This window comes from Triticum urartu, chromosome 1A (genome assembly GCF_056163025.1).
Source record: "Triticum urartu cultivar PI428250 chromosome 1A, HENAU_Tu73, whole genome shotgun sequence".
In the NCBI taxonomy this organism is placed as follows: domain Eukaryota; kingdom Viridiplantae; phylum Streptophyta; class Magnoliopsida; order Poales; family Poaceae; genus Triticum; species Triticum urartu.
Genome location: NC_141873.1, coordinates 109,607,558 through 109,679,070, shown reverse-complemented (window position 1 = coordinate 109,679,070; position 71,513 = coordinate 109,607,558). Strand labels below are relative to the sequence as shown.

General features: G+C 45.1%; 3 protein-coding genes and 1 non-coding gene across 13 annotated transcripts; 2 read left to right on the top strand and 2 right to left on the bottom strand.

The window, feature by feature from the left end:
* The first annotated feature begins 26,015 nt into the window (after window positions 1-26,015).
* On the top strand, window positions 26,016-31,496 carry LOC125550735 (uncharacterized). 9 transcript variants are annotated; one of them, XM_087514878.1, is made up of 9 exons: window positions 26,016-26,400; window positions 26,517-26,921; window positions 27,536-27,602; window positions 28,214-28,372; window positions 29,063-29,266; window positions 29,770-29,969; window positions 30,054-30,214; window positions 30,999-31,075; window positions 31,160-31,496. In XM_087514878.1, the coding sequence occupies exons 2-6, from the start codon at window positions 26,887-26,889 to the stop codon at window positions 29,782-29,784; spliced, it is 480 nt and encodes a 159-aa protein (XP_087371004.1). In that variant the 5' UTR covers window positions 26,016-26,400; window positions 26,517-26,886; the 3' UTR covers window positions 29,785-29,969; window positions 30,054-30,214; window positions 30,999-31,075; window positions 31,160-31,496. The 9 variants fall into 9 exon arrangements, 6 of the variants coding, with proteins under 6 accessions (XP_087371004.1, XP_087371007.1, XP_087371019.1 ...); XM_087514881.1 differs by having other exon boundaries at window positions 26,016-26,429; XM_087514893.1 differs by adding an exon at window positions 30,374-30,408 and having other exon boundaries at window positions 26,016-26,921; window positions 30,999-31,068.
* Window positions 31,497-33,774: 2,278 nt separating this feature from the next.
* LOC125550728 (pollen-specific LRR extensin-like protein) lies at window positions 33,775-38,002 on the bottom strand. The gene is made up of 3 exons (XM_048713800.2): window positions 37,720-38,002; window positions 37,194-37,291; window positions 33,775-34,620 (listed from the first exon to the last, which is right to left on the bottom strand). The coding sequence occupies exons 1-3, from the start codon at window positions 37,867-37,869 to the stop codon at window positions 33,975-33,977; spliced, it is 894 nt and encodes a 297-aa protein (XP_048569757.1). The 5' UTR covers window positions 37,870-38,002; the 3' UTR covers window positions 33,775-33,974.
* A 3,405-nt stretch (window positions 38,003-41,407) lies between these two features.
* Window positions 41,408-46,540, bottom strand: LOC125550716 (uncharacterized). 2 transcript variants are annotated; one of them, XM_048713789.2, is made up of 13 exons: window positions 46,273-46,539; window positions 46,041-46,178; window positions 44,949-45,030; window positions 44,745-44,821; window positions 44,539-44,645; window positions 43,964-44,096; window positions 43,042-43,158; window positions 42,821-42,912; window positions 42,591-42,657; window positions 42,376-42,454; window positions 42,192-42,283; window positions 41,879-42,022; window positions 41,408-41,687 (listed from the first exon to the last, which is right to left on the bottom strand). In XM_048713789.2, the coding sequence occupies exons 1-13, from the start codon at window positions 46,471-46,473 to the stop codon at window positions 41,547-41,549; spliced, it is 1,470 nt and encodes a 489-aa protein (XP_048569746.1). In that variant the 5' UTR covers window positions 46,474-46,539; the 3' UTR covers window positions 41,408-41,546. The 2 variants fall into 2 exon arrangements, with proteins under 2 accessions (XP_048569746.1, XP_048569750.1); XM_048713793.2 differs by lacking the exons at window positions 42,591-42,657; window positions 42,821-42,912; window positions 43,042-43,158 and having other exon boundaries at window positions 46,273-46,540.
* Window positions 46,541-46,584: 44 nt separating this feature from the next.
* Window positions 46,585-46,658, top strand: TRNAT-AGU (transfer RNA threonine (anticodon AGU)). Its single transcript has one exon. It is a non-coding gene; the product is annotated as a tRNA-Thr (tRNA).
* Window positions 46,659-71,513: the final 24,855 nt, after the last annotated feature.

Below are 71,513 nucleotides of genomic sequence, written 5' to 3'. Positions count from 1 at the left end.
GGCGGTGGCGTGGGGATCGCTAGAGAAAAAGCTTGGCGTGGGGGGCTAGAGGGCTGGCCAGGGCGGCGGCAGACCGACGGTTGGGAGTTGTTTTGAGGCAGCGAGGCGGCGGTGGGGAGTTGTTTCGGGGTGGCGAGGCAACGGTGGGGAGTTGTTTCGGGGCGGCGAGGCGGCGGTCGGGAGTTTTTTCGGGGAGGTGAGGCGGCATAGGGTTCGGTCGGTGGTGGCTGGCGGCTTAGGGGGGGTGCAGGTTGAAGATGAACTGCATGCCCTCCCTAAACTATCCCATGTGAAGTGCCTCTCTGCTACCATTGCGTTCAGTTTCGACAGTAACATTCAGATTCCACAGTAAATTTCAGTTTTGATAGTTAAGTTCAGAGTCAACATTTTTTACCACATCTGTTGTAGTCAGGTGGTTTTTGGTGATGTAAATTTTACATCTATCACTTTTTGGTAATGCATTTTACATCATCTATTGGAGATGCTATTAGAATCCCACTTGAGATTAACGATGTCTGTCTTGTGCTGCTTCAGCCTTGACGTCTTATGACTCACTGGAGCTGCTCCAAGGATGGAACGATCCATCACAACAGAGTAGTGCCCTGGGCGTCGTCTACAGATTCCTCAGATCTTCCTCCACACCTCCGACAGCCACCTCTGCCTCAACTTCTTCAGCGACCAACCCAATGATGCTGAGGTCGACACGGCTACGGCAAAGAGGTTGTACACTTGTCGCATCACTTATTACTCTACATTCATGTCGACCCATTAGGGCTATTGTGGTTCAACGGAAAAACATAACAATAAGAAATTTTCCTATGGCACTCTACTGTTCAATTATTCATGCATTTTGTTGAAAGGAATAGAGCAAAACATCCACCTGGACCTACTTTTCAAAATCATGTGCATGAAAACAAGACCAAGTGCATTAGTGGCAGAATAACATTCTAACTGTACACGCTTTCATATGGTTTCACTTTATTTTGGCCATGTTTCTTTGCATTCCTATGCTCCTCCTTTTCCTGTGAACCAAACACCCAAGTTGACAGAAATCTTGTGTTCACAAATGCTCTATTTCCCATGTGCATTCCTCTCCTATTCCGGTGTTTTTCCTCCTATCCCTGCGTTTTTAGAATCATGCAAGCCAAATGAGCCCTTATAGAATTACTTCAGTTACAGGTAGGTGTCGAAGAAAACTTTGTGTGGTTTGTCCTGCTCCTGCTGCGATGTCGTCCACCTCACCTGAGCTGCTCCATCGACAGAAGCATCCACCAAACCAGACATCACGACTCTTGACCGTCTTTCGCCGCCTCAGATCTCCTTCCCTGCTGCCGGCACCCACCGCAACGGCATCACCATCATCGACTCAGCAGATGAACCTGAGGAGTACACGGGCCCACAAGAGAGGTCGCACTCTTTTGTTTCTGCTTATGTTATGCATTGCTTAATATTACCTACTACTTTATTGTCCTGTTCACCTCTTAGACTCCAAGTCAGGTCCAAATTGATGTTCAAACTTGAGTTCTAAATTAGTTGTGGGGCACATATAGAGGCATCAATGAATAGTATTTCTGTCTAATATCTGGTTCACCTAGGGTATGCCTGTGTTGTTCATCTTGGGTGGGAAACAAATAGTAAAGCAATTATCATCTTTTTTTTATTAAATTGAAGCAATCATCAGCCTGCTATCATTATTTTTGGATCCATCCACTGGTTGTTACCATTACTCTAGATTTCTGCATGCTCTCCTTACATAATCTCACTATATTTTTTTGTATGCATGTCAGATATTGTACACAGTCATGCTGAACATGTAGAGAAAAAGAGAAGAGTTTTGCGCGGCAATACAATGTCATGCAGACATCGCTCCATGATGGGTTCAATGGCAAACCCTCCCCCCCCCTCTCCAGATTGTAATCTAGAGGAAGATATTTGTTCTGAGGCGGATTCAGACGCAGCTGACCACTCCTATTTACCCCCAAGGTGTTTGCTCTAACTTGGCATGATGATGTTAGTCATATCATGCATATGTTGCCTTGCAGCGCCTACTTTCGACATCATATATGTCATCTGCTTAGTTTAGACATATTCGGTAATGCCACTTGTTTAGTTTCAATATCATATATGGGAATTGTGCAGTCTCATGTCTTTTAGCCAGCCATAATATATGTGAAATGTGCAATGCCATCCTGTTTAACCAGGCATCATATATTTGAATGATATCTAGCCCATCCTTTTCTTCATTAAATTTCCATTTGTCGACAGTGTTTGTACATTAAACTACTCTTCCTATGAATCGGCCATTTGAGTGGGTGATGGAAAAATCTGGAGTGAAAACAAGGCCTTCAGAGCAGACAGTGCTACCTGTTGAAGCAGATCTCTTGATGGGTCCCGATAGCTCCTCGGAGATGGATTCAGAGACAGATAACCAGTCTTATTCCCCCACCGAGGTGTATTCTCTAACTTGGCATAGTTCTACTGCTCATATCATGCATATGGTGTCTTGCATTGCATAGTTTAGACATCATATACACAATATTCAACACCATGTTCTTAGTTCAGACATCATATATGTGAATGCCCTCCGCTTAGCATATAAATCACATATGTGAATTAAATCATGCGATCCTGGTTACTTAGGTAACATGTATGTGAATTATGTCATGCGATCCTGTTTAGTTAGTCATCATATCTTTGAATTATGTTATGCTATGCTATCCAGTTTAGATAGACATCATATATGTGAAATTATGTTATGCTATCTGTTTTAATTAAACAATATACATGTCAATTATTTAATGCCCTATTTTTCCACACTATCTATTGCATCTGTCTCTCATACAATGTCTGTACATTCAATTATGTTTCCTGTTTATCAGCCATTTGAATTGGAGCGGGTGATGGCAGTATCTAGCGGAGTAAAAACACAGTCTTCAAATAAACAGTGCTACCTCTTGGTGGAGATAGCACCCCGTTTGTACATGCACGAGAACCAGCCCTACCGCACATAACCCATACTTTCGCACATTTTACCCCTACTGCGATGGACAGAGAACCAGCTTCACCCAATCTAACCCCAACCCCAGCAGATAGTAACCTAGTTCCTGTTGACACAGCACCATCTCCACCACAGAGCTCCCAAACAAGAGCAATTAGTAAGGCAGCTCCAGTGCCCAAAGCGCCAGTACTACCACGGCAAACCCCAACTCCACTAGTTAGTACACCTATTCCTGTGGAGGAAGCACAACCAGCCATTCATAGTTTAGCATCTATCGCATTTGATGTTGTCAAATCCTATGTGTGTATCTTCCCATCATGGAAATATTATACTGAAGATGAAGGAAAATGCCAGTTGCAGGTGTTTGTCCAGGAGTTATGTGTAAGTAATGTTATTCATGGCAATTACTTTGCTTTGTCCCATACATTCTACCTCCATGATGGTTATAATACAACAAATTTTCCCATTTTTCTCTATAGAGAAGGACCGATTTGGAAACTCGGGATGAGGTAACCTATGCTATCTTCAAGAATTCTTGGTGGCGGTATCAGAATTACCTGAAGAAAACGTACTTCACTGGCAAAGAAACTCATCAAATTCCCTTACGTTCTCCCGAGACACATTTACTGGACGATGACTGAGAACGCCTTGTTCTTTATTGGTCCCAAACCAAGAATGTGGTAAGGTCTATGAGCTCATTTTATTTTAAGTACTATATGCTTGCGTCTTACTGTACTCTGTTCATGTAGAACAAGTGCTTAAACCTGAAGAACAAATGTTCTCATTTAAGATTCCATTGCTATCGTGCATACTGCTTTGCTCTTGTATCACTGTATTTACTCATACAAACTTATTTTTAAATTGAACTATCCAATGGAAACTCCAATGGCACAACAGGTATGTTTACGCATGTTTCTTTAACAGGTTTGCTCTTATAAATAGCTCTGTTGATTACAATTTCAATTGTGTATACAGTTGACTTCTCATATCATGCACATTACTAGCATCATAACAGGGCCAATAGAGTTGTTGTACATGTAGACCCGTGGTACCCATCTGAAATCTTGTTGTGCCGTTTAGTTACCCACGCTTTGTATTCTTTCAGTGTTGCTTTCTCTTGAACTGATATGATTTGAACCGTGTCTCTATTTTGATTTGGCAAGACAATGCAGTGACCATAGGACATAGATATATGTTTGTTTGATGCTTTTATAATGTACTACTTGGCAATAGAAGACTTGGTAGTTTAATCTTGTCCACCTTACTAATGAACTGGTTCACCGAAATGAGTTTCATATACTAGTACATGCTAAACCTGTTATGTGTCTGCTTGTTTCTTCTTTTAGAATGCTAACAGAATATTGGGGAAGAGTGCCTTATTAAGCAATGATAAAGGAAGTAATGCAGATAAGGTTCAGGATCGTGAGACATCCTTGTTGGTATCCAACAAAGCTGATAAAACAGCTAAGGTAAACTATCTTGAAGACAGTGAGGCAACCCCAAAGTCCTGTCTTGGTTTACTGTTCGAGTTACTGGCCACTACCGCTTGCACAAGCTATTCAAACTCACTGTCTGAACCAGTTCGGTTTCTTGAGTCTCAACTACAAGCTGAAATACATCGATCAGCTGTGCTGCGACAAGAAGCGGAAGGACTGCGGAAGTCCCTGGAGCATTCAGATGCATACTTTCTGGTGCAATAGCAAGCGTTGGAGGATTTTAGTGCCAAACAGGACAAAGCTAATAAGCTTGCTAAGCTTATTGCCAACATGGTGGATACCCAGGATAACGTTTCTTGAGCTCTTCTGAAGTTGTTTCAGTTATGGACTTGTTTTGCTACTGCGTTTATTTGCACTAGCGGCCAATTTTGACGGCCAGTGTATGTAATATGCTGCTTTGTTCCCTATATTTGCACTGGTGGCGAACTTTGATGCCCAGTGAATGTAATATGTGTAATAGCTGTAATAGGCTAGCGTTAGTTGCTTGCTTATTTATTTCCTTATTGTCTTGTTTAGTTGTTTGCTTGTAGTAACTGCAGTTCTTTTTCCGTGTTTTTTTAGTGGCCACAGTAACCTAGTTTTGGTAACTAGGCCACAATAATCATGGCCACACACGGACTGTTGTAACCATGGGCCTCCCGCGGGCCGTAGGATCCGTGGGCCTTCTACGGGTCGTAGGATCCATGGGCCTTTTACGGGTCGTAGGATCCATGGACTTTCTACGGGCCGTATGATCTATGGGCCTTCTACAGGCCGTAGGATCCATTGGTCTTCTACGGGCTGTAGGATCCATGGGACTTCTACGGGGCGTATAATCATTCCGCCAAACATGGGCCACACTATTATATTCGTGGACCATAACGGGTCGTTAATAGGCCGTATTTGATAACGCCATGAAAACAGCCCAACGGGTTAACGGGCCACAAACGGGCCTGCTACCTCTTGAGCACTGTGTTGGATTTCCCCGAAGAGGAAGGGATGATGCAGCAAAGTAGCATAAGTATTTCCCTCAGTTTTTGAGAACCAAGGTATCAATCCAGTAGGAGGCCACGCACAAGTCCCTTGTACCTACACAAAAACAATAGCTCAACGCAACCAACGCGCTTAGGGGTTGTCAATCCCTTCACGGTCACTTATGAAAGTGAGATCTGATAGAGATGATAAATAATATTTTTGGTATTTTTGGTATAGAGATGCAAAGTAAAAAGTAAAAGCAAAGTAAAAGCAAAGAAATAATAAAGTGATGGAGATTAATATAATGAGAAAGAGACCCGGGGGCTATAGGTTTCACTAGTGGCTTCTCTCAAGAGCATAAGTATTCTACGGTGGGTGAACAAATTACTGTTGAGCAATTGACAGAATTGAGCATAGTTATGAGAATATCTAGGTATGATCATGTATATAGGCATCACGTCCGAGACAAGTAGACCGAAACGATTCTGCATCTACTACTATTACTCCACTCATCGACCGCTATCCAGCATGCATCTAGAGTATTAAGTTAAAAACAGAGTAACGCCTTAAGCAAGATGACATGATGTAGAGGGATAGTTTCATGCAATATGATAAAAACCCCATCTTGTTATCCTCAATGGCAACGATACAATACGTGCCTTGCTGCCCCTTCTGTCATTGGGAAAGGACACCGCAAGATCGAACCCAAAGCTAAGCACTTCTCCCATGGCAAGAACAACCAATCTAGTAGGCCAAACCAAACTGATAATTCGAAGAGACTTGCAAAGATAACCAATCATACATAAAATAATTCAAAGAAGATTCAAATATTATTCATAGATAGACTTGATCATAAACCCACAATTCCTCGATCTCAACAAACACACCGCAAAAAGAAGATTACATCGAATAGATCTCCACGAGAGAGGGGGAGAACATTGTATTGAGATCCAAAAAGAGAGAAGAAGCCATCTAGCTACTAGCTATGGACCCGTAGGTCTGAAGTAAACTACTCACACTTCATCGGAGAGGCTTGGGTGATGATGTAGAAGCCCTCGGTGATCGATGCCCCCTCCGGTGGAGCTCCGGAACAGGCCCCAAGATGGGATCTCGTGGATACAGAAAGTTGCGGCCGTGGAATTAGGTTTTTGGCTCCGTATCTGATTGTTTGGGGGTACGTGGATATATATAGGAGGAAGAAGTACGTCGGTGGAGCTTCGAGGGGCCCACGAGGCAGGGGGCGCGCCCTCCACCCTCGTGACCACCTCGTGGCTTTCTTGATGGAGGGTCCAAGTCTCCTGGATCTTATCTAGTGAGAAAATCACGTTTCCGAAGGTTTCATTCCGTTTGGACTCCGTTTGATATTCCTTTTCTTCGAAACCCTAAAACGGGCAAAAAACAGCAATTCTGGTTTGGGCCTCCGGTTAATAGGTTAGTCCCAAAAATAATATAAAAGTGGATAATAAAGCCCAATAATGTCCAAAACAGTAGATAGTATAGCATGGAGCAATCAAAAATTATAGATACGTTGGAGACGTATCAGGGCCGAATGTGACCACGAGTTGTATTTGGCCCGCAAATGGAACAGGCCAGTAACGGGCCGTATGTAACTGAATTCTAGAAATGAGCCCAAGAATAAATGGGCCCTTAGAAGGCCGAAAGTTAACACGAGCTAGAAACGGTCGACGGAATAATGGGCCATTAATGGGTATAAAGCGATACACTGTTCATTATGGGCCAGTTTCATCTCGGGCTTGTAATGGGTCGAGAGTTACAAAGGGGCTCATATGGGCCGAAACACATCATGGGCCAGAAGTTACAACGGGCTGGAATCATATTGGATGGACCAGATGAAGCTACTGGGCTTAATTCTGATAGGCCGTAATGGGCCGGTACTAAGCGGGCCATAAATGGGCTATATATGTGTGACGCCCTTGATTCAATCATACATTAATCATACATGCAAACGTGTACGATCAAGATCAGGGACTCACGGAAAGATATCACAACACAACTCTATAGATAAAATAAGTCATATAAGCATCATATTACAAGCCAGGGGCCTCAAGGGCTCGAATACAAGAGCTCGATCATAGACAAGTCAGCGGAAGCAACAATATCTGAGTACAGACATAAGTAAACAAGTTGCCATAAGATGACTAGCACAAACTGGGATACATATCGAAAGAGGCGCAGGCCTCCTGCCTGGGATCCTCCTAAACTACTCCTGGACGTCGTCAGCGGCCTGCACACAGTAGTAGGCACCTCCAATGCAGTAGGAGTCGTTGTCGATGGTGGCGTCTGGCTCCTGGACTCCAACGTCTGGTAGCAACAACCGTGTATAGAAAGGGGAAAAGGGGGAGCAAAGCAACCGTGAGTACTCATCCAAAGTACTCGCAAGCAAGGAGCTACACTACATATGCATTGCTATCAATGAAAGGGGTAGTATATGTGGACTGAACTGCAAAATGCTGGAATAAGAGGGGATAGCTAGTCCTATCGAAGACTACGCTTCTAGCAACCTCCATCTTGCAGCAGAAGAAGAGAGTAGATGGTAAGTTAACCAAGTATCATCGCATAGCATAATCCTACCCAGTGATCCTCCCCTCGTCGCCCTGTGAGAGAGCGATCACCGGGTTGTATCTGGCACTTGGAAGGGTGTATTTTATTAAGTATCCGGTTCTTGTTGTCATAAGGTCAAGGTACAACTCCGGGTCGTCCTTTTACCGACGGACACGACTATTCGAATAGATAAACTTCCCTGCAGGGGTGCACCACATAACCCAACACGCTCGATCCCTCTGGCCGGGCACACTCTTCTGGGTCATGTCCAGCCTCGGAAGATCAACATGTCTCAGCCCTACCTAGGCACAACAGAGAGGTCAGCATGTCGGTCTAAATCCTATGCACGCAGAGGTCTGGGCCCATCGCCCATTGCACACTTGCACGTTGCGTACGCGGCCGGTGAGCAGACCTAGCAACCTCCATTACAAAGGAAGTTGCGTTACGCGGTCCAACCCGGTGCGTGCCGCTCAGTCGCTGATACCACGATGTCGAGTGCCCATAACTGTTCCCGCATAGTTGGTTAGTGCATATAGGCCAGTGGCCAGACTCAGATCAAATACCAAGATCTCGTTAAGCATTTATCTTGAAGTAACCGCGAACATCGACCAGGGCCAGGCCCACCTCTCTCCTGGGTGGTCTCAACCTGCCTTGTCGCTCCGCCACAAAGATCCACCCAGAGGGCCGTTGGGACAAAGGTCCTTTCAGCCCCCAATCTGTGAATCACTCGCGGTACTCTACGAGCCGACCCGTCTTTAGTCATCACATGTATCATGTATATGTATATGTATATAAGTATATACCCATGATCACCTCCCTAGTGATCATGGCCCGATAGTATAGCACGGCAGACGGACAAGAATGTAGGGCCACTGATGATAAACTAGCATCCTATACTAAGCATTTAGGATTGCAGGTAAGGTATCAACAACTGTAGCAACAATGACAGGCTATGCAACAGAAAAGGATTAATGAAAAGTAGTAACATGCAACACTACTGTAATGCAAGCAGTAGAGAGAAGATCAAGGGGGGGCTTGCCTAGTTGCTCTGGCAAGTAGGGGTCGTCAACAACGTAATTGACCGGGGCACCAGCAGCGGTGTCGGTCTCGTAGTCTACCGGAGAGAAGAGGGGGAAGAAACAATGAATACAATGCAAACAGATGCATATCGATGCATGCATGACAATGAGCGTTGCTAGGTGTGCCCTAACGTGGTAGGAGGTGATACCGGCGAAGCGGGGAAACATCCGGGAAAGTATTCCCGGTGTTTCGGGTTTTCGGACAGATGAACCGGAGGGGGGAAGTTAAATATTTGCTATGCTAGGGATCTGTGGCGGATGAACGGGCTGCGTATTCGGATTTGTCTCGTCATTCTAAGCAACTTTCATGTAGAAAATATTTTCATCTGAGTTACAGTTTATTTTCTATGTTTTTCTAAAGTTTTAATCATTTTCTGAATTTATCTAAATTAACAGAAATGGAATTATGACATCAGCATTGCGTGGGGATGACGTCAGCAGTCAACACACTGGTTGACTGGTCAAAATGACCAGTGGGGCCCACTTGTCATAGACAGTGGGGCTAACAGGGTTTATTTTAATTATACAGAGTTAATTAGCAGTAGGGCCCCACATGTCAGTGACAGTTTAGGTTAACTAATTAATTATATTTATAAAAATGTTTTAATTAGTTTAATTATGCGGTGGGGCCCACATGTCAGTGTCTAACTAATTAATCATTTTAACTAACAGTTTAATTAACTTTCTAATTAACCATTTTATTTATTTTTATAATGTTTTAAACTACGGGGCCCGCATGTCAGCGACACACGCATGCCACGTCAGTGGTTGACCGGGTCAACTGGGCCCATTGGGTCCCAGTGGCAGTGACACAAAGGTGGGTCCCGCAGCGCCAGGTTGTAGCCACGTACGACGCCGGCCACTGGAGCTCTCCGGCGAGTCCGAACGACGGCGACAACTCTGGCGAGCTCGGGTTTCTCGTACGGTGCACCAAATCAGGCGTTCTTTGGCTCCATCGAACGTGCACGCGAGGCCGCGTCCGATGGTGCGGTCCACGGCAGCTGGGAGAGGCTGGAATGGGCGCCGGCGACGACGTCGGGCGGCGGGGCGATGCGGTTCGGCAGTAGTGAGGCGCAGGCAGGCGACGACGCGGCCATGGCGGAGCAGGGGAACGGAGGGGGGGTGCAGGGGACGGCGCCATTAGCAATGGCGCCATGAGGCGGGCACGGGCAGCCGGCAGGTGGGCGAGCGGTCGGGCGCGACGAACGGGGACGAGCGAGAGAGAGGGGAGGTAGAGGTCGGGCCTCACTTGCGGCGCAGGGGAACGGGGCGGCGAGGATCGAGGACGACGGCCCGGGGAAGAGGACGGAGACGGCGAGGCGGCGGGAAGGACGCGTGACGGCGACGCCGACCGGGTCGGTGCGGGAGTGGTCGTGGAGGAGGCGACGGCGGCGGGCGTCGAACGGCGCGGTCGGGGGAGAGGGGACGGGGGCGCGAGGACGAGGACGAGGGCGGGGGCGGCATCCCTTGGGCGCGGGCGTGCTCGCTGGCGCCGCTGGGAGCAACGGCGGACCCGGTCGGGACGGCGGGGCGCCGGCGGGGGAGGGCGTCGCCGCAACAGTGGTGGCGGAGGCGGGCGCAGCACCCCGATCCAGATCAGGTCGGGGGAGGAGACGTGGGAGCGAGAGGGAAGTGGGGGAACGTGGGGCGGTAGCGGTGCTAGGGTTCCTAGGCATGGGGTTAAGGGAGTGAGGGGGTCGGCTGGGTCGGCCTGGTCGGCTGAGCCGACTAGGCCAAGAGGCCCAGTGGGGAAGGGGGCCTTTTGTCCTTTTTTTAGTTACTATTTTCTATTTTCTTTTATTTCTTCTTTTCTGCTTTATTAAATTTTTATTTTTATGAAATACCCGTCGTACCTAAAATATTATTATTACTTATGCCGCTACCACAATTAACTTGGCACCTAATATAAAATAGTTTGTAATTGGTTATTATTTTATAATCATTTAACTAATTGTTTTTGCTACTATGTTATTCATTTTTGAGTATTTACACATTTTATACAAGTGTGGTTTCTCCACCATTATTACTTAGGATTTATTTGTCCCAGTTTGAACATTTTAGTTTTAATATTTGAAAACTTTTATTGTTTGCTTGATTTTGAATTTTGAATTTGAATTGGTTTCGAACTAACGCGAGAATAGCAACAATAACCGAGGTGACGTGGCATCGTTAACGTGGGATCACTGTAGCTTAATTATATGGGCGTCACAATACGAACAGGCCATTAACATGCTTTCCGTGGGCCGGCCCGTTACCTTTTGACCAAGTCAAACGGGCCGACTTTTTCATCGGAATGGGCCTCTGTTGGGTTGTGCCACGTGTCGACGTATCATAGGCGCCTCCTGTCCAATGAATGGATGACATCTGTCCGAACGTTGAGCCGGCACGTGTTTCCTCCGGCCAATGAGAATTTTACACGTGGAAAATTCCCATTGGTCCGGACTGTTAATGGGTTATCGGATCCAAAATCGGACCCGATAGCTTAACGGCGTCCCGTTACGATGGATGCCACGTGTCGGTCACCCTTAGCGAAAGCACTTCTATGACATGTGATTTATCGTCATGGAAGTGGACACTTCTGTGATGATAATTTTGGTAATGTCATGGAACACTTCTACGACAGCACAAGTATGACTATCTTGATTCTGTCATAAATTTGTCATGGATGTACATGCATGACAGAAAACGTGACCTACTGTGACAAACACATATCATCACAGAAGTGTCTTTTTTTTGTAGTGATGGACACACTCTCCCCCTCTCATTGCTATGCATCTCCTAGGTAGATCTTGCGTGAACGTAGGATTTTTTTTGAAATTGCATGCTACGTTTCCCAACAGTATTTCCCTCGGTGATGAGACCAAGGTTATCGAACCATTAGGATAACCACACAACACTACGTAAACGGTACCTACACACAAAGAACAAATACTTGTAACCCCACGTAAAAGAGGGGTTGTCAATCCCTCCCGGCTAAAAAGATAGATAAAATTGTAGTAGATTGGATAAATAGATCTCACGGGAACGCGGGATAAAAATAAATAACAATAAATTGCAGCAAGATATTTTTGGGTTTTTGGGTTAACAGATCTGGAAATAAAAGCAAATGAAAATAGATCTCGAAGGCAAATATGATAAAGAAGAGACCCGGGGGGCGTAGATTTCACTAGTGGCTTCTCTCAAGAGAAATAGCATACAGCGGGTAAACAAATTACTGTTGGGCAATTGATAGAACTTCAAATAATTATGACGATATCCAGGCAATGATCATTACATAGGCATCAGGTCCAAGATTAGTAGACCGACTTCTGCCTGCATCTACTACTATTACTCCACACATCGACCGCTATCCAGCATGCATCTAGTGTATTAAGTTCATGGAGAAACAGAGTAATGAATAAGAGCGATGACATGATGTAGACAAGATCTATTCATGTAGGAATAGACCCCATCTTTTTATCCTTAATAGTAACGATACGTATGTGTCATTTCCCCTTCTGTCACTGGGATTGAGCACTGTAAGATCGAACCCATCACAAAGCACCTCTTCCCATGGTAAGAAAAATCGATCTAGTCGGCCTAACTAAACAAAAGATTCGAAGAAGAAATACGAGGCTATAAGAAATCATGCATATAAGAGATCAAAACTTAAATAACTTCCACGGATAAAATAGATCTGATCATAAACTCAAAGTTCATCGGATCCCAACAAACACACCACAAAAAAGTTACATCAAATAGATCTCCAAGAGACCATTGTATTGAGAATCAAAAGAGAGAGAGAGGAAGCCATCTAGCTACTAACTACGGATCCGTAGGTCTACAATGAACTACTCACGCATCATCGGAGAGGCACCAATGAGGATGATGAACCCCTCCGTGATGGTGTCTAGATTGGATCGATGGTTTCTGGAACTTGCTGCGGCTGGAATTGTGTTTCGTCGACTCCCTTAGGGTTTTTGGAATATTGGGGTATTTATAGAGCAAAGAGGCGGTGCGGGAGGCGGCCAGGTGGGCATAACCCACCAGGGCGCGCCTGGGCCCCCAAGCGCATCCAGGTGGGTTGTGCTCCCCTCGGAGCCCCCCTCCGGTACTTCCTTGGCCCAATGTGTGTATTCTAGTCCAGAAAAATTCACCAAAAAGTTTCACTGCATTTGGACTCGGTTTGGTATTGATTTTCTACGAAGTAAAAAAAAGCAAAAAACAACAACTGGCACTAGGCACTATGCCAATAGGTTAGTCCCAAAAATGATATAAAGTTGCTATAAAATGATTGTAAAACATCCAGGAATGATAATATAACAGCATGGAACAATCGCTCCATGTCTCTACGATCTCTCTCATAAGAAAAACTCCTCGGTTCAGCAAGCTATGGCCAACAACCAGTGGATTGCGAATATTGACATCTCAAATGGCCTCTCCCTTGAACACATCCAATAGTTTGCTAACCTTTGGGACAAACTAACAATGGTGACTCTTTATGACGACATTGAAGACTCTATTATATGGAAGTTCACCAAAGATGGGGCATATTCTACATCCTCGGCCTACAAGGCTCAATTTTAAGGCCTCGCCACCTCAGACCTTGTCCATTCTGTGTGGACGGCGCGAGCGTCCCCTCGGTGCAAGTTTTTTGCTTGGCTTGTTCTTCAAGATAGGATTTGGACATCAGACCTCTTGAGCCGCCACGGTTGGCCTAATTGCGGTCTATGCCCTCTTTGCAAGCAAACCCAAGAAACGACAGCTCATCTTCTCTTCCAGTGCCGCTACACCATATGCATTTGGAATGATGTCCTCCCATGGCTCGGCATGCATCACATCACTACGTCTACTTGGATGACGAGGGCTTCAGTCAGAGAATGGTGGAATGGTAACCTTCAGATGCTCATCTCTTGGGAGGTTTGGTTGGAGCGCAATGCTAGAGTCTTCTGTAGACAGATAATTTGCAATGCGATGTATTGATGGGGTGCTAGTGCACGCATATATATTACAAGGGAAGGCCACTACCTCAACTATACAAGACTAGGAGGTGGGCCACAACTCCAGTACACGTCAATACAAAATACATACTCAACACCCCCCCCCCCGCAGTCGAAGCGTCGCTGGAGACACAGAGACTGGACCGAAACTCCTCGAAGACGGGAGTAGGCAATCCCTTAGTCATCACATCAGCAAACTGTTGCGTCATCGGCACGTGAATAACTCGAACACGTCCAAGGGCAACCTGCTCGCGCACGAAGTGAATATCAAGCTCAATATGCTTTGTCCGTCGATGGTGCACCGGGTTGGCGGAGAGGTAGACCGCGCGGACATTATCACGGTAGACAAGAGTGGCCTTGTGAACGTCACAAATCAACTCCTGGAGCAGCTGACGTATCCAAGAGCATTCGGCCACGGCACGATACTCTGCCTCGGTGCTGGAGCGGGAGACCGTGGGCTGCCGCTTCAATGACCAGGAGATCAACGAGGGCCCAAGGTAGACGCAGTAGCCTGACATAGAGCGACGCGTATCGGGGCAGCCAGCCCAGTCAGCATCCGAGTAGGCCACGAGGTCGGTGGAGGCGGAGGCCGTCAGGGTGAGTCCCAAGGACATGGTGCCGCGTATATAACAGAGAATATGCTTCACCAAGGTCCCGTGAGAGTCACGCGGGGCGTGCATATGGAGGCACACCTGCTGAACAGCATACTGCAGGTCGGGTCGAGTCAGTGTCAAGTACTGTAAAGCACCGACAATAGAGCGATAAAACGCTCCATCAGACGCGAGAGACCCCTCCATGGCAGAGACCTTCGCCTTCGTGTCGACGGGGGTGGGTGCCGGCTTGCAGTTAAGCATACCGGCATGCTCCAAGAGCTCGTGGGCGTACTTCTGTTGATGCAGAAAGAAACCGTCAGCCCGGCGGATCACCTCGATGCCGAGAAAGTAGTGCAAGGGCCCCAAGTCCTTGAGGGCGAACTCATCACGAAGACGAGCAGTCAACCGCTGAAGGACATCGAGGGCGGATGCCGTGAGGATGATGTTGTCGATGTAGAGCAGCAGATAGGCAGTGTCAGCGCCCTGATGATACACGAAGAGTGATGCATCGGAGCGAGTGGACCGAAATCCCAGAGACTGCAGGAAGGCTGCAATACGCTGGTACCAAGTCCGAGGCGCCTGCTTCAACCCATAAAGAGAACGGGAGAGCAAGCACACAAAGTCGGGGTGCTCGGCGTCGACGCAGCCAGTAGGCTGCTCACAGAACACCTGCTCGGCGAGATGGCCGTGCAAGAAGGCATTGGAAATGTCCAACTGATGCATAGGCCAGGCACGCGACACCGCCAGCTGGAGGACGGCGCGGATCGTGCCCGGTTTCACAACCGGGGCGAAGGTATCGGTGAAGTCCACGCCCGCGTGCTGCTGAAAGCCACGAACACCCATCGAGCCTTGTAGCGCTCGAGAGAACCGTCCGGGCGAGTCTTGTGGCGAAACACCCACTTGCCAGAGATGGTGTTGGCTCGAGGGGGTCGCGGAACAAGCTGCCACGTGCGGTTGCGCTGTAGGGCGTCGAACTCCTCCTGCATCGTAGCCAGCCAATGGGGATCCCGAAGGGCGGCACGAGCGGAGGTGGGGATGGGTGATGGCGTCGGTGTCGAGGCAGTGCACACATACTCGTAGGAGGAGTAGCGCGTGCTCGGCCGATGCACTCATGGACGGGCACGGGTAGTCACGCCGAGCGGCGGAGCAACCGGGCCGGCGATGGCGGCGGGTGCCGCGGCGATAGGGGCCACAACGGCGGTGGGGTCCGCGGCCACGAGGGTGCACCCGCGGCGTCACGGGCCACGGCAGCGAGGACCGCGGCGGTGGCATGGCCAGCCGAGCCAGCGGTGGAGGAGGCGACGGGCGAAGTCAAGGTCGAGCCCGTCGCAGGGGTGGCGGTGCCAGCCGGGGTGGCGGGCGGTGTGCCCACCGGCTCGACCTCGTAGGAGGGAGCCGGGGACCCGAGGGCCCGGTCGGACTCAACCTCGGGGGAGGGAGTCGAGAACCCGGGAGGGGGCGGCAGAAGACGCCGGGCCAGAGGGCCGCCGGGGGGCGCCGCCGCGCATCGCTCCAAGTAGGGGGCACGGGGGCCGGCGCCGGAGGATCCGTGGCCGGAGGAACCTGAAAAAAGGGAACACCATCTCGACGAAGTACACATGCCTTGAGGTGTACAAACGATGAGTGACAGGATCATAGCAGCGGTAACCTTTGGTGTTGGGAGGGTAGCTAAGGAAGATGCATGGGACGGATCGGGGTGCGAGCTTGTGGGCGTGGTGGATGCGGTGCTAGGATAACAGAGACACCCAAAGATGCAGAGACCGTCATAGGACGGTGGTGTACCAAAGAGAAGTTGGTGAGGGGCGTAGTTCCACCGAGGACGACACGGACGAATGTTAACTAAAAGAGTGGCGGTGGCGAGAGCATCGGGCCAGAACCGAGCGGGTACAGTAGCGTGAAAGAGCAATGTGCGAACACGGTCATTAAGAGTGCGAAGAATGCGCTCGGCGCGGCCGTTCTGCTGTGAGGTGTAGGGGCATGTCAGACGGAAAATAGTGTCGTGAGAGGCGAGAAGTGAGCGAAGAGCGATGTTGTCAAACTCTTTTCCATTATCAGTTTGGAGTGCAAGTATGGGGCGACCGAACTGAGTTGTGACATAGGAATAAAAGGCGGTGAGTGTGGCAAAAGCATCGGATTTACGACGAAGAGGAAAATTCCACACATAATGAGGATAATCATCTAAAATCACCAAATAGTATAGATAGCCCGTGTTACTCGCAACGGGAGACGTCCAAACATCACTATGAATCAACTGAAATGGAAAAGTGGAAACTGAAGTAGACGCACTAAAGGGAAGACGAATGTGCTTGCCCAACCGACAAGCCTCACAAGTATGCTTGTCGAGCTTATTACATGAGAAAGAAAAACTCCTAAGAATCTGACGCAAAACGGCGGGGTTGGGGTGGCCCAAGCGAGCATGCCAAAGGTCGACGCCGGCGGAGAGGGCGACTGGTGTGGAAGTGAAGGCGTCGGTGTGCATGGGATAAAGCTCGTCAGGGCTATCACATCGGTGAAGCAACATCCGGGTATGGGCGTCCTTCACAGAAAAACCAACGCCGTCAAATTCAACACTAAGAGGATTCTCCCGAGTAAGACGACGAACAAAGACTAAGCTAGTGACTAAGTCAGGTGAAACAAGAACATTAGACATGGTGATAGGCATGGAATTAGAAGGAAAACTAGTGCTACCGACATGGGTGATAGGTAAAGAGGAACCGTTGCCAACGGTGATACGAGTAGGAGTGTGAACTGGAGTGGAAAAGGGGAGGTTATCGGGATGAGCTGTCATATGCGCAGTGGCACCCGAGTCCATGTACCAGTCGCCTCCACCACCATAGTTGCTCGGCGACGGCGCCGATTGTAGAGTGGCCAGGAGGGCGGGGTCCCACGGTGCAGGTGCCGGCGGCGGTAGCTGACCTCCATAGGGCGGCGCCTGGGCGGGCGCGCCGTAGCCACCGAGGGGTGGCGGCGCGAGCGGGGCACCGTAGGGCTGGTAGGGAGCGCCGACGAATGCCTGGTGACCCGTTGGGCGGGGGCCAAGAAGACCTGGTGCAGGAGCCCGCGGGACGAGCATGTGATAGGCGTGGACGATGCCCGTCCACGGGTTCTGCCTGGCGGCCCACGGTGGAGGTGGCTGCTGGTAGCGGGGCGCCCCCCTGCGCCCGGCGCCTGCTGCTGCGGCTGCTGCTGCTGCTGGTGGCGGCCCCCACCACCCCGCCTGTTGCGCCGGCCCCCGCCGCCTTGCGGTTGCTGGGGAGGCGCGGGAGGCGCGGGCGGAGCCGGCGGCAACGGGTAGTAGCCCGCGGGTGCGGGCGGCGCGGGCGGGCGAGGGACAGCCGGAGGAGCGGGGCCGCCGCGGGTGGTACCAGCGGCGAGGGCGGTGTGCTGGACCCGCTGCTTCAGCTTCGTCATCCGGCGCTCCTCAAGTTTGAGGTACGCGACAACGCGCTGGAAAGTGGATTGCGGCAGCAGGGTGAGGTTGGACGTCGCATTGCCGAAGTCCTCATTAAGACTGGCGGTGAGGGTGCTCAGCATGAGGTCGTCAGAGACCTTAGCACCGATGTCGCGGAGCTCGTCGGCGAGCATCTTGAGCCTCATGCAGTACTCATCGATAGTGGAGTTGTCCTGGTGACAGCCGAAGAACTCCTGCTGCAAGAAAACAAGGCGCCAAAGTTTGTTGTCGGTGAAGAGCGCGTTGATCTTGGTCCACACGGTGCAGGTGTCATCGTCCTCGGCGACGACCGTGTGGAAGATGTCCTTCGAGACCGTCTGGTAGAACCAACGGATGATCGTGGCCTCGATGGTGGACCACTCCGGGTCGCCGCGCATGTACGCACTGTTCACGGAACCGTCAATATGCTCGGTGAGATAATACTCGCGGAAGACGAGGTTGAAGTAGGTCTTCCACGCGTAGTACGACGTGCTAGAGCTGTCGAGACGGATAGGGACCCGGGCCTCGATATTGAGGTCACGGATGGCGGCGGCGGAGGGCTCAAGACCAGCGAACGGGTTGGACGAGTAGGTGGTGGAGGAGCCGGGGAAGGACGGCCACGACATGGCGGTGGCGTGTGGGCGCGAGGTAGCGGCTAGGGTTAGGGTTTGGTGGAGAAGGGTGCAGCGGCGGCGGGTGCGGCTGCAGCGAGAGGAAGAGCAGAGCGGCGCGGCGGTAGAAGGAATCGGTGGCGCGCGGGGGCGACTGGGTAGCGAGGTTGAAGTACTCGCCGCCGTAGGAATAAAGTTTGACTCGGTGGACTTTAATTTTTTGTGTGTGTGGAGTGTGTGAGGAGTACAGAATGAAATCAATATAGTAGATAGCATCAATCTTCGTAACCGAGCCTCGTAACTGAGCTACATGTGAAGCTTATCATAAATTTATGTTCTAGGTACAAACGTGTTAGCACAAAACTTATCGGAACACCACTTCTTAGTATTTGGATCATCACTTCAGGAATATATGAGGTTATGAGGCATTGGAATTAATTACCTTGCCAAATGAGAACCATCTTTTTATTCATAATGAAGGTATTGTACTGTTATAATATCTCGCTCATTGGCTTTGCATTTTAATTAAATATATAGTTAAACTGAATAGCGTTTCAATAAGCTAAAGTCAGGTTCTTCACTTCAATTGCAGCTTCCCCGACCAAAGTCATCCATGACTACTGAACAGGTTAGTGCTCTTCCTGCCACTCTTGTGTATTTATATCTCTGCCATTATTAAAAGCTTAATTCTGGGGATGGGTTGAGGCAATGCAATTGCTTATAGTCAGTCAGAGAAAGAGTGCCAGTGGTAGCTAGCTTTAGTTAGTTGTCTAGCAAGGCACCTGGAAGCATTCGGGACGAAATTAGCAGAAGAAGTCGAGCGTACAGGTTTTATTTGTACAATTCTGTTGCTGTGATATGGCATCCATGAGGAAGTCTTGAGTATGTTTGTGTGTAAGCATGCTCTGTCATTGTAATACTCACAACGCAAGCTTGTATTTTAGGAATGTGCATCATACAAGATATGGGTGCCGATTATGTCAGGCTTTTCGTACCTTCACTTTTAATCATTTGTTCACTACAAGCTCTTAAAAGCCAGTTTTGCTATAACAATGCAGATTAAACCTCCGTCATCTCAGGTTGGTCGTTTACTCAAATACTCTCTATAGGAATTGGAGGATCATCTTTGGGGCCTCAATTTGTTTCTGAGGCACTTGCGTCTGATAACCCCCCATTGAAGGTATTGTCCCGAGTTCTCTAATCTGCGCAATGTACCTTGATTGCATTTTTTCATTCTGTGTATTTATGTGTGTTTCAAGCACTATAAGCATTACCCTTTTTTCTGCTGGATATCAGATACGATTTATTGACAACACCGACCCTGCTGGAATTGATCATCAAATTGCTCAACTAGGGGAGGAAATTAAATCTACTCTTGTAATTCTAATCTCTAAGGTACATATATAGTCCTATATTTCCTTATTATGCCTCTCTTTTCCCATTGCTATTAGATACTTGTTCGCATCACATGCTTGTTTATACGTACAGAGTGGTGGTACACCTGAAACCCGGAATGGTCTACTAGAAGAACAAAAGGCCTTCAGAGATGCTGGACTGGATTTTTCAAAACAGGTTTTGACTTCAGTTCTTTTCCCCCTTTTGCATGTTAATTCATATATTGAAATGGCAAATGCTGTATGTTGGGCTACTCTTTAACTGCAACCAGTGAATATTACTCTGGACTGTTAATTTTCTATAGATGCTGATGCCATCCTATCAGGGTTGTGAGGTACACTGGAATGATTTGCTCATGCTTCATGTACAGACTAGTGACAAGATGATAATCTGTATGAACTGCCCTGGATCCAGTTCTTGCCGCGTTTTTAGTATTTTAATTGTGTCATAACTCGATTCTCTACGGATTCGATGCATCAATACATAATTTTGTGGTCACTGTCATTGCTCAATAAATAAGCATTCATCTTGATAACACAAATGATTTTTCTAAACCAGTGTGAAAACTGTGCATAAGACACAACAACAATTAAGCCTTCAGTCCCAAACAAGTTGGGGTAGGTTTCTCGAAACCAAATCATGGTTCTGGCACGTGGATAACTAACTTCCACGCACCCCTATCCATTGATTATTTGTCTGATTTATGTCATCCGTCATGCAAGCACAATTGTTTTTTTTTCTCCCGAAAGAAACTCTGGGTAGTAAGCCTTCTATATTCTTTGTTGAATGGAATTCACACAAAAAAATTGATATCCTATTTAAGAAAAATAGCAATCTATGTTAGTCTAGGAACAACATGATGCTGATGGATTCTTCTCTCGATTATGCCCATCTTATCTGATATCGACAACTTTGTTTCATTAGGAATTTAATGTGGTCATATGGGCATATTTTAATGGTTTTGTAAAGTAAATTAGCAGATTTAGTCTACATGTTGTAAATAAATTATAATCTAATATGTTTACTTATAATATACTTGATATAACACTGAGGTACGCACCCCTGTTTTCATCCATGTACCTTGTGTATGTAGACTACTATGATACAGCTCTGGCCATGGTTGCATAAATATTACATTAGTCTATTAATTCAAGAGATAAACAGTTACCATGAAAAGTTTCCAACTCTGGCCATTCAAGAGATAAACAGTTACCATAAATATTACACACAGCGAGGCGATTGGCCATCATCGTCAGTAAGAGGTACAAACTTCTAATCTGGTATTTGTTTTGTTTGTTTCAGCGGCACTACCATACTGCAAGGGGTCTGGAACGCGGGTATTTTGGAACGGCAACTTCACCATCTATATGGCCATACAAGTCCCCACATAACAAGTCAGGTTGTACCAGACAAATGGGACCCATCTTTATAACATTTTCCAAGAGTTCAACCATGGGATAGGTTAATATTATTTAAATATATATTCTTCTCAATAAATTGTAAACCTCCATAGCCATCCCGCCCTGTCCAGAAGGAAAAACAACAGCCGAAATTGAGTGAAATATATTTAAAAGAGCAGCTCAACAGATAACACTTAAAATCTTTCAGAGTTGGCGGATAAAAAAGTTGTTTGATTTGAATCCTAGATTAACCACCTGACCATAATCAAGAACTGGGTGACAAGGTTGGCATGTTTCATACAACTACTAATGCTATATTTATGCTTCTTGCATGATACCATGTGCTTCAGTTTCTGGTAGTCCCCATGAAGATATATACCTGAAGTGTTCCTGAAGGAGTGTTGAAGAATGAAAAGTGGAGTTTTGGTCAAGTGGAATATGATGGCAGACCATAGTATTATTAAGGAGCTCTTAAGTTGGTATGGTCCAGCACACCAGTACTCTCCACCATGCCATGTACTCAATGTTTCAAAATTTAAATAGCCCTCTACAGCTTTTATAGAATGAAATGCTACCCTACTGAATAATTTCCATGAACAGAACTAATACTGCTAATGTCCACTATTGATGTAGAAGATATAGTTCATGTATGCTACATACACCAAAACTACTTGGAACTTATAAACACTTTTTCATGTATACACTTCTTAGGTATCATACACACTGTCCATAAGTTTAAGTAATTCGGGTACTAGAAAATAAGCATTTAGAGAACTTCCCAGTCTTCTGTTAAATTTACATGTATGGCAGCTCCCTGCGTGTTCATAGGTTTTTTCTCTCTTCTAATTCTGTACAACTGTCCGCTCCTCTTTAGGTGGCGTATTTTGGAATCCGCTAAGACCAAGGAGTTTTGTATTTGTTGGAACTTTGTACTGTTCTTTTGATGATAAAAAGGGCAGCCCGGTGCACGTAGCTCCTGCTTGTGCAGGGTCCGGGGAAGGGCCCGACCACTTACTGTTCTTTCGATAAGTAATAGAATTATTCAGGCTAGACCAAGTCTTGGCTTAGTTCAGCCATAGATATGACCAAATGCAAAATTCATCTTCTATTATATATCTCACTGCATACATTTTATACTCGGAACAGTAAACAAAGATGTGTATTATAGTAAAAAGCAATAGTAGCGTGGCTTTTTCAATGTGAGGCATTGTTCTTTATTAAAGATATTTTGTGATGATGCAGCATGGGTTCAGATAACTTTGAAAACAGATTCAGCAAAGGCACATAGGGGGCATCAAGTTATTTTGGCAAGTATTATAAATCATAGATAGTTTGATTTTCAGTAAATGCCTGAACATATTATAAAAGAATTAGGGTCACGACATCAGAGAAAAAAGTGAAGCTTCTGTAAGCTATGAGACATATAGAATCAACACTTGAAAAGTATTCTTCAGGATTTAAGAAGTATGCTTTGCCCCATTTCAGATGACAGAAATTCTCTCTGGACACTGCTACATGTTCCACTAGACGAGTAACTTCAGCTTGACTATCTTGCAGTTGTCCAAGATTTTCCTGTTTAGAAGCATAGTCATATCCAGGGGTCATGCTCGGATCGTGTTGACTGCAAAGTCAGGCTGCAACAGCAAGACCCTGCCATGCCAAGTCCTTGGAGGCATATGGTTTCGTAGGGTCCATCATGCCGCCTATGCTGTGCTTGCGCACATCGTGTCCGCATATGCTCCGGAGCCGTGACTCCTCCATCGGCGCCACTGGCTATCCCAAGTACTCGCCTTCTCCTCCTCCCACCATGACTACGGTTTCCTCTGTTCCCTGATCGTCCTCGCCAACACAGGAGCTGACTAGGCTGATTAATAAGCTTATTCATTTGAGCTCTATATTTTCAAATCTTCTTAGGCTTACCAAACTTGCAGTACTGTAAATTTTTATCAAAATTCTAAAAGATTGTGCATTGACTATGTATCTGATAGTTATTATATACATAGGTGCCAAATCATCCTCATGGAGGGACCTCTGCAAAAGAGAAATAGCCAGACACTTATAGTAGATGAAGCTCACCATTCGTATCATGAGAATGTGGGAACACACTAATACGGATTCTACTGTGTTATATGGTCCAAATTTCCTTATGGTTGATCACAAGGTAAAATTCATAACGGAACTACAATCTCACATCTCATTGCTGCAGATTATATGATTCAGTCTATGTACAACTTTTCAGGGCAACACAATGGAAGGAACGATCCCCACATATAGGATGTGTATCTATGAAAATGAGTTCCAAGAAGGGGTCATATATACGATTGGAAACTTTTGTGATACGTACAGCCAGGAAAAAAAATACAGGGCGGTGGAGCATCCGTTCTGGATCAGTTTTGCTCAACAAACATTAATATAACCAGTCGTTCCGCAACCAGAAGATTCTGTGTGTGGTTACACTGCTTATCCGCTTTCACAATTTGAAAAGTGCATCAGCCAAAATGTTTTCATCTTAGGTCAGCGCTTAGTAAAATTCTTCCTTGACCCCTTATGCTAATCGACTCCTTGACAAAATGAGATATACCTATGTGATTTATTTTTTTTGCATCTTGTGACATTACAGGTTGAACAATCGAGGAGGCCGAGGGATGACTATATTGGGGTCGTGGTGGATTGGCTGATGGATGTGATTGATGAGTTCAAACTTCTGGCTGACACACTTTACCTTCTGATTCATATATTGGCCAATTCCTCGCAGCAGGACAAGTTGAGTTTCTTGGTGTCGCTTCATTACTTGTTGCTGTGTATGGCCTAAACTTTATTCTATCTCTTTGTGCGTGTCTCTTTACTGTCCAACTAGCATGACTGTGGTACTATAGGAAGTACAAAGAGATTCATCTTGGTAAGATGAACAAATTCAGTGACACTACTGACGGCACATACACGAATCAGCAGGTAACCTTCTTCTAACTTGCCATTTCATTGGTAAAATTTCTTTGACTGGTGTGAATGACGAAGACACATTTGTAATTTGTATGCACTGTGGATAGTGAAGATGGAGGCCGAATTTATACAGTGGGTCTGTTCCAGCACCTACTTTTGATCATATGAAACTAAAAAGATAGAAGGTACTTCCCATGCAAGATCTTATCCTATGCGAAGTTATTCTGCGGGTTTTGTTGTAAGACATTTATGAGCAGTTTGCCCATGTTGCAAGATCTTAGGACCTCTCATGTTTGGGATTCCTCCTTTCTACTTTGTTAGAATACAATTGCAGGAATCACAGGTGATGAGACAGCCCAGCTCTCATTTCTGGTGAGAGGCGCCATCGGCAGCAAGTCAGCATAGGGGATCATACACCCAGTGTCCGATATCTGGTGTGTGGCACCATCTTTTGCCTTCTCCCCCTCCTCTATCTGCTTCCTCTCCCTTCTCTTCTATCCTTATCTGGTTGCCCTCTTCCCTTCCCTTCTCTCTCCCTCCTTGTGAAGTCTTAGCACAAGTTGATCCCTCCTTTCTTGTCCTTTTCCCCTTTGACAATTACTAGATTTTTATAGTGCCTTTGCGCGTTGTTCTGCAAAATGACGATGAATAGTTGAATTTGTTGAATTTTGGTAAATTCAGTCAAAACATGTATTGTTAAAGAAGCAATAAAGTTGGCCAAATAATGCATAAGACAGATAAAAATCAGGATTACAATAATATAATTGATGCATTGATCAGCAAGCAGGACTAGGTAGTTGTCCGGTAAGACCGGCCGCAGAGGTGAAACTGAGCAGCACCGTAGTTGGTCGTAACCTACAGAGCGCCCGCGTCCAGCACAAAAGTGATTCTTTTCTTCCCTAATTGCCTAGAAAATTGGAGTGACTTTCGTGCTTGCAGATACACTCTCTAGGTAAATAATTAACTTTTCTCCTTTTCTACCCCTGACAGGGAGATCCAGGAAGGAGGCGAGTCTGTCCCATGGCGTCGCTGTCCAGATACAATAAGGGAGCTCCATGTCTTGGTTTGCCGCACGTACGTTTACCACGTAGAGGAGCACATGTGATCCTCATAATAGCATGTTTGTAATGAATTCTGGAACCAATCGGGAGATTAAAATCAGCAAAGCATGTACATTAAGGGAGCTCTATGTCTTGGTTTGTCGTACGTACGTTTACCACGCAGAGGAGCACATATGATCCTCGTAATAGCAAGTTTGTAATGAATTCTCGAATCAATCGGAAGGTTAAAGTCAGCAAAGCATATCACCTGTAGTCAAATCACTTTTGATATATATAAGTGCGATCAAAGATCAACCTAGACCCATCAACATGCATAAACTAGATAAGTGCGCATATGAACGCTGAGGAGGCGTGCCAACCACTAGTAAAACCCATTAACAGTCGCGTAATGGGCGGACCCTCGCAGTAGCCACGTCATCACCGATTCCTGGCCGTCCGATCCGTTCATCTATACAATCTCATCCGTTGGTTTTTTCAATGGTGGAGGTATAAAGGCAGCTAGCCCACCCAATCCCTCACTCCCCGCGTGCGTCTCCTCTTCCTTCCCTCACGTCGCCGCCGGCCCATATCGAAGACAGAGAGAAAGAGCAGGGCACTCACGCAACCCTTCCTCACTGCCGGCTCGTCTCCTCTCCCACCTCAGCGCCGCTGCCTCTGTCTGCTCCGCCTCACTCTCCTCCGTCCCTCAGCGCGCCACGCCATCTCCACAGGGTCCAGCCTCCACCGAAGCCGATCTCTCCGCTGAGCACGCCCCGCACCGCCGTTGCTGTCGTGGGCTCCTCGGCACCGCTGCAGACGGGGAGGCGGCCTGTGGGAGGGCCCTAAATGTGGCCGACGACTCCATCCCCGCTCGCATGTGGCGGCGGCCAGCCCAGCTCCGCCTCTTCCGACCCATCTTCTTGGTATGCATCTGGATGCTTGCCTAAAGAAGGTGTCTGCATTATTGATTCCTTTGGAGGTAATTTTCTTTCAACGTTCTTGTGTGCTGACAAGTCTAATTATATTATTCATACATCAGGGCATCATTGGTAGTGAAGGAGGACTCTTGCAGGTGCAAAATATTAGCAGAGGAAAATCTATATGGTTTGAAGGGTTCAGATTCATAATCTGATACTATTAGGACCCTTGATCCTTCAACCATTATGAGATTTCAAGGCAGATAGTGCATCTTGTACTGCTTACCTTGATTTAATCAATGCCTTCTGTAGCTTAAGGTTTAATTAGCAGACTACTAATGCTTTGGTAATCTCCTTTCTGAATTCCATACTTGGTACAACAATGTTCCTCACCCGGTCACCCCAAACTGGTGGAATATAAGAAGGATCAGAACTGGGTCACAATGTCTGGCGATTATCTTGTTTTCTCTGGAGGCAGAACTCAATTCAAATATGGTATTGCAAGATATATACAGTTTGCAGAACAGGTAGAAATTACTATGCCACTTGATCTACATTTGAACATATTAACTTTGCAAGAAAATTCCAAGTACTTTTATTGCCAAGTAAGTTCTGTGTACTTGTGAATGGAGATCCTTCTTGTGTGTATGTTTGCCAATGTTCAGTATTTCCTTTGGTAATATTGAGACTTTAGGAGTGAATATACACGATGTGCAATCACATCCAACAGTAATAACACCAGTAGCAAAATAAAACTATTGTATTTGCTTCAGTTGATATCCTAAACTATATTAATATGTTATATAGCCAGCTTCATGTTAACATCTTCCTGCTTTTTCTTGTGGTGAAGTCAAGAGCTTTTTAGTTATAATCAAGTCCTAGATACAATCAGCCTTTTGTTAGTTTCACCCTGTTTTAACAAGCAGAATTTAGAAAAATGTACTAATGCACACAAGAAGAGGTGATAAAAGAGGATGCTGGTGATGTGGATTATAACATTTTCCCCTGCTCATATGGAAACAATATTGAGGATACCACCCTCCCTGCCCAAATATTATGTGCAGTTTTCTCACTTATTCTCTAAAAAACTGCCACATAAATTTAATTTGATTTAAGCAAATCGATCTATGCTTTTTCCTAGGTGCTACGTGACTTCACTGGTCGCGTTATTGACTGGGATTTCGAGTACGACAACTTCACAAAAAATGGTTGGCTTCCTATCGTCTTGATGATCTTGAATTTCAGTTTGTTCTTTGGATTTACAGTTTCAAATTTTATCCCACTTGATTTCCAGTTTGAACTTTGGTCGAAGAACTTGGTTATTCTTGTTCTGATTGTTGACACATGTACTTAATTGACTACAAGCATGCCATTCATATGATTGATACAATACATTGCTTGCTTCATTCTGTTGGAAGAGGGATATGTGTGCCTTAATGCAGACTGCACATGCATCCTTGGTACAACAATGTATGCAACTACGTGTACATATCTGGGAGAACATGAATTCTTTCTCCCCTTTCTAGCAATTTACCACCACATAGAAGTTGTCCCAGACATGTGTTTTTCCTAGATGCATGTGATGTTCCTTTCTTTTTCTCCCTGACTTGTTTATGGGCTTCTAGAGATTCTAAAGAACTATTATTTTTGCTTCTGGATAGGCACAAAAAATCCTGTGCCACAAAGGTTAGCTTCATAGTGTGATTGGCATGTTGATGGCTAGCTCTACTGCGTGTAAAAAACCGGAATTCAATCAATTTTTTCTCTTTTCTAGAAAGATAAGAACAATATCCAGTGTGATTCTCTTCTTATGTACCAGCTTCGCCGTGGAGCTCGAAGGCTGCTACTATTACTTCTTGCGCCATTATTTGGCAACGTACTGCTGCGGTGTCCAGAGATGACACCATTAGTATGTGTCAGTTGTATTGGTGACGCTGAGCACAAAGCTGTGAATCTACTCCCTTTTGCTCTAGACTGTGTATGTCTCTCCAACCGTAAGCTCTCCTTGTTATCTTAGTAGTTGGATATAATGTCAAATCATTTACAATACTTGTGTGTAACTACAATCTGATGCAGAAGAGTTCTGGTTAGTTCTCATAATTCATCCAGTATATGTTTGCTTTCAAAGCAAAGAAATTGGAAAGTCATGTAAGAGAAGCATAAATGACATGTCTTGAAAATTGTATGACGTTCAATCTTGATGTAGTTTTGGACTGAATATTTCACACTTCGAGGAATGTGTTTTTGATGAATGTTTTTTCCAGTACCCCAACGATTTTATTCCCTGGTACCCCATGGACTTAGACCAGATTTTTCTTCCAAAAATCTATTTAATTTACTATGAGGTTATTTGACAGAGAGAAATGTTCTCTGTATAGTGGATACAAGCACTCATGATAGATCCTTTATGTATCGCCACTGACATATATCTTTTCTTCCAAGGACAATATATTTGTGGGTTAATTCATATTATCAAGTTGATGTATCAGTTTTATGTATCGCGGTGACGTAATGTTACTGATAATACTTGTCTTGAGAGTTATATCAGGTTGCAGCCATCCTTTGAGATTGACATTTCATTTTTTACACCCAGGATTAATTCATGTTATCTTTCTATTTGCTTCCAATCCTAAATATTTCTCATCCATACACGATTCTGTATCTATAGGTTTGGTTGTGGCGCCAACTGGCTATCTCGACAACATTGACGCTGAAGTTATCGAGCCTCCGAAGAATGGGATGTAGATGTGTAGAACTTGTCTGTGATGTTATCAAGCATTCACGGAATCCAAATGTCATAGTTTCTAGAAATGGGCGTGAGCTATTGGAATGCCCCATGTGTTTGGTTCCCATGTATCCTCCAGTTCATCAGGTATGTCTTCTTGCCGAACTAATCACATTTAACTATAGCATATCGTTTGTATCTTACTAGCCTTTCTAGGTTTTTGGCTTTCTATGTGTATGCCAATATATAAGAATACCCAGTTCCAAAAGAATATGACATTGCTGACCAAGGTAGGCAAAGCTAAAATAGGGTTTTGGTTTTGTGACCTTTTTCTATGAATCCCTTTCACACTAATAGGTAGCATCTCTTCCTTTCTGTTAACCACCCGATGCATCAGGCCTACCCCCGACTAGCTCCCTGCAAACATTTTGAACTTACAGATTGCACGCTCTCCTTTTTCATTTTCAACGTTGTCCAGATTGTTCCTTATCAATTGATTCTACAAGGAGGGCTGATATCTCATTATTTAGAATTTACACTACAAATCCTTGCTCAGAAAGAAAGTTATGAATGTGTCTAGAGGTTCTTTTACTATTGTCGCATTTGTGCATGCACTGCTCCAATGGCCATGCTATTTATTCTGAATGCAGGCCAAGGGTTCATAATTGTCGTCCAACTTGCAGGAGTGAATTGGGTAACATAAGATGCCTTGCTTTGGAGAAGGTTGGCGCCTCTCTAGAGGTTCTGTAAAAGTTCCAGAACTTTGGATGCTTGGGAATATATCCTTATTATTGCAAGCTGAAAAATGAATCAGAGTGCCAATACAGACCATATACTGGCCCACATGCAGGTTCTTAATGCACTGTCGCTGGTGACATTCCATATCAAATTTCAGAGTGTTCTTCGAACTAAATTCTGTTTGATCTTTCTGTAGGTTTTAGATTTTTGTGGATTTATGTAATGGAATCTTGATGTCTGGAATGCGTCGAGAAAATGCAACATGACTTGATGTTTGAAGTTACAGCCTTACAGGGGCATCGACTCAAATTTGCAACGACGAATTTTATACCCCTGCAAACTGTTTAGCTCAGTCTGGTACTTTTCTTTCTCGAACATATAAACAGATTTAGTCCTATATCTTGCTCTGTTTATCAGTGTACTACTGGCCTGCTTATCTAAATAAAATGGCAGTGCATATGACCATAATTACGCAGATTCTTGACAGTTAAAACTAAACCATGATTCCATGTTTAGGGATGCAATGATTCAGTTTGGACATCCAATATCAGGTGGGTTGAGGTTCTGGATGTTTTACATAGGTAGTTGTACCTAATGCAAAATCCTCACCTTAGTGAACTACTGTTTAGTATGTGACTGACTTATCTCTGAACTAAAATACACTTGATTTTTCTTGCTTGCCGCCCTGCCTCACCCCATTTCCTTCCCTTGGCCACCGCTCCACCCATCCGCTCTGCTCCATTTCTATGCGAAACCCTAGAGATGGTGGCGACTGATTGATGTGGGCCTGGCGGTAGCGACAACGGCTTAAAGCAGGAATAGTAGGAGAAAGGAAGACAGACATAGATCCATGCAGAGCATGAGGCGGGAAGCCAGAATAGATCGATGTCGGGGCGTGAGGACCATCTCGTCATTCTAAAAAATACCACTTACACCAAATGTCAGTATAGTATCATGTTCATGTAAGAATCTAAGAGATTTAGGAACATAGGGAGTAGATGGTAATTATAGACATCAGAGAGGAGTAAATTTGATAACATATACTATATAGGGACTTCGTAGATGCATTCTAGCAGCAGAAGCACAAAACCCTGTATGGATAAAATTCACTTTTATTAAAGTACCAACATGAATATGGCAGTGCGGCGTTGATGAGCAGTGGCGGGCGAGGCGTGGGAGGTGACGATGACGAATGATATGGTGATTAGCAGGTAAAAGGTAAGTGCCCCCGTCGTTTGGTCCCTCTCCTCTCCTTGCTTCTGCCTCTTCCTATATTCATGTTTTGTGTTCTTGCCTTGTCAGAAGCCGTTCATTTCCATTGCTCAGCGGGGGCCTCTTCGGGGACTCATCTAGCATCAGGCGTTATTGGAGGAGAGATGGCTCTCATGGATTAGGACGTTGCACATCATTGACGGGTCGTTCCGCACACTGCTCTTGTTGTTTGTTCTTGACATATCATGTGTGGTGCTGTACTTTCTGAATCAGTTGGTGGTTTATAGCAAGTACTATCATTCTGTCACTATTCTGTCACTTTTGAACCACCGATATTGTATGTGATCAGTCCTCTAAACTATAAAACTATTGCTTTTGTGTTCATACAAGCCTCTTAGTATATATGATGTCACTATTATTCTTTTAAGGCTGATCCATTCTCTGAATGTTTTCTATAACTCTGTCTTATTGTTCCAGTCACCAACTTCCATGTTCTTGTACTTTAAGTCTAACACAATAACACTACATAGTACAAACAAGTGAGTATAAGAGGCGCAATCCACCTGACACCGCCCCAACTTTCTCTCAGGAGGCGCCACCCGGTGGCGCCCCAACCACTAGTCCCATGCAATGGGGCGCGACGGAGCTTCACAATGTTATACTGCAGGATGTGTTTCAAGAAGTCAGGCGCAGTACTGGTTGGAAACCATTGAAATATTTGTTGTATGTACCTTGGTGGGAACACTGAGTTTGTTGCCATTGGTACATGACTGATGCAGGTCCTGTACCAGCGGTCCATTCGTCAACTTACCGGCCGGATCTCCAGTACATACAACCTACCATCGTCCAAAGATACTCTCTGAATATCTGACGCTCGCACATGCTATATTCAATGCCCTGCCTACCTACCAATCTGGCCGTCTGGACGGTACAAATAATGGGACTACATGCCGATACGACCCATATCGCTGCTTCAGGCTTTCTTTTTTTGTTGAGGATGCTGCTTCAGAGCAATTTTAGGAGACCCCTTATCCCGTCGATCCGCAAAATGTGTTTGCAGTTTGCGGAAAAACGTCTTTGCGGGCCGTCCGCGGCAGATCCCGCATATCGGACCCGTAAAAAATGATATTCGCGGAATATGTTTTTAGGGGTCGGCTTTGCGGTGTCTGATCTGGCGCAGCTCCTTCCAACCCGAAAACCCTAAATTTGCACCTTAATTTGATCCAACATAATGCATTTCTTTGCTTTTTCAATAACATTAAATACATAAGACATCATCAAATCTTTGCTAGAATAGTAAGACCAAAGAAAACAAGAACCACAAGTATGCATTTTAAAAGATTTCCAACTTCCATAACTGCTCCCACTAGTTGGATTAATATCTTCTCCATGCATTGATTGTTTATCTGCGGATTCTTGATTTTGCATTCTCCTTTCTTCATCTTTGGTTTGAAAGAAGTAAACGTTTCTTCCCCTCTAGTTGCACATGCAGCCGCATCATTGCCTTCTATTCTTCTAAGGAGTGCGTCAACGTCTATTAAGTTTCTTTCTATCAATAAATCAATGTATTCGCCTTCCCAAAACCAAAATGAGCATCCATCCTCCTACACACATGAATGAGCATGTTCGAAATGAGCTACCGCAATTGAACCAAAGAATGAGCTATCAAAATGAGCTAGCACAAGTGCACATACCCCGTCGTTTTCGCATTTGAAGAACATCCATCCGGGGTGCTTCGGCGTGCCCGAAGTTAGCCGCAGCACAGTCCGCGTGCAGTCGTCGCACTGTATGAGCGGCATCGGCGAGCCATAGAGCCGCTGCGCGAGCGCCGAGCCCGGTGGACGGCCGGACAAATCCATGCCCGCAAATCGTCGGCGGCGTCGGGAGGACGAACCCGTACCTGCATGCGGCGATGCGCCCTTGCCGGGGCTGCGGGAGATGCTTCTCGACCACTCCATCGCTTGGCGCAGCCACCAACGGCCGAAAAAGCCAAATCCGGCGGCCCGCGATGAAGGTCCGCAGATCCGCAAATCCGGCTGTCCGCCGACGCAGAGGGGAGAGGGGAGCCCTCGTGCGTGTGGCGGCTTTTCGGCGAGCTCCTGCCGGCTGCTTTCGCCGGAATCTTGGGCGGCGGCCCGGCAGCGAGGGGAGGTGGTTGGTGGGGAAAGCGCGGGCTGAAATGTCCCCCTACCAACCGCTTCCTGCTTATATGCAGGGCACCGCAGCGGCGAGGGGAAAACCCGTGAATACGCGGGTTGGGGCCGAGATTTTGCCGCACCCCTCAAAATTGTTTGCGGGCCGGGGCGGGATGTGGGGTCTCATCGGGCAGGTTTTTCGCCCGGCCCGCATTTTGGCGGTTATTTTGCGGGTCGGAGCGGGATGCGGGGTCTGCTAGAGTTGCTCTCAGGCTTTAGTTTGAGGAGAGTGCTAGTTAAATGTTCGCACGAGAAATTATATTCTACCATGCACATGATTTTGATATTTGTGCCATGTTTTCTACTCTGTCAAATTTGTTTTGTTTCATAATGTTACATAGTTTCATGTTTTTTTCCTTTTCTTCTTTTTTCAGTGTATTGTCATGTCTATTTGTCTACCAACGAATAAGAACGCACACTATGATACACTCTGAAACGAGAAAAAACCCAAACATCATGTAATGCTTTCAAACGTTGAAAAAATCAGAAAAAACATTGCATGCACGGATATACTATAAATCACTCTCTGCAAGACTTTTTCGTTCAAACAGCAGACAGGTACTCAAATGCCACAATTTCAAAATTGCGGAAAGCAGCCAGATTGCAACAAATCCAACGGCATAGAAAATTACAACAGCAAAAAACCTGATCTCCCATTGCCATAATTAATACTACAACAATTGCATGGTGTGATTGCACTCTGATAGTACCTATCTAGTTTTATCCATGCTGGCGTCAGAATTACCTTGGTTATCATCTTCTTGCTTGAACTTGGGGCCACTCAAGACATCATCAGCTGTGCAGCCGTCGATGTAATCGATATCATGCTCCTGCCGCCCATAGCTGTTTTCAGCCCCCTGGTAGCCACTAGCTTCATTATCAATTGATTTCCTGCAAGATGGTCTTTCTGGCCCTCCCAAATCTTCCAGATGCTCATGACCATGTTCATCATCATGCTCATGGACATGTTCTTGCTCCTGCCGGCTGCCGAATGATGGGTCATACGCATGGGGACCATGCACCCTCATTTGCACCGACCTCAGTAGTGCCGTTCGCCTCAGGTCCGCGCCATGGCACATGTCATTGGGTGAAGACGGGAACCGGCCTTCATTCTCAGAGCCACGCCGAGGGTGAGAACAAGCCACGGATGAGAGGGAGCAGCTGGGGAGAGGATATGGGCTTGATGGTAGGAAACTAGCTTGTGGTTTCTGGAACCGGTGAGGAGATGACATTGGACTAGTTGATGGGCTGACCATTGCATCACCTTGACTCCCGTTGGGGTTTAGTTGTGTGTCGAAGTACCGGTAGTCATCTGAGTCTTCTGACATTGGTGAGTATTGGGAGATTATTTCGTCCCTGAAAGTGACAAATAGGAAAAGACATTATAACATGTGCACCATAAGAAATATAATTGCTGAGAAAGAGCAGCACCATTTTACCTACTGAAATAAGTCCCACAATCAATTGTATCAAATATAAAAAGACGGATCCAAGAAAAGAAAAAAAGACCTGGGAAAACTAAGAAACAAGCAATAATTGATCTTTGATGGTTCCAAAGTGTATCGAAGACAAATGGAACACATATAGTTATATAAGTATTCTATCCTCAAGCAGACTGCTTATGACCACGGCTCCTAAATGGATAAGCGTCTGGCGAGAAGACATTGTGGACAACAATATTCAGAAGCATTCCTTAAGTAATATTCTTAATTATATCATGATAGCTTGACATGTTCTAGAACATGCTTATAATGATTCAGTAAGTTAAATGCTTACATGTGGATGCAATCATCGAGCAATAAAGTAGAAGGATCAGATTGTATCCAGAAGCTCCAGATTAGTCATAAGCATATAGATGGAAGACTTTGTCCAGATTATTCACTATTCATGCTGTGTATTACAGAAACATCGAAATACAATTGTACCGCAAATACATTAGAACCAACCGTACCGTTACACGTAATATTAATTCCTAGATGCTTAATCATACTATGGAAATCAGCATGAACATTGTAAGGAGTTCTGACAAACTACGCTAGTCATCTTATAAAATATTATAGTGTGGTCGCTGTTCTAGAAAATGCAGCAATATTGTAAACATAACTTTTAGACAAGCTGGAGAAAGAGATGAATGGATGAAAATGACACCCTCACTATTTTAGATTCAATAGAAACCACACCGGAGTTACCATCCCCAAATCTTTTTTTTTTATGGTCAAGTAATTGCTGAAATATTTGAAACAGAGGCCACACCACAGCCCTGTTTGTCGTAATCTAAAACCCAAGGATATTGACCGCATTTCTCAAAAGATTAAAGAGAAAATTAGGGTGTTTACAATTTTATAGAGAACTGTATGGATAAGATAGAATAATAGATCCCTTTTAGGCAAAAGATGAGCATGTTATAACTGAAATAGATACGGAACCACAAAAATATTTCATTCCTCCTCTCACATAATAGAGCTTCTTTGATTCACAGGATTCCAAAAAAATAGGAATATGAAAAACACAAGAATGTGATAGGATTGCACGTGCAAAACAGAGGATTGTGAAAACACGGGAATTTTGTGGAATTGGGTGTTTGATTCGGGGGAACATTAAAGCACATGAATCCTAAGAAGCTTCAAATCAAAGCTTAAACACATGCAAAGGTAATATCATATTTTTTTATGCAACTTATTATGGCCTTTGCCTTGTTCTTTGTGCATAGAAATGCAAAAAAAAAATCTGCGTGGATGGTAAAATTCCTTTGTTTTTCCTTCGAAAACCACACCAAAGGAAAAATTCCTCCATTAACAATGTCACCAAAGGAATTTTCTATTACATATTTTCCTCCACTTTTCCCATGAATCAAAGAGGCCCTACATTAGCTGCTGAATTTTTTTTGAAGATCAGCTGCTGAATTGGAAAATAACTAGAGGCTAACGCGCGCTTTGCCGCGCCATTCTTCACTCTGAGATTAACTCTTTTGTATCAAGTAGATTATTGTGATTGGTTGTTTTCTTTGGATTTTATATGTGTTGAATTGTGCTTTAATTATGTTTTGATGGTGTTTTCTCTTCATATATAATGTCAGTGTTGTTGGAGACTGTATTTGTCTCCAGGGGAGAATGAAATTGTTTGGTGCATGGTTGTGGTGTATTTACACGTTTAGGCTGTGGTGTCAGTTGATGGTGGTCGTCTGAGCCTCTTGAGAGCTCCTATTCCATGCTACAACCGTGAAATTGTTGCTATAACACTCACATATGCGAGCCCACGAAGATCATGCCCGCTCAGCTTGTCTCCCTGCTCCTCTTGCTCACTTAGTTTTTCTCGCTCGCCTAATGCTAGCTAAGAAAAAAAATTGACGATCATTTTCCATTTGAAGAAGTTAGTTTAATTAAAAGATTTTCAGTAATTTCAAAATATATTACGAAATTTAAAAACCATGAATTTTGCAAAACATTCACGAGTTCGAAATATATTCATGGATTTCAAAAAATATTCACAAATTAAAGAAATTTTGAATTTCAAAAGTGTTCACAAACTTTAAAAGTGAGCGTGAACTTCGAAAATATCCATGAATGTAATAAATATGAATGAATCTAAAAAATGTTTGTTTTTTAATGTTTACAAATTTTATTAAGCACTTGTGAATTAAAATGTGGAAAATAAAATATAAAAGAAAAGGACAAATAAAACCAAACAACAAACAATCTTACAAGTGGGGCCTTCACCGACCCGGCGACCCCACAACCCGTGAAGCACCACAACCCTTCAAATCATGGGAGCTTAGTATCTCTATAGATAGATCGATAGTAATCCTACCGAATACTACGAGATCAAAAGAGTATACATCATATATATCTTGGATTTCTGAGACCCGCTTTTCGACAAACGATCAGAGATGTAAACATGATGAAATGTACACGGAATCAGAGCACACAAACCTGATACAAGAGGAACTCTCCGACCTCGCAGGGGACTCCATGATGTTGTCGGCAAGCGAATCTCCAACAGAGAGCCCATTCAGGCTGGACGCCATTATCTGCACTAGCACAGCCACCGGTCAGCTGATAAAGCAACAATATTCAGGGGGAAAACAGAAATGTTGTTCAGTATAGTTTCCCAAGAACTTAAGCTATTTGAGAACCGGGAATCTATGTAAATGATACAAAGCTGAATTCTAATCCGGATAGCAGAAGAAGATAGAGAAAGGGGAAACCAAGGAAGACGCAGAGTTAGAGATCAGTAAGAACGAAATTCAGCGCCAGAAACCAAGGAAGCCCGTCTCTCTCGTACTGGAAGGATCACGGATCAAAGGAATCGCTAATCGACGCAACGAGAGAAGAACTCTGTTCATGGAAGCTATAAACCGCCGAGAATCTGAAACAGAAAGCCGTTTCCCCAAACTGATTCAGGCCCAAACCAAGAACCATGGGGAGGCACAGCCATGGAGACTGAAGGGGCGCCGACCTCGCTGAGGTACCGCTTGTGGGAGTGGAGGTTGTCCACGTACACGTCCTCCTCCGGATCCCTCCCGCGCTTTCCGCCACCGCCGCCGCCGCCAACGCCGGAGGAGGAAGGCGGCGACATTGCGGCGCCCTCGCCGCTGCCACCCGCCATCCGCGCGGCGCGGCGCGGCGGCACGGGTTGCTGGATTGGCTGCTTCTTGGAGGTGAGGGTGGGAGCTAGAGAAGAGTCGAAGGGGAAAAGTGAGGGGAGAAAGCGTTGTTTCGTTTCCGCTCTCCGAGTGCACAAAATCCCAACTCGCGTGATTTTAGAAAGAATTGTTTTCTCATGAAATTTATACACATATTTTTAGAAAGAATTGTTCAGGTTTTCGTGAAATTTTAGGAAGAAATGTTTTCTCATGAAATTTATACAAAAATCCAGTGAATTTGCTGCAAAAAAGAGAGGTTTTTTACTTTTTACTGAGTTCGGAGATGAATTACTAGAGAAATCTCTCTTTCTCTCTCTCTCTCTTCTGCTCTCCGAGTCTAAGCACAAAATCCCAACTCGCATGATTTTAGAAAGAATTGCTTTTTCATGAAGTTATACACAAATATTTAGAAAGAAATACTTTCTCATGAAATTTATACAAAATACCAGTGAAACTGCTGCAAAAAAAGGGTTTTTAGAGCTGAGAAGTGATGTAAAATAGAGCAGCTGCCCAAAAAACGTTTTTTAAGGACATTTGAGCCAAAAAATGACGGTTCAGCAGCTATCCTATCTCTATATTTTTGTTCTCAGTTCAAAGTAGTCCTAAAATTTGGGACATGGAGTATCTGCTCCCGAGTTCAAATGCTCCCTTATTAACAGTAAAATCAAAAAAATAGTAAAAGAATTCAGAAAATTCTAAATATTTTTGGTAAACTTTGACAAATGTTTAGTACGCTTGCAAAATTTCAGCACGAAATGACATTCATGGAAGGCATGGCAAAAAAAATTGATGCTTCAAAAATGCCAGTTTTGAAAACATTTTGGTGTTGATTTTCCACACGTTTCACAAATGTTATTTCATGCTGAAGTTTTGCAAGTATACAAAACATTTGTCAAAGTTTACCACAACAAAAATTCAGAATTTTTATATTTTTTATATTTTATATTTTACTGTTCATCAGGGTGCATTTGAGCTCAAGATCAGAAATCAATCCCTTTTGCATGTTATACTACTTGACCCTCCTCTTCTATGCATGCATAGGTTTGAGCGGAGCTTGAAGCGTGATAATGAATCTAAGCACAAGATCACGCCTACTCCATGCGTGCTGTCTCGTTTCCGAAGCACAAGATCATGCCTACTCTATCCGCGAAGGAAGCATGGAGCTCCCGGAACCTCCGGCCTCCATCTTGGAGCTTCTGGCCCCTGAAACTTCCGGCATCCCTCGCGTGCAGCAGTGCAAACTCTTGGAAAGCTCGGAACTTCCGGCCCCTGTCTGCGCGCAGCGAGTTGGGCGCAACCCATGTTCCCCTCCTCACTTACCCCTTCTTGGCTTGGACTATATATAGCCTTCCCTCTCCTTCATTCTAGACTTAGCTAAGATTAGAACCAAAACTATAGAGCTTAGCTCATGTATGATGTATCACCCCTTGTGGAATTACTCCTTTCATGGAGATGGCTCCTCTCATGGAGACGAAGACCTCCTCTTGAGGGGATGACTCCTTAGGAGTATAAAGGACTCCACTTGTGGAGAAGGATCCCATCATAGGATTATCAAGACTCATCTCTCCTAGAGATTTGGACGAACTGCTTATGTATTTTTTTTCTTTGTTGTTGTTAGATGCTTGTGATCTATCTCGTTGCTTGTGATTTGAGTGCCTTGTGTGTGGATCTTTTCCAATAGAGTGCTTTCCCCCTTGTGTTCTTCATGTTACTCCTCAAATCCACCTCTAATTCATGAAGATCGGGCAAACAAGGGTTTGGCCCTACACCATTTGGTATCAAGAGCAAGGTTGCCACGAATTGAAACCCACACCTCTCCACTTTCTATCCTCAGTTCAAAGTTTTAAGCCCTAATTCGAAAAATTTCCACAAAAATAGCCATACCAAATTTCTTGTGATCTGTTGTTCCTTGTGGGTTTTTGTTGATTTAGATCCGTAGATCTAGTGTTTGGCACGTGAATCTGCCTTTTCTTTGCATCACTAGCCTCAATTTTTCTTTTTCTGCTTCATTTTTGCCCTGAAAATCGAGTTTCTCTGCCCCAAAACTCAGATCTGAAATTTGGAGTTCGACCTCGTAGTTCTTTTATGAACCCTGGACCTTCTGGGCACCCCCGGAACTTCCGGGCTAAACAAGAGGTTGCAAGTTGCATCGTAATTTCAGCATTGCCCCCATTCTTTGTTTTTGCTCTAATTCATGACCCCAGACTTTGATTTGAGAGTTCTTGGGGAGCGTTCTTGGGCACGTTCTAAAGTTATCGACATGCCCGAGGCCCTTATATAGGTTTCCACATCATTTGGCCAAGACAAAATTGGAGGTTCTTAATCAACACCGAGACCCCCTCCACAGATCATCATGCTCATGCCACCAGTTCATCACCAACACTTCCTCAGGATGACTATCTTGTACCTCTCCATCGACTACATCAACCAACAACGCTCGACATCGACGACGACCATTCATCCCTTTGACACCAAGAACTGGAAGCAAGGTCGGTTACCTCCGATTTCGTAAAGGGTTAAGTGTGACAAAGGTATTCATTCTGTCACAAACTTTTCCTTCCTTACCATCACTTTGATAGCCTCACCATCTTTGCGATTACCTTCGTACCTATTGAGACTAGATATCCGAGTATTGTCGGGTTTCGCAAAAACGTGAGCACCATAGTGATACGATATCATCTTGTCACATCATTTGGTATATCATATAGTGTGCTGAAAATCATTGACTATGCACTCCCAATAAATTGTATGTTTGAATTATATATTTTTTACTGCAATAATGTTTATGTTTAAATTATGTTTTTGTTCTCATTTTACTTGTGTGTTATATTAATTGTTATGTATATTCGTATTGTTCAATGATTGATGTACATGTGTTTGCATGGATTTGAGGTTTCGAAAGTGAAAGATGTGGATGCCAGGGTGGGCATATAGGGGGTTGCCGGCTCCATGGACATGTAGGGGTCAAATTTGCCCAGTCCGGGCTCTTAGGGCATGGCCAATGCTCCACCGTGGAGTGATGCCCCAACTATCCACGTAGGATCGGATGGTCCATCATGCTGCTTGCAGGCCAAAGCGGCATCCTGCAGAAGAACCGAACTCCTCGCTGAGAAAGGTATGAAAGAGAGGGGAAAAGCAAGCCAGCGACCTGCTCTGCTCACGACCATTCCCTTCTAGGAAACAGAATAGTGAAAACGCTGACGAGAGAGAAGGAAAAGGAGCTTATCAATGATGGCAGCTTGGGGTCACGGGTTGGGGACATGCTAGATGAAACCACCGTCCTCTCCGTTTCGTGCACATGTGGAGCATGGGGCAGCACCTAGGTGCTGCCACCATTGTACATGCCCTTAAGCAGCCCTGTCGAGGTGGCGAGCATTGCATCACATGATAGTACTCTTCCTAACCATTTCCCCGCAAATAAAAAAGTTACTGTGCACTCTGCAAGAAACAAAAAGAAGTATACTGTGGTGGACAGGACCTGCATATATTGTACTCCCTCCGTAAAGAAATATAACAAATGTTACTACAGTTTCAGGTAATACAAATGTTACATCGTGACAGACCATGTCCAAACACATCGATTTAGCAATCCAATATTTACAGGGAAAGTGGCTATGTCAAAGGGTCATAACAAATGTTACTACAGTTTCAGGTAAATGCCTTTCATGTGGAGGAAGCAGGCGGCCAAGCACCAGAAGATGATCTCCACGAGGACGAAGGCCAAGGTGCCCCAACGTTTCGAATGGAAGATGGCCTGGAGCAGAGACTCCGTGGCATCCACCTGAAAAGCAGTTTTTTTTTTCTGGGTTATCTCTCATGAAACCGGGTGCTTCAGGGGTAACAGCGGTGGGTAATTTTCCGAACCGATAAATGCGTGACCAGCATGATACTTGGTGTGCGCGATAAATTGGCATGAGCTCTACATGATCTACAACAAATATGGCAAGAGATGCATATGCATCAAATACATACCAGGTTGTTCTCTGGTGACCGCCAGTAGAACCCTTGAATAAACGTAGGGAAGAGCTCACAAGCTGCCAAGACATAGACTATAAGCGCATTCATGCCCATCCACTGGAACAGAATTAATGGCTTCTTGATGTGGATAACATCGACCTGAGAAACATATAGGTTGTTAGATTTGAATGAATAGACTTCATGATGATCTAGTTTGTTAGATTTGGTTCCAAAGTATTGTGGGAAAAAGAAGGTGATATCAAGATTAATATGATTGAGAATACCAATGTTACAGGCAACAGCCTGGACCAAAGATTGCACAACTTACTATGCAGTATAGCAGCAACAGAAGGAACCCAGATACTCCACCAGCCAGCAGCATGTAGCTCACAGTATACAAAGGCTTGCTGAAAGGCATACCTAAAGACCAACAAGCCGTCAGCACAGAAATGGAAGGTCTAATTTGAATCATGGTTCCCGGCATGTCACTCTCCTGTAGAATGCAGACTCACCTAATAATTGTAATAAAAATCCTGAGACTGTTAGCACCGTTGAAGCTAGCAGCCATGACATCATTCGCTGTGAATGAGTCTGCAGCAGAAGCAAGGTTAGAGAAATCTGGAAATGTCTCTTTGTTTCATAATTCTGTTTTGCTCAATAATGAAGGTTCCAACAGACAAGCACATGGTTGAAAACTTGAAAATGTACTGCATTTCAGGTGATGTACCTTGCAATGAATCAAGACATGACCAAAATGCAAACCAACAAAGCAACTCACTGCAGCCATCAATGTACTGCGAAACCAGGTGGAAAGAAAGATGGGGGTCACAACCTGATTTTTCTAGGAGAGATGTCAGTTTTCGTACTTGTTTAACATTAGTTGGGATGATAAAGAAGCCTGGTATGATTAGGTATGCAATCAGCAATTAATTAATAACAGAAGCTATATATAACTACCTTAATAAACCCTCCGGGTCAAAGGGAGCCAGGCACCAGTTTGGCGCATTCGGAGGAAGCGGTCCATAATCAGGGGAATTAATACTGCATTCCTATGGTTGAATGAAAAAGAGAAATTTGATCCTTAGGATATATTACAGAACTTCTATCCTATGGAGAAATTGTCTTAAACTCTTTGATGCTGAAGTAAAAAAATAGCATCCTAAGCCTTAAATCAAAACCTTAGTTCTTTTGTACACTGGGTTCTTGTACAGGTGACTTTCCCCAAGCAAAACCCGATCTACAAAGCCAACTGCATTGCAAGGTGGTCCAAGACTACCTCTAAGTCCACACTGGATCTGCAAGTTAACAAAACAAGTGCAACAAACAGGTACGTAAGTGCAACAACATAGATATGACGATGTTCAGTTGTTTGAGGCTAAAAATAAAAGAGTGAAAGGCCCAACCAGGGAGGGGAGAGGGGTTAATCATGGTGTGGCATGTAGTGGTAATAGTACGCGACTTGTGTCTATCAGGTAGTTGGCAGAAATGCTGGTAGAACCGGCACTTAGAAAGTCGGTTGACATTTTATTAATATGATTGAATAATCAAGTTTGAACTCCTGGATCCCCAAGGTAACCAGCCGGGAGACCCCATTTTAATTAAAATTGTGTTTGAGATTGAGTTTGAGTGAGCAAATCCCCACTCAGTTTCCAACAAGGTGTGGTACTAGTTTCTTTTATACTAGGTGTACTAGCTTAGGTTCTGTTGCCTACCAAACCAATTCCAAGGAATTTCCAAGAACAAACCAATTCGACAAAAGATGATGGACGCTGAGATCTGAATCTTAAATTTATATCAATCTTATCAATTAGCTTTCCAAATTTATTTACAAAGAGAGTCATTCCTCACTTAGTCAACAGGCAACAGTGTCGAAGTGTATTTACTGGGAAATATATCAAGTGCCAAAATTGAACTGCGGCAGCTTGAGTAGCCACGTCAATTCAAACATATCACCACATACAAACAATTATCACGTGCCGTAAAAATCATAGTGTTAAAAGTACATAATACTACATCATCCAAAACAACTTCAGAGCATACATCCTAATATCTTCAAATAGAACAAGGTAATTAGGTCTAACTGAGACATTCTCATCTTACCGTTTTGAACCCAACATCATTGGTTGGATTTGAAAAGGTCGAACTGCTAGTCTGAACTTTAAATTCCCAGTTTGGAACATATAGGCCAAATACCAAGCCAATGTACAGAGCTGAAATCATTATGGCCATGATCCTTCAGAAGATAAACAGAAGTGAGTACTGGTACTAGTGTATAGCATGTTCTGTGTTCAGAATAATTCTTAGTAATTCCATACAGCTTATCTCATCCAAAGTACACCCAAGTTACAAGATTTGTACATTTTCTGACTAACAGCAGGAAGTTATCTAATCACAAACATACAGCACGGCAGAGGAACCAAAATTTGATATAAAAGGCCTCATAAACTAAAGACAACAAAATTCTGAAACAGGCAATGAAACATGCTATTTTATACAGTATCACTGAAAATAGTATTTTGAGGCAGAACTTGGTTTACTGAATCACAGGAAATAGCAAGAGCATAATATAAAGGATTGGATTCATAATTCCAAAAGGCTTAATACTAATTCATGAAGAATGTAGATAGTGTAAAACCAAATATTTTCTTAATAAAATGTTACCATTATTGACTAACCACTCCACGAAGTACTTCTTCACAAATGATACTGGCGAATCCACCGAAGTATTGTTCACAAGCCAAATCTCAGAAATTGCTGCTAGAAAGTATCCAATAGCTATTCTCTACCAGAAGCAAAATGGCAATTAGAAAAGTTAAAATTCAGTAAATAGAAAGAAGACGAATACAAACTCGAAAATAAACATATGTAGTTTACGAATTACCTGTAGCACACCTAGCCATCGAATATGATCCAAATCAATGCCATAAGTTAATTTGTGCCGTCCATGAATGTATCCTCCTAAAAGAAAAAAGTTTGTTTAAGCTAAACTCTAACACAAGAGAAATGAAATAAGACAGGTGAAGTGTCAAAAACGTTCTTATATTATGGGACGGAGGGAGTAGTAAAGAACTAGGATAAGTATGACCTTGCAAAATTACGCCCAAGATGAAAAGCTTGATAGCCCTACATGCAGCCTTCTTGGATGTTGCTATCTTGTTTGGTGTTTTCTGTAGTGCACCATCCATATTTGTCAGATGTTATTCAATAATGAGTTGGTCGATGGTTAAAACTGAAAATCAAACATCTAGGTGGAGATATGCAAATCAGTGGTATTCTAGGTAGAGCAGAACTAGCACAGGGAATAAGATTTTGTTCACAGCAACTGAAGTCCACTATCTAAGTGCCGTGGCATAGTTGAAGGTTTTAAGTACATAATTTCATAAACAGAAATAGAGTTCCTCACATAACCCAGGACCTCACTAGTCCAACCTCTACAGCGATAATCATTAATTCCTAGTTCCCCGCTAAGGAATAAAGAGTATCTGATGATAATAATATACTTGGTATAGAAGCTAGGAATGAAAAGGTTAATTTTAGAAAGAAATGTTAGACAAACTCAACAGATTGCCCTACTGAGGTTTACAACAATTTGGCAACGAGAATACAACCCATGATCTCTTTCATCTTTTTTCCTTTTTTCTTTTTCGGGCGTATAATACATGATCTCAGTAGAGCAACTTCTACAATGAACCGTTGGTTCCCAGTTTCCTACTTTGAAATCATAGTTATCTGATGATCAAAATAGTTCGCACACTTAAAAAAGGCTTAAGCAAACTTTTGAGGAAAATGGTAGCCAAACTGAACGTTTTTGCTCTGTGAAGGTTTTACAAGGGTCTGGCATCCATGAAAATGGCAAAACAGGTCCTCAAACTTCATTTTGGAGAAGTTGTAGCGTGCTCAGGAGGCACTTTACAAAATATCAGCGGTTGCTTATGATAAGGTACAACAGGTGCAAAACATTCTGTAGGTTAGTAACAGTTGAAGACGCCCAAGGTTAAGGGCAAATGAAAAATCTAGCAAGCCTTGAACCATTCCCCGGTCCCTACAGCCCCAACCATTTGGTTATGTTCATATAGCACGACCATTTGGTTCTTGGGATGGTTATACACTTGTACTACATCGTTTCATAATGGTGAGCGGATAGTAGTAACTAGCAAGCATCAGTAATTCGGTATACCTTGAAGACGAGGGCGGCGGAGACGCCGATGATGAAGAGGAAGGCCGGCATGACGAAGTCCGCCACAGTCACCCCGAACCACGGCGCGTGGTTTATCCCCGGCCACGCCCCGCCGGCGTCGTCCACGAGTATCATCATCTGCTCAGGCGCAAGCAAACACGATTGGCACGCGAATCAGAAGAGAAACATACAAGCCTGTGGGAAGAGCCGAAGAGGTTAGGGTTCTACTGACGGCGACGGTGAGACCGCGGAACACATCGAGCGAGGCGACCCGCTGCGGCTTCTGCTGCTCGGGCTTCGCATCCGCCCCCGGCGGCTGCGGCCGCCAAGGGGATTCGGGGTATGGGAGGATCTCGCTTCCAGTCTCAAGGAGGTGGCGGCGGTCGTCGCCTTCATCTCCGTCGCTGGCGACGGCGACCACGGTGGCGTCCATTTTTGGGGATCTCCTGCTGCTGTCCTATGCAGAGCAGTATTGCAGAGGGTGTGGAAGACTGGACTAATTGATGTAGTTTTAAATCTTCTGTGGACAAATGATTTCACGGCAGCTCTCGTAGCTCAGTTGGTTAGAGCACCCGTTTAGTAAGCGGGAGGTCTTGAGTTCAACTCTCAACGAGAGCAATTTTAATTTTAGTTTATTTTTACCATGAAACCCTATAGTAATTGATCTCAACGAGAGGGTCTTGAGTTCAACTCTCAACAAGAGCAATTTTAATTTTAGTTTATTTTTACCATGAAACCCTATAGTAATTGATCTCAACGAGAGCAATTTTAATTTCGGTTTATTTTTACCATGAAACCCAATAGTAATCGATCTTTTTTCCCTCCTCCTTTTTCTTAAGTACTCCCTTCTATCCATATTAGTTGTGACCAAATTAATAATATTGTTAATTTATTTTCCACACAAAGTACGAACACAAATTTGCTTCATATAATCCTTGTGTGAATTCTCAACTCCCGATGAGGGCAAATTTAATTTCAGTTTAACTTAACATGAGACCTTGTAATAGTTGATCTTTTTTCTCCATTTCCTTAAGTAGTCCCTTCAATTCATATTAATTATGGTTGATTTAGTAATATCATGTGACGCCTCCGAAATTAATCGTGCACTAAACATCCACGCAGCATGCACGATCAAGACCAATGACTCATGGTATAATATCACAACACAACTCTACTACTCAAATTTAAACAAAGAAACAAAATATTACAAGCCAGGGTCGCAAGACCTGATATTATATCAAGAGTTGGTCTATAAACAGTTACAAAGGTGCCTTAAAAAGGCAAAGACAATTTTAATTTCAGTTTATTTTTACCATGAAACCCTATATTGATCTCAACGAGAGGGTCTTGAGTTCAACTCTCAACAAGAGCAATTTTAATTTTAGTTTATTTTTACCATGAAACCCTATAGTAATTGATCTCAACGAGAGCAAATTTAATTTCAGTTTATTTTTACCATGAAACCCAATAGTAATTGATCTTTTTTCCCTCCTCCTTTTTCTTAAGTACTCCCTTCTATCCATATTAATTGTGACCAAATTAATAATATTGTTAATTTATTTTCCACACAAAGTACGAACACAAATTTGCTTCATATAATCCTTGTGTGAATTTTCAACTCCCGATGAGGGCAAATTTAATTTCAGTTTAACTTAACATGAGACCTTGTAATAGTTGATCTTTTTTCTCCATTTCCTTAAGTAGTCCCTTCAATTCATATTAATTGTGGTTGATTTAGTAATATCATGTGACGCCTCCGAAATTAATCGTGCACTAAACATCCACGCAGCATGCACGATCAAGACCAATGACTCATGGTATAATATCACAACACAACTCTACTACTCAAATTTAAACAAAGAAACAAAATATTACAAGCCAGGGTCGCAAGACCTGGTATTACATCAAGAGTTGGTCTGAGTATAAACAGTTACAAAGGTGCCTTAAAAAGGCAAAGACAATTTTAATTTCAGTTTATTTTTACCATGAAACCCTATATTGATCTCTTGCCCCCCTCCTTTTTCTTAAGTACTCCCTTCTATCCATATTAATTGTGACCAAATTAGTAATATTGTTAATTTATTTTCCACACAAAGTTCAAGCATGAATTGTTGTTAAAAAAATCGAACTATTGTCAGTTTCTGGTTTCTGCTTCATATAATCCTTGTGTGAATTGTCAACTCCCGATGAGAGCAAATTTAATTTCAGTTTAACTTAACATGAGACCTTGTAATAGTTGATCTTTTTTCTCCATTTCCTTAAGTAGTCCCTTCAATTCATATTAATTGTGGCTGATTTAGTAATATCATGTGACGCCTCCGAAATTAATCGTGCACTAAACATCCATGCAGCATGCGCGATCAAGACCGGTTTATTTTTACCATGAAACCCTATAGTAATTGATCTCAACAAGAGAAATTTTAATTTCAGTTTATTTTTACCATGAATCCCTATAGTAATTGATCTCTTTTCCCTCCTCCTTTTTCTTAAGTACTCCCTTCTATCCATATTAATTGTGACCAAATTAGTAATATTGTTAATTTATTTTCCACACAAAGTAAAAACACAAATTGTTGTTAAAAAATCAAACTATTGTCGGTTTCTGGTTTCTGCTTCATATAATCCTTGTGTGAATTTTCAACTCCCGATGAGAGCAAATTTAATTTCAGTTTAACTTAACATGAGACCTTGTAATAGTTGATCTTTTTTCTCCATTTCCTTAAGTAGCCCCTTCAATTCATATTAATTGTGGCTGGTTTAGTAATATCATGTGACGCCTCCGAAATTAATCGTGCACTAAACATCCACGCAGCATGCACGATCAAGACCAATGACTCATGGTATAATATCACAACACAACTCTAATACTCAAATTTAAACAAAGAAATAAAATATTACAAGCCAGGGTCGCAAGACCTCATATTACATCAAGAGTTGGTCTGAGTATAAACAGTTACAAAGGTGCCTTAAAAAGGCAAAGACAATTTTAATTTCAGTTTATTTTTACCATGAAACTGTTGGGTAACGTAGTAATTTCAAAAAAATTCCTACGGACACGCAAGATCATGGTGATGCATAGCAACGAGAGGGGAGAGTATGTCTACGTACCCTCGTAGACCGAAAGCGGAAGCGTTTATCAACGCGGTTGATGTAGTCGTACACCTTCACGATCCGTCCCGATCAAGTACCGAACGTACGGCACCTCCGCGTTCAGCACACGTTCAGCTCGATGACGTCCTCGCCTTCTCGATCCAGCAAGAGGGGCGAAGTAGCAGATGAGTTCTGGCAGCACGACGGCGTGGTGATGGTGTTGGTGAAGAACAATCTCCGCAGGGCTTCGCCTAAGCAGTACAAAAACTATGACAGAGGATAAACTAGAGGGGACAGGGTTGACGGCACACGGCTTGGTGTTTCTTGATGTGTCTTGGGTGCTAGCCCTACCCCTCTATTTATATGTTGAGCCTTGGGGTCGAAACTTGGAGTAAAGGCCTCCACAAAGTCAGTTTCACCCGAAAGGCAAGAGTCCTTCTCAGACTCCAGGGCCAGACGCCAGGGTTCCCGGCGTCTGGACCCAGACGCCACGGACCCTGGCGTCTGGCCCCTGGACTCTGCAAAACTTCCTTTTGCGCTTTCCGAAAACCTTGTGGGCTTTCCCCTTTGGCCCAAATAAAGTGTTCTCGTACCCAAACATTTCCGGAAACATCCGGAACCCCTTCTGGTGAATTCCGGAACCCTTTCGGAGACCAAACACTATTATCCCATATATCAAACTTTATCTCCGGACCATTCCGGAGTTCCTCGTCATGTCCGTGATCTTATCCAGAACTCCGAACAACATTCGGTTACCAACATACATAACTCATAAATAGTATATCGTCAACGAACGTTAAGCGTGCGGACCCAACGGGTTCGAGAACTATGTAGACATGGCCGAGACACTTTCTCTGGTCAATAACCAATAGCGGAACCTGGATGCCCATATTGGCTCCTACATATTCTACGAAGATCTTTATCGGTCGAACCGCATAACAACATAAGTTGTTCCCTTTGTCATCGGTATGTTACTTGCCCGAGATTCAATCATCGGTATCTCAATGCCTAGTTCAATCTCGTTACCGGCAAGTCTCTTTACTCGTTCCATAATACATCATCTCGTAACTAACTCATTAGTTACAATGCTTGCAAGGCTTATAGTGATGTGTATTACCGAGTGTGCCCAGAGATACCTCTCCGACAATCGGAGTGACAAATCCTAATATCGAAATACGCCAACTCAACAAGTACCTTCGGAGACACCTGTAGAGCACCTTTATAATCACCCAGTTACGTTGTGATGTTTGGTAGCACACAAAGTGTTCCTTAGGTAAACGGGAGTTGCATAATCTCATAGTCATAGGAACATGTATAAGTCATGAAGAAAGCAATAACAACATACTAAACGATCAAGTGCTAAGCTAACGGAATGGGTCAAGTCAATCACATCATTCTCATAATGATGCGATCCCGTTAATCAAATGACAACTCATGTCTATGGTTAGGAAACTTAACCATCTTTGATTAACGAGCTAGTCAAGTAGAGGCATACTAGTGACACTATGTTTGTCTATGTATTCACACATGTATTATGTTTCCGGTTAATACAATTCTAGCATGAATAATAAACATTTATCATTAAATAAGGAAATAAATAATAACTTTATTATTGCTTGTAGGGCATATTTCCTTCAGTTTCCCACTTGCACTAGAGTCAATAATCTAGTTCACATCGCCATGTGATTTAACACCAATAGTTCACATCATCATGTGATTAACACCCATAGTTCACATCGTCATGTGACCAACACCCAAATGGTTTACTAGAGTCAATAATCTAGTTCACATCGCTATGTGATTAACACCCAAAGAGTACTAAGGTGTGATCATGTTTTCTTGTGAGAGAAGTTTAGTCTATGGGTCTGCCACATTCGGATCCGTATGTATTTTGCAAATTTATATGTCAACAATGCTCTGCACGGAGCTACTCTATGGCGATACTCCCGAACTCCCGCCCCAGTACTGGGTGGCGTCGAGGTTATCTCACCAACGAACTGCATAAAAGAGACTTTCGATGTCGGCGAACATATCTCAAGTATTCCAGAATTGCAACGATAAAATTATGATGACAACACCTCAGAGCTCAACTCCCCGGGACACTTCCACTAAACCCCTGACAGGAGGCACCAAGTCAATGTTCTCATCATAAGCCATCGGAACGATTCCAAGATACTCGCGTGAACCTAAATTTTTTTTAGTGAAATTTGAGAAGAGAAGAGTCAAAACTCTACGTCAGGATGCCTTACCAGAGCGATGAGGAGACTGGGAAGTAAAAAGAATTCCTAACTCTCCGATATATAATTCCTAAATGACTCAAAACATTTTTCTAGACCCAACTCGGCTGCTAAAACGATCAAGCAATGGGGCTCCTAAGGTCGGGGACGGCTCTGATTACCAACTTGTAACGCCCTCGATGCGGCTATAGCTCCCACGTGTCGAGGCACGACTTAGAGACATAATCGCATTGAAAGCAATGTCGCAAGTTAGGAAATCATCACAACATCCCATGTGAAATATATAATAAAAGGGGAGATACATAGTTGGCTTACACTCGCCACGTCACATCAAAGTACATAAATAACATCCATCATACAAACACTCATGGCCCGACTACGGCGCCAAAATAGAAGAAAACCCAACATGCGACAAGGCCCTGAATCGAACCCCAACTAGGCACCACTACTGATCATCAGGAAAAGACACGTAGTAACGCTGAGAGTCCTCGTCGAACTCCCACTTGAGCTCGTACTCGTCACCTGGAGCGGAATCTCCTGGACCTGCATCTAGAGTTATGGTATCTGTGAGCCACAGGGACTCAGCAATCTCGCACCCTCGCGATCAAAACTATTTAAGCTCATAGGAATGGGTAAGGCAAATATAAGTGGAGCTGCAGCAAGCGACTAGCATATATGGTGGCTATCTTATTCGCAAAAGAGAGCGAGAAGAGGAGGCGAAGCACGAGCGAGAAGCTAGAAGAAAAACCTGCGCAAGCATAACTCCAACACCGTGTCCACTTCCCGGACTCCGCCGAGAAGAGGCCATCACGGTAACACACTCAGTTGATTCATTTTAATTAATTAAGGTTCAAGTTATCTACAACCGGACATTAACAAATTCCCATCTGCCCATAACTGCGGGCACGGCTTTCGAAAGTTCAATCCCTGCAGGGGAGTCCCAACTTAGCCCATGACAAGCTCTCACGGTCAACGAAGGAATAGACCTCCACCCGAGACACACCGATCAGACTCGGTAACCCGGTACAACAAGACAATTCGACAGGTTAAAACAAGACCAGCAACACCGCCCGAATGTGCCGACAAATCCCGATAGGAGCTGCACATATCTCTTTCTCAGGGCACACTCAGATGAGCGCTCCATACAACTAAAACCAAACCTCGAGTTTCCCCGAGGGGGCGCTGCACAGGACTCTAGTTTGGACCAACACTCAGAGGAGCACTGGCCCGGGGGGGGTTTAAATAAGATGACCCTTGGGCTCCGGAAACCCGAGGGAAAAAGAGGCTAGGTGGAAAATGGTAAGACCAAGGTTAGGCATTGCTGGAAAAGCTTTAAACAAGGCGAACTATCAAGGGGTTCCCATTATAACCCAACCGCGTAAGGAACGCAAAATTCCGGGAACATAACACCGATATGACGGAAACTAGGGCGGCAAGAGTGGAACAAAACACTAGGCGAGAGGCCGAGCCTTCCACCCTTCACCAAGTATATAGATGCATTAAGATAATCACGACAATATAATGATATCCCAACAAGTAAATAAAAGATGTTCCAACAAGGAACGGCCTCCAATCGTCACCTACAACTAGCAACGCTATAAGAGGGGCTGAGCAAAGCGGTAACATAGCCAATCAACGGTTTGCTAGGACAAGGTGGGTTAGAGGTTTGACATGGCAATTGGGAGGCTGACAAGCAAAAGGTAGGCATCGTAGCATTGGCATAGCAAAAGAGCGAGCAAACTAGCATAGCAAAGATAGTAGTGATTTCGAGGGTATGATCATCTTGCCTGCACAGTTGTCAGAATTGACTGGATCCTCAAAAGCACACTCAACGGGCTCCTCGGTAGCGAACTCGTCTCCCGGCTCTACCCAAACAATACAAACAAGCAACAAGTATACAATCAACCACGTGCAAGAACAAGCAATATGACGAAATGATGATATGCTATGCGGGATGCGATGCGGGATGCAAAATGCAAGATATGATAGGAAATGCATGAACCTGGCCTCAACTTGGGATTCCAAGGGTGCCACTGGAAAGATTAGATGAAATCGCTTGAAAACGATATAAAGAACGCCGGAATCAGAGTTACGGTTTGGAAATGGCAAGCGATTCAAAATTGACACCGGTCTGCGATTTACAGCAAGTAGGCATCTAAATGCAACGAAATGAACATGCTACAGCCACCAAACATGACAAAAAAAATGCATGGCAGGGATGCACACAAGATGCTTAACAAAAGACTAGCACTGAGCCACGGCCAATTCATCCACTATGAGGTTCAAACAAGCATGGCAAAAACGCAAATGCAAAACAGATTCCAGACTTGGTGAAATTAACACTTGTCTGAAATTTCAGATCACGAAGCCCTCTTCGGAGCAGCAAAACAACATGATACATGAACTGATTAAGACAAGTAAGAACATGGCATGGAGCTACTCAACAAGCTTAACAAAAGATCCAAAGTGACCTGAGGCCAAAAGGGATCACAAAATATACTAACGGGCACACGAACATAGCTAAAACACAATCAGTTTTCAGACTTAGTGAAAACTGAGACATGCTGAAATATAACTCACGAAGGCATGTAAACGAGCTTGATGCGCTCACTACGGTGCAAGTCATGGCAAGGAAAGCATACATCCATAAACAAGGCACAAAATGCTAGCTAGACATGGCAAGAACAATGGCATAGCATGCACGGATCAACTACAATAACATCGGCAAAATCGCAAACGGGTTGACGATCTGCCCAGATTCACAACGAAGCAAAAGTAGAGCTCGATTGACTCAATCTAGGGTGCTCCATAATTGCAAACAAAGACATGGATGGATAGATCATAACATGATTAACAAAACTCCTTTACTGATCATCCCCAAAAGAGGCACGGATCACTAGGAAACAAGCTGAACATATGGCATCATGAACTAAAATATCCCAGACTTAGTGAAAACAACTAAGTCTCTGAAAACAGATTTACCGGGTGCCTCACTTTGCAAGCTTGCACAAGTAACCACACACATCCTAAAAATGCATGGGTTGCACCTCTGGAAATTAGACAAAATGCTTAACAAAACATATGAAGGACTCACAGGCATATCATGCACACAATAATCATGGCAAAAATGACAAAAGTCTAAGATGAACTAGCAGATTTGACAATTAACTCACGAAGCCTCCTTCTAATAGCATTTTGGGCATCAAGATGAGCTCAAATGAAAATAATGCAATGGAATAAATTATCTACTCGTCGAGACGAACATTTTGATATGCTATATGCCCAAATCGGAGCTACGGATGCAAAGTTACGGTAGGTCAAAGTTTGCATAAAAAATTTAGGGTTAGGGACGAAAAAGTCAACCGATCCTCTCAGATCCAGATCTGAGAGCACTGTTCACGCACGGATTCTGAGGTCGCCGGAGTCGAGGTCGTGCTCGCCGGAGCTCTTGCCGGAGCTCGTCGTTGCCGGGGAAGGAGAGGAAGAAGCCGGGGGAAGGAGAGGAGGAGGCCGGCCTTGGCGCGGCTCCCGAGGATGGCGGCGGTGGCGCGGGGCCGGCTCGGGCGGTGGCCGGGGCGGCGGTCGCCGGCCGGCGTCGGGGCGCGGGCTCCGGCGTGGAGCCGCGGTGGCGCGGGCAGCGGAGGACGGCGGCGCGGGCGGTAGAAGACGGCGGCGCGGGGCGGCCCGCGGTGGCGGCGGAGATGGGCTCGCGTGGGCCCCTCCTGGGCCTCCCGGGCCGGCGGCGGCGGCGAGCTGGGATCCGGGCGCGGCGAATGCGGCGCTGACATGTGGCGGTGGCGGGGCTGGGCGGACGTTGTCCGGTCCGCGCCGGACACGTCCGTCGGTGCGGGGTGGTTTTAGGGTTTCGGGGAGAGGGAGAGATCCGAATTCGGGGGGTGTCTATTTATAGGCATAAGTGGAGCTAGGAGAGTCCAAATGAGGTGCGGTTTTCGGCCACGCGATCGTGATCGAACGCTCTAGGACATGGAGCAGAGTTTGGTGGGTTTTGGGCCAAATTGGAGGGGTGTTGGGCTGCAACATACACGAGGCCTTTTCGGTCCCTCGGTTAACCGTTGGAGTATCAAACGAAGTCCAAATGATACGAAACTTGACAGGCGGTCTACCGGTAGTAAACCAAGGCCGCATGACAAGTCTCGGTCCAATCCGGAAATGTTTAATCCCCACACACGAAATAAAGCTAGAAATGACCACCAGAGGAGAACGAAGCGCCGGAATGCAAAACGGACAACGGGGAAAATGCTCGAATGCATGAGATGAACACGTATGCAAATGCAATGCACATGATGACATGATATGAGATGCATGAAAACGAAAACAACACACGGCGACAAAGACCCGAACCCGATAAATAAATATAGCGCCGGAAACGGCAAGAGTTGGAGTACAAATAGGGAAAGTTACATCCGGGGTGTTACAACATTCCACCACTACGAAAAGATCTCGTCCCGAGATCTAGGACTGAAAGAACTCCAGGTACTCAGAACAGAGGTGATCCTCGCGTTCCCAGGTAGCTTCACGGTCGGAATGGTGCGACCACTTGACTTTGAGAAATTTGATTGACTTGTTGCGAGTCTTGCGTTCAGTCTCTTCAAGAATAGCAACTGGGTGCTCACGATTAGAGAGATCTTCTTGGAGCTCAATGTCCTCGAAGTTGACGGTGCGGTCAGGAGTCTTGAAGCACTTTCGAAGCTGAGAGACATGGAACACGTCATGAACATTTGCAAAGTTTGAAGGAAGCTCGAGTTGATAGGCGAGGTCGCCTCTCTTGCTGACAATCTTGAAAGGTCCCACGTATCTAGGGGCAAGCTTCCCTTTGATACCGAAGCGACGAGTACCTTTCATAGGAGAGACACGGAGGTAAACATGATCTCCGATCTCAAAAGCCAAATCACGGTGCTTACTATCATAGTAGCTCTTCTGACGGGATTGGGCTGCTTTGAGGTTATCACGAATGACTTTGCACATTTCTTCTGCTTCTGTGATTAAGTCATTACCCAAAAGCTGACGTTCACCGGTTTCAGACCAGTTGAGAGGGGTACGACACTTCCTGCCATACAGAATTTCAAAAGGGGCCTTGCCCGAACTAGCTTGAAAACTATTGTTGTAGGAGAATTCAGCGTAAGGAAGACAATCCTCCCACTTCATGCCGAAGGAGATCACACAAGCCCTGGGCATATCTTCAAGAATCTGGTTGACACGCTCGACTTGACCGCTTGTTTGAGGATGGAAAGTAGTGCTGAAGCGGATGTTCGTGCCCATGGCCTTCTGAAAAGAATCCCAAAACTTGGAGGTAAAGATGCTGCCACGGTCTGAAGATATCACTTGAGGAATACCGTGCAGAGAGACAATTCGAGAGGTATAGAGTTCCACCAATTGAGCTGCAGTGATCGACTCTTTGATAGGCAGAAAGTGAGCCACTTTGGTGAGTTTATCGATGACAACAAATATAGCATCATTGCCACGCTTGGACTTTGGAAACCCAGTCACGAAGTCCATTTCAATGTGGTCAAACTTCCATTCTGGAATGGAAAGAGGTTGGAGGAGACCAGCTGGCCTTTGGTGTTCTGCCTTCACTCTTCTGCAGACATCACATTCATTCACGAATTGAGCGATCTCGCGCTTCATTCGAGTCCACCAATAAGCTTGCTTGAGGTCCTGATACATCTTCGTGCTCCCAGGGTGGATGGAGAGGAGAGAATTGTGAGCCTCGTTCATGATCACTTTACGAAGTTCACCTTTGGGCACAACAATACGATCCTCGAAGAAGAGAGTGTCCTTGTCATCAAGGCGGTAACACTTGTACTTGGACTGACTCTTGGCAATCCCAATCTTCACCTTTTTCACGATAGCATCAAGAAGCTGGGCTTGGCGAATCTGGTCTTCTAAGGTAGGAGATACTTGAAGCTTGGCAAGGAAACCTTGAGGAACAACTTGCAGATTAAGTTTGCGGAAAGCTTCACAAAGCTCAGGTTGATAAGACTTAAGAATCAGACTGTTGCAGTAGGCCTTTCTGCTCAAAGCGTCAGCAATCACATTGGCCTTGCCTGGAGTGTACTCAATACCCGGATTATACTCTTGAATCATTTCGACCCATCGAGTTTGCCTGAGGTTGAGATTAGGCTGAGTGAAGATTTACTTGAGACTCTTGTGATCAGTGAAAATGTCCACTTTTCTTCCCAATAGAAGATCTCTCCAAGTCAAAAGAGCATGCACAACTGCCGCCAACTCGAGATCATGAGTGGGGTAGTTTTTCTCATTAGGCTTCAACTGGCGAGATGTATAAGCAACCACTTTCTTCTCTTGCATCAAAACTGCGCCAAGACCTTGGAGAGAGGCATCACAAAAGACCTCGTACGGCTTGGATTCATCAGGCGGAGTCAGAACTGGAGCAGTGATCAACTTCTCTTTCAAAGTGTTGAAAGCAATATCACACTCCGGAGACCAAACGTACTTGACGTGCTTTTGGAGAAGATTTGAGAGAGGCTTCGCGATCTTGGAAAAGTTTTCAACGAATCTTCGGCAATAGCTTGCGAGACCGAGAAAACTGCGGAGTTGCTTCACATTCTGAGGAGGTTTCCAATTCACAATTGCAGACACCTTCTCAGGATTCAAGGAAATGCCCTTGGCAGAGATGATATGACCAAGATAAAGAACCTCATCGAGCCAAAATTCACACTTGGAGAACTTGGCGTAGAACTGATGTTCTCTGAGTTTATCAAGAACCAAACGCAAGTGCTTGGCATGATCTTCCTTGTTCTTCGAGAAAACCAGAATGTTGTCGAGATAGACCAAAACGAAGTCATTGGTGTAGGCGTTGAAGATGAAATTCATCATGCGAGAGAACGTCGGAGGAGTGTTGGCGAGGCCAAAAGACATGACAGTGTATTCATATGAACCAAAGCTTGTTCTGAATGCTGTCTTGGGAATATCTTCTTCACGAATGCGAATCTGGTGATAACCCATACGGAGATCAAGCTTGGAGAATACTTGGGCGCCTTTGAGTTGTTTGAACAGCTCATTGATGTTGGGAAGTGGGTATTTGTTCTTGATGGTCTTCTTGTTCACTAGACGGTAATCAACACAAAGTCGGTCCGTTCCATCCTTCTTCTTCACAAAAAGAACACCACAATCCCACGGAGAGGAGCTAGGCCGGATGAGACCCATTCTTTCTTGCTCATCGAGTTGCTTCTTCAGCTCCTTCAACTCTTCAGGTCCGAGCTTGTAAGGACGTTTGCACACAGGTTCCGTGCCAGGTTCAAGTTCAATAACGAATTCAACTGGCCGGTGCGGAGGCATTCCTGGGAGCTCTTCTGGAAAGACGTCTTGATATTCGCAAACGACTGGAATTTGCGAGATGGCATCCAATTCACCCTTCTCATTTAGAGAAAACAGACGGATAGTATTATCCCGAGCGGCAAAGACAATTACATCCTCAGACGAATGAGTCAATTGAATCTGCCTGGCAGCACAATCAAGATGTGCCTTGTGCTTAGAAAGCCAATCCATTCCGAGAATAAGATCAATATCCGAGTTACCAAGAACAATTGGGGAAGAAAGGAACTTGTAGTCACCCAATGTGATAGTAACCTCAGGGACGCAGGTGTTAGCTGTCATCTGCTTGCTCGGTGACACAATTTGTAAGGAACTTTGTAGATACTGATAATCACACTCATACTTTGATGCAAAAGGTTTGGAAATGAAGCAATGCGATGCACCTGTGTCAAAAAGAACTTTTGCAGGAACATCATTAACAGGAAGGTTACCCATGATCACATCTGGCGAGTCCTTTGCCTGAGCTGCATTCATCAAATTGACCTTGGCGAACTTGGGGTTATGCTTGACGACAGCTGTACTTGCCGATCTCACAGGAGGAGGAGGAGGAAGGCGCCTCTGGTTGAAACACTTGTTGGCATAGTGACTCTTCTGTTGGCACTTGTTGCACGTGACCTCTGAGAGCGGACGGTGATACGGAGCACTCGATCTTGGAGCTTGAGACGAAGTCTTGTTCTGAAAGCCAGGGTTGGGTGGGTGGGAAGAACCACTGCCACCTTTGCTCTTCTGCTGAAACGGCTGACGAAACGGAGGAGGAGGAAGCCAAAACTTCTTCTGCTTGGCCACTTGAGTAGAGGAAGAAGGAGTAGCATCTCTGACTCGCTTCTTGGAAGCATCACACCTCAACTGAGCAGCCTCTTGCTTCAGTGCCATGTTGTAGAACTCATCGTATCTCAAGGGCTCGAAGAGAACAAGAGCGAGCTGAATATCTTCTCTGAGACCACCCCTGAACTGATATATCATGCTCTTCTCATCAGGCACGTCCTGCTTGGCAAAGCGAGCAAGCTTCTGGAACAACTTGTTGTAGTCATAGACAGACAAAGAGCCTTGCTTCAGATTGCGGAATTCCTCACGCTTGCTTTCAACCACGCTCTGCGGAATATGATGAGCTCGGAAATCTCGACGGAAATCATCCCAAGTGATAACACGTCCACCTCTGGAGTCCTTGTACTGCTGGAACCATTCTGCAGCTTGATCTTTGAGTTGGAAGGAAGCGAACTTCACAAAGTCCTCAGGCCTGACGTTACTGCACTCGAAATGCTTGCACAGATCCACAAGCCAATCGTCAGCATCGGTTGCCTCAACACAATTGCTGAAAGTCTTTGGCCCGTTAGCAAGGAACTGGTTGAGTGTAGCAAAGTGACTCTGATTGCTGCCTTGATTCCCTTGACTGCCTTGATTGCGCTCTTGGAGAATTTGCATGATCAGCTGTGTGTTTGCATTGGTTGCGGCCATCACAGCTTGCCATGCCTCTGGAGGAGGTGGAGGTGGTGGCGGATCTTGATTCTGGTTCTGACTGGTGCTCTTAGCGGGAGCCATCCTGAAGAGGTTGACCACCGTTAGCACATTGACAGATAAATATTGAAGCTGAATCCAACGGAATGAAAATTGCAACATATAGTCTTCACATCCGAACAGAATGAACGAATGCATTCCTCTTGAAGTGGTCACATATCCATAAATTGAGAAGCCACGTAGAATTAAGGTAGAGAAATAAATCAACAAGGTACGGATCAAGAACGAATAATCGGTAAGAAATCCCAATCTCAAACCAATATCCGTGGAAGAAGAACTAGAGCTACAAGAATTCCCACCTATGAAACTCCCGAACCTTTCCGGTTATGCAATCAGGTGTTGGGGATACAGGGGGAGCATAATATCCCACCCAAACTAGCAAATCCTACATCCAGCTATATCCATCCTTCAACACATAACCAAGAAAACTTCGGAAACCATCTACCTCAACCTTCGAAAAGCATCCGTTATACAAGTTATGGCGATACTCCCGAACTCCCGCCCCAGTACTGGGTGGCGTCGAGGTTATCTCACCAACAAACTGCATAAAAGAGACTTTCGATGTCGGCGAACATATCTCAAGTATTCCAGAATTGCAACGATAAAATTATGATGACAACACCTCAGAGCTCAACTCCCCGGGACACTTCCACTAAACCCCTGACAGGAGGCACCAAGTCAATGTTCTCATCATAAGCCATCGGAACGATTCCAAGATACTCGCGTGATCCTAAATTTTTTTTAGTGAAATTTGAGAAGAGAAGAGTCAAAACTCTACGTCAGGATGCCTTACCAGAGCGATGAGGAGACTGGGAAGTAAAAAGAATTCCTAACTCTCCGATATATAATTCCTAAATGACTCAAAACATTTTTCTAGACCCAACTCGGCTGCTAAAACGATCAAGCAATGGGGCTCCTAAGGTCGGGGACGGCTCTGATTACCAACTTGTAACGCCCTCGATGCGGCTATAGCTCCCACGTGTCGAGGCACGACTTAGAGACATAACCGCATTGAAAGCAATGTCGCAAGTTAGGAAATCATCACAACATCCCATGTGAAATATATAATAAAAGGGGAGATACATAGTTGGCTTACACTCGCCACGTCACATCAAAGTACATAAATAACATCCATCATACAAACACTCATGGCCCGACTACGGCGCCAAAATAGAAGAAAACCCAACATGCGACAAGGCCCTGAATCGAACCCCAACTAGGCACCACTACTGATCATCAGGAAAAGACACGTAGTAACGCTGAGAGTCCTCGTCGAACTCCCACTTGAGCTCGTACTCGTCACCTGGAGCGGAATCTCCTGGACCTGCATCTAGAGTTATGGTATCTGTGAGCCACAGGGACTCAGCAATCTCGCACCCTCGCGATCAAAACTATTTAAGCTCATAGGAATGGGTAAGGCAAATATAAGTGGAGCTGCAGCAAGCGACTAGCATATATGGTGGCTATCTTATTCGCAAAAGAGAGCGAGAAGAGGAGGCGAAGCACGAGCGAGAAGCTAGAAGAAAAACCTGCGCAAGCATAACTCCAACACCGTGTCCACTTCCCGGACTCCGCCGAGAAGAGGCCATCACGGTAACACACTCAGTTGATTCATTTTAATTAATTAAGGTTCAAGTTATCTACAACCGGACATTAACAAATTCCCATCTGCCCATAACTGCGGGCACGGCTTTCGAAAGTTCAATCCCTGCAGGGGAGTCCCAACTTAGCCCATGACAAGCTCTCACGGTCAACGAAGGAATAGACCTCCACCCGAGACACACCGATCAGACTCGGTAACCCGGTACAACAAGACAATTCGACAGGTTAAAACAAGACCAGCAACACCGCCCGAATGTGCCGACAAATCCCGATAGGAGATGCACATATCTCTTTCTCAGGGCACACTCAGATGAGCGCTCCATACAACTAAAACCAAACCTCGAGTTTCCCCGAGGGGGCGCTGCACAGGACTCTAGTTTGGACCAACACTCAGAGGAGCACTGGCCCGGGGGGTTTAAATAAGATGACCCTTGGGCTCCGGAAACCCGAGGGAAAAAGAGGCTAGGTGGCAAATGGTAAGACCAAGGTTGGGCATTGCTGGAAAATCTTTAAACAAGGCGAACTATCAAGGGGTTCCCATTATAACCCAACCGCGTAAGGAACGCAAAATTCCGGGAACATAACACCGATATGACGGAAACTAGGGCGGCAAGAGTGGAACAAAACACTAGGCGAGAGGCCGAGCCTTCCACCCTTCACCAAGTATATAGATGCATTAAGATAATCACGGCAATATAATGATATCCCAACAAGTAAATAAAATATGTTCCAACAAGGAACGGCCTCCAATCTTCACCTACAACTAGCAACGCTATAGGAGGGGCTGAGCAAAGCGGTAACATAGCCAATCAACGGTTTGCTAGGACAAGGTGGGTTAGAGGTTTGACATGGCAATTGGGAGGCTGGCAAGCAAAAGGTAGGCATCGTAGCATTGGCATAGCAAAAGAGCGAGCAAACTAGCATAGCAAAGATAGTAGTGATTTCGAGGGTATGATCATCTTGCCTGCACAGTTGTCAGAATTGACTGGATCCTCAAAAGCACACTCAACGGGCTCCTCGGTAGCGAACTCGTCTCCCGGCTCTACCCAAACAAGACAAACAAGCAACAAGGATACAATCAACCACGTGCAAGAACACGCAATATGACGAAATGATGATATGCTATGCGGGATGCGATGCGGGATGCAAAATGCAAGATATGACAGGAAATGCATGAACCTGGCCTCAACTTGGGATTCCAAGGGTGCCACTGGAAAGATGAGATGAAATCGCTTGAAAATGATATAAAGAACGCCGGAATCGGAGTTACGGTTTGGAAATGGCAAGCGATTCAAAATTGACACCGGTCTGCGATTTACAGCAAGTAGGCATCTAAATGCAACGAAATGAACATGCTACAGCCACCAAACATGACAAAAAAATGCATGGCAGGGATGCACACAAGATGCTTAAAAAAAGACTAGCACTGAGCCACGGCCAATTCATCCATTATGAGGTTCAAACAAGCATGGCAAAAACGCAAATGCAAAACAGATTCCAGACTTGGTGAAATTAACACTTGTCTGAAATTTCAGATCACGAAGCCCTCTTCGGAGCAGCAAAACAACATGATACATGAACTGATTAAGACAAGTAAGAACATGGCATGGAGCTACTCAACAAGCTTAACAAAAGATCCAAAGTGACCTGAGGCCAAAAGGGATCACAAAATATACTAACGGGCACACGAACATAGCTAAAACACAATCAGTTTTCAGACTTAGTGAAAACTGAGACATGCTGAAATATAACTCATGAAGGCATGTAAACGAGCTTGATGCACTCACTACGGTGCAAGTCATGGCAAGGCAAGCATACATCCATAAAGAAGGCACAAAATTCTAGCTAGAAATGGCAAGAACAATGGCATAGCATGCACGGATCAACTACAATAACATCGGCAAAATCGCAAACGAGTTGACGATCTGCCCATATTCACAACGAAGCAAAATTAGAGCTCTATTGACTCAAGCTAGGGTGCTCCATAATTGCAAACAAAGACATGGATGGATAGATCATAATATGATTAACAAAACTCCTTTACTGATCATCCCCAAAAGAGGCACGGATCACTAGGAAACAAGCTGAACGTATGGCATCATGAACTAAAATATCCCAGACTTAGTGAAAACAACTAAGTCTCTGAAAACAGATTTACCGTGTGCCTCACTTTGCAAGCTTGCACAAGTAACCACACACATCATAAAAATGCATGGATTGCGCCTCTGAAAAGAAGACAAAATGCTTAACAAAACATATGAAGGACTCACAGGCATATCATGCACACAATAATCATGGCAAAAATGACAAAAGTCTAAGATGAACTAGCAGATCTGACAATTAACTCACGAAGCCTCCTTCTAATAGCATTTTGGGAATCAAGATGAGCTCAAATGAAAATAATTCAATGGAATGAAATTATGTACTCGTCGAGGCGAACATTTTGATATGCTATATGCCCAAATCGGAGCTACGGATGCAAAGTTACGGTAGGTCAAAGTTTGCATAAAAAATTTAGGGTTAGGGACGAAAAAGTCAACCGATCCTCTCAGATCCAGATCTGAGAGCACTGTTCACGCACGGATTCTGAGGTCGCCGGAGTCGAGGTCGTGCTCGCCGGAGCTCTTGCCGGAGCTCGTCGTTGCCGGGGAAGGAGAGGAAGAAGCCGGGGGAAGGAGAGGAGGAGGCCGGCCTTGGCGCGGCTCCCGAGGATGGCGGCGGTGGCGCGGGGCCGGCTCGGGCGGTGGCCGGGGCGGCGGTCGCCGGCCGGCGTCGGGGCACGGGCTCCGGCGTGGAGCCGCGGTGGCGCGGGCAGCGGAGGACGGCGGCGCGGGCGGTAGAAGACGGCGGCGCGGGGCCGCCCGCGGTGGCGGCGGAGATGGGCTCGCGGGGTCCCTCCTGGGCCTCCCGGGCCGGCGGCAGCGGCGAGCTGGGAGCCGAGCGCGGCGAATGCGGCGAGCTGGGAGCCGGGCGCGGCGAATGCGGCGCTGACACGTGGCGGTGGCGGGGCTGGGCGGACGTTGTCCGGTCCGCGCCGGACACGTCCGTCGGTGCGGGGTGGTTTTAGGGTTTCGGGGAGAGGGAGAGATCCGAATTTGGGGGGTGTCTATTTATAGGCATAAGTGGAGCTAGGAGAGTCCAAATGAGGTGCGGTTTTCGGCCACGCGATCGTGATCGAACGCTCTAGGACATGGAGCAGAGTTTGGTGGGTTTTGGGCCAAATTGGAGGGGTGTTGGGCTGCAACACACACGAGGCCTTTTCGGTCCCTCGGTTAACCGTTGGAGTATCAAACGAAGTCCAAATGATACGAAACTTGACAGGCGGTCTACCGGTAGTAAACAAGGCCGCATGACAAGTCTCGGTCCAATCCGGAAATGTTTAATCCCCACACACGAAATAAAGCTAGAAATGACCACCGGAGGAGAACGAAGCGCCGGAATGCAAAACGGACAACGGGGAAAATGCTCGAATGCATGAGATGAACACGTATGCAAATGCAATGCACATGATGACATGATATGAGATGCATGAAAACGAAAATAATACACGGCGACACAGACCCGAACCCGAGAAATAAATATAAATTAGCGCCGGAAACGGCAAGAGTTGGAGTACAAATAGGGAAAGTTACATCCGGGGTGTTACAACACTCCACCACTACGAAAAGATCTCGTCCCGAGATCTAGGACTAAAAGAACTCCGGGTACTCAGAACGGAGGTGATCCTCGCGTTCCCAGGTAGCTTCACGGTCGGAATGGTGCGACCACTTGACTTTGAGAAATTTGATTGACTTGTTGCGAGTCTTGCGTTCAGTCTCTTCAAGAATAGCAACTGGGTGCTCACGATAAGAGAGATCTTCTTTGAGCTCAATGTCCTCGAAGTTGACGGTGCGGTCAGGAGTCTTGAAGCACTTTCGAAGCTGAGAGACATGGAACACGTCATGAACATTTGCAAAGTTTGAAGAAAGCTCAAGTTGATAGGCGAGGTCGCCTCTCTTGCTGACAATCTCGAAAGGTCCCACGTATCTAGGGGCAAGCTTCCCTTTGATACCTAAGCAACGAGTACCTTTCATAGGAGAGACACGGAGGTAAACATGATCTCCGATCTCAAAAGCTAAATCATGGTGCTTACTATCATAGTAGCTCTTCTGACGGGATTGGGCTGCTTTGAGGTTATCACGAATGACTTTGCACATTTCTTCTGCTTCTGTGATTAAGTCATTACCCAAAAGCTGACGTTCACCGGTTTCAGACCAGTTGAGAGGGGTACGGCACTTCCTGCCATACAGAATTTCAAAAGGGGCCTTGCCCGAACTAGCTTGAAAACTATTGTTGTAGGAGAATTCAGCGTAAGGAAGACAATCCTCCCACTTCATGCCGAAGGAGATCACACAAGCCCTGAGCATATCTTCAAGAATCTGGTTGACACGCTCGACTTGACCGCTTGTTTGAGGATGGAAAGTAGTGCTGAAGCGGATGTTCGTGCCCATGGCCTTCTGAAAAGAATCCCAAAACTTGGAGGTAAAGATGCTGCCACGGTCTGAAGATATCACTTGAGGAATACCGTGCAGAGAGACAATTCGAGAGGTATAGAGTTCCGCCAATTAAGCTGCAGTGATCGACTCTTTGATAGGCAGAAAGTGAGCCACTTTGATGAGTTTATCGATGACAACAAATATAGCATCATTGCCACGCTTGGACTTTGGAAACCCAGTCACGAAGTCCATTTCAATGTGGTCAAACTTCCATTCTGGAATGGCAAGAGGTTGGAGGAGACCAGCTGGCCTTTGGTGTTCTGCCTTCACTCTTCTGCAGACATCACATTCATTCACGAATTGAGCGATCTCGCGCTTCATTCGAGTCCACCAATAAGCTTGCTTGAGGTCCTGATACATCTTCATGCTCCCAGGGTGGATGGAGAGGAGAGAATTGTGAGCCTCGTTCATGATCACTTTACGAAGTTCACCTTTGGGCACAACAATACGATCCTCGAAGAAGAGAGTGTCCTTGTTATCAAGGCGGTAGCACTTGTACTTGGACTGACTCTTGGCAATCCCAATCTTCACCTTTTTCACGATAGCATCAAGAAGCTGGGCTTGGCGAATCTGGTCTTCTAAGGTAGGAGAGACTTGAAGCTTGGCAAGGAAACCTTGAGGAACAACTTGCAGATTAAGTTTGCGGAAAGCTTCACAAAGCTCAGGTTGATAAGACTTAAGAATCAGACTGTTGCAGTAGGCCTTTCTGCTCAAAGCGTCAGCAATCACATTGGCCTTGCCTGGAGTGTACTCAATACCCGGATTATACTCTTGAATCATTTCGACCCATCGAGTTTGCCTGAGGTTGAGATTAGGCTGAGTGAAGATGTACTTGAGACTCTTGTGATCAGTGAAAATGTCCACTTTTCTTCCCAATAGAAGATCTCTCCAAGTCAAAAGAGCATGCACAACTGCCGCCAACTCGAGATCATGAGTGGGGTAGTTTTTCTCATTAGGCTTCAACTGGCGAGATGTATAAGCAACCACTTTCTTCTCTTGCATCAAAACTGCGCCAAGACCTTGGAGAGAGGCATCACAAAAGACCTCGTACGGCTTGGATTCATCAGGCGGAGTCAGAACTGGAGCAGTGATCAACTTCTCTTTCAAAGTGTTGAAAGCAATATCACACTCCGGAGACCAAACGTACTTGACGTGCTTCTGGAGAAGATTTGAGAGAGGCTTCGCGATCTTGGAAAAGTTTTCAACGAATCTTCGGCAATAGCTTGCGAGACCGAGAAAACTGCGGAGTTGCTTCACATTCTGAGGAGGTTTCCAATTCACAATTGCAGACACCTTCTCAGGATTCACGGAAATGCCCTTGGCAGAGATGATATGACCAAGATAAAGAACCTCATCGAGCCAAAATTCACACTTGGAGAACTTGGCGTAGAACTGATGTTCTCTGAGTTTATCAAGAACCAAACGCAAGTGCTTGGCATGATCTTCCTTGTTCTTCGAGAAAACCAGAATGTCGTCGAGATAGACCAAAACGAAGTCATTGGTGTAGGCGTTGAAGATGAAATTCATCATGCGAGAGAACGTCGGAGGAGCGTTGGCGAGGCCAAAAGACATGACAGTGTATTCATATGAACCAAAGCTTGTTCTGAATGCTGTCTTGGGAATATCTTCTTCACGAATGCGAATCTGGTGATAACCCATACGGAGATCAAGCTTGGAGAATACTTGGGCGCCTTTGAGTTGTTTGAACAGCTCATTGATGTTGGGAAGTGGGTATTTGTTCTTGATGGTCTTCTTGTTCACTAGACGGTAATCAACACAAAGTCGGTCCGTTCCATCCTTCTTCTTCACAAAAAGAACACCACAATCCCACGGAGAGGAGCTAGGCCGGATGAGACCCATTCTTTCTTGCTCATCGAGTTGCTTCTTCAGCTCCTTCAACTCTTCAGGTCCGAGCTTGTAAGGACGTTTGCACACAGGTTCCGTGCCAGGCTCAAGTTCAATAACGAATTCAACTGGCCGGTGCGGAGGCATTCCTGGGAGCTCTTCTGGAAAGACGTCTTGATATTCGCAAACGACTGGAATTTGCGAGATGGCATCCAATTCACCCTTCTCATTGAGAGAAAACATACGGATAGTATTATCCCGAGCGGCAAAGACAATTACATCCTCAGACGAATGAGTCAATTGAATCTGCCTGGCAGCACAATCAAGATGTGCCTTGTGCTTAGAAAGCCAATCCATTCCGAGAATAAGATCAATATCCGAGTTACCAAGAACAATTGGGGAAGAAAGGAACTTGTAGTCACCCAATGTGATAGTAACCTCAGGGACGCAGGTGTTAGCTGTCATCTGCTTGCCCGGTGACACAATTTGCAAGGAACTTTGCAGATACTGATAATCACACTCATACTTTGATGCAAAAGGTTTGGAAATGAAGCAATGCGATGCACCTGTGTCAAAAAGAACTTTTGCAGGAACATCATTAACAGGAAGGTTACCCATGATCACATCTGGCGAGTCCTCTGCCTGAGCTGCATTCATCAAATTGACCTTGGCGAACTTGGGGTTATGCTTGACGACAGCTGTACTTGCCGATCTCACAGGAGGAGGAGGAGGAAGGCGCCTCTGGTTGAAACACTTGTTGGCATAGTGACCCTTCTGTTGGCACTTGTTGCACGTGACCTCTGAGAGCGGACGGTGATACGGAGCACTCGATCTTGGAGCTTGAGACGAAGTCTTGTTCTGAAAGCCAGGGTTGGGTGGGTGGGAAGAACCACTGCCACCTTTGCTCTTCTGCTGAAACGGCTGACGAAACGGAGGAGGAGGAAGCCAAAACTTCTTCTGCTTGGCCACTTGAGTAGAGGAAGAAGGAGTAGCATCTCTGACTCGCTTCTTGGAAGCATCACACCTCAACTGAGCAGCCTCTTGCTTCAGTGCCATGTTGTAGAACTCATCGTATCTCAAGGGCTCGAAGAGAACAAGAGCGAGCTGAATATCTTCTCTGAGACCACCCCTGAACTGATATATCATGCTCTTCTCATCAGGCACGTCCTGCTTGGCAAAGCGGGCAAGCTTCTGGAACAACTTGTTGTAGTCATAGACAGACAAAGAGCCTTGCTTCAGATTGCGGAATTCCTCACGCTTGCTTTCAACCACGCTCTGCGGAATATGATGAGCTCGGAAATCTCGACGGAAATCATCCCAAGTGATAACACGTCCACCTCTGGAGTCCTTGTACTGCTGGAACCATTCTGCAGCTTGATCTTTGAGTTGGAAGGAAGCGAACTTCACAAAGTCCTCAGGCCTGACGTTACTGCACTCGAAATGCTTGCACAGATCCACAAGCCAATCGTCAGCATCGGTTGCCTCAACACAATTGCTGAAAGTCTTTGGCCCGTTAGCAAGGAACTGGTTGAGTGTAGCAAAGTGACTCTGATTGCTGCCTTGATTCCCTTGACTGCCTTGATTGCGCTCTTGGAGAATTTTCATGATCAGCTGTGTGTTTCCATTGGTTGCGGCCATCACAGCTTGCCATGCCTCTGGAGGAGGTGGAGGTGGTGGCGGATCTTGATTCTGGTTCTGACTGGTGCTCTTAGCGGGAGCCATCCTGAAGAGGTTGACCACCGTTAGCACATTGACAGATAAATATTGAAGCTGAATCCAATGGAATGAAAATTGCAACATATAGTCTTCACATCCGAACAAAATGAACGAATGCATTCCTCTTGAAGTGGTCACATATCCATAAATTGAGAAGCCACGTAGAATTAAGGTAGAGAAATAAATCAACAAGGTACGGATCAAGAACGAATAATCGGTAAGAAATCCCAATCTCAAACCAATATCCGTGGAAGAAGAACTAGAGCTACAAGAATTCCCACCTATGAAACTCCCGAACCTTTCCGGTTATGCAATCAGGTGTTGGGGATACAGGGGGAGCATAATATCCCACCCAAACTAGCAAATCCTACATCCAGCTGTATCCATCCTTCAACACATAACCAAGAAAACTTCGGAAACCATCTACCTCAACCTTCGAAAAGCATCCGTTATACAAGTTATGGCGATACTCCTGAACTCCCGCCCCAGTACTGGGTGGCGTCGAGGTTATCTCACCAACGAACTGCATAAAAGAGACTTTCGATGTCGGCGAACATATCTCAAGTATTCCAGAATTGCAACGATAAAATTATGATGACAACACCTCAGAGCTCAACTCCCCGGGACACTTCCACTAAACCCCTGACAGGAGGCACCAAGTCAATGTTCTCATCATAAGCCATCGGAACGATTCCAAGATACTCGCGTGATCCTAAATTTTTTTTAATGAAATTTGAGAAGAGAAGAGTCAAAACTCTACGTCAGGATGCCTTACCAGAGCGATGAGGAGACTGGGAAGTAAAAAGAATTCCTAACTCTCCGATATATAATTCCTAAATGACTCAAAACATTTTTCTAGACCCAACTCGGCTGCTGAAACGATCAAGCAATGGGGCTCCTAAGGTCGGGGACGGCTCTGATTACCAACTTGTAACACCCTCGATGCGGCTATAGCTCCCACGTGTCGAGGCACGACTTAGAGACATAACCGCATTGAAAGCAATGTCGCAAGTTAGGAAATCATCACAACATCCCATGTAAAATATATAATAAAAGGGGAGATACATAGTTGGCTTACACTGGCCACGTCACATCAAAGTACATAAATAACATCCATCATACAAACACTCATGGCCCGACTACGACGCCAAAATAGAAGAAAACCCAACATGCGACAAGGCCCTGAATCGAACCCCAACTAGGCACCACTACTGATCATCAGGAAAAGACACGTAGTAACGCTGAGAGTCCTCGTCGAACTCCCACTTGAGCTCGTACTCGTCACCTGGAGCGGAATCTCCTGGACCTGCATCTGGAGTTATGGTATCTGTGAGCCACAGGGACTCAGCAATCTCGCACCCTCGCGATCAAAACTATTTAAGCTCATAGGAATGGGTAAGGCAAATATAAGTGGAGCTGCAGCAAGCGACTAGCATATATGGTGGCTATCTTATTCGCAAAAGAGAGCAAGAAGAGGAGGCGAAGCACGAGCAAGAAGCTAGAAGAACAACCTGCGCAAGCATAACTCCAACACCGTGTCCATTTCCCGGACTCCGCCGAGAAGAGGCCATCACGGTAAC

Coding starts and splice junctions, on each gene's coding strand:
- LOC125550728 (XM_048713800.2), bottom strand. CDS start 37,869: ATGGCGGGTGGCAGCGGCGAGGGCGCCGCAATGTCGCCGCCTTCCTCC. Junction 37,292..37,719: donor ACAAGCGGTACCTCAGCGAG/GTCGGCGCCCCT, acceptor GTGCTAGTGCAG/ATAATGGCGTCCAGCCTGAA. Junction 34,621..37,193: donor GAGAGTTCCTCTTGTATCAG/GTTTGTGTGCTC, acceptor TGTCACTTTCAG/GGACGAAATAATCTCCCAAT.
- LOC125550735 (XM_087514878.1), top strand. CDS start 26,887: ATGGTATTGCAAGATATATACAGTTTGCAGAACAG. Junction 26,922..27,535: donor ATATACAGTTTGCAGAACAG/GTAGAAATTACT, acceptor GCTTTTTCCTAG/GTGCTACGTGACTTCACTGG. Junction 28,373..29,062: donor TCCCTTTTGCTCTAGACTGT/GTATGTCTCTCC, acceptor CTGTATCTATAG/GTTTGGTTGTGGCGCCAACT.
- LOC125550716 (XM_048713789.2), bottom strand. CDS start 46,473: ATGGACGCCACCGTGGTCGCCGTCGCCAGCGACGGAGATGAAGGCGAC. Junction 42,455..42,590: donor ATGTCTTGATTCATTGCAAG/GTACATCACCTG, acceptor CTTCTGCTGCAG/ACTCATTCACAGCGAATGAT. Junction 41,688..41,878: donor GGTCACCAGAGAACAACCTG/GTATGTATTTGA, acceptor ACTGCTTTTCAG/GTGGATGCCACGGAGTCTCT.